This window comes from Oncorhynchus mykiss, chromosome 19 (genome assembly GCF_013265735.2).
Source record: "Oncorhynchus mykiss isolate Arlee chromosome 19, USDA_OmykA_1.1, whole genome shotgun sequence".
NCBI classification, from domain to species: Eukaryota; Metazoa; Chordata; class Actinopteri; order Salmoniformes; family Salmonidae; genus Oncorhynchus; species Oncorhynchus mykiss.
This window is the reverse complement of record NC_048583.1, coordinates 1,865,770-1,929,720: the sequence shown is the minus strand read 5'-3', so window position 1 is coordinate 1,929,720 and position 63,951 is coordinate 1,865,770. Positions and strand designations below refer to the sequence as shown.

At 46.2% G+C, this 63,951-nt stretch overlaps 1 protein-coding gene and 2 long non-coding RNA genes across 4 annotated transcripts; 2 read left to right on the top strand and 1 right to left on the bottom strand.

The window, feature by feature from the left end:
- The first annotated feature begins 3,394 nt into the window (after positions 1-3,394).
- LOC110513305 (high affinity choline transporter 1) lies at positions 3,395-43,400 on the top strand. 2 transcript variants are annotated; one of them, XM_036953907.1, is made up of 11 exons: positions 13,443-14,402; positions 15,901-16,174; positions 16,272-16,507; positions 18,614-18,727; positions 24,886-25,041; positions 27,793-27,941; positions 31,385-31,528; positions 39,252-39,405; positions 39,777-39,994; positions 42,126-42,296; positions 42,636-43,400. In XM_036953907.1, exons 3-11 carry the CDS (start codon positions 16,321-16,323, stop codon positions 43,017-43,019), a joined length of 1,677 nt encoding a protein of 558 aa, XP_036809802.1. In that variant the 5' UTR covers positions 13,443-14,402; positions 15,901-16,174; positions 16,272-16,320; the 3' UTR covers positions 43,020-43,400. The 2 variants fall into 2 exon arrangements, with proteins under 2 accessions (XP_036809803.1, XP_036809802.1); XM_036953908.1 differs by lacking the exons at positions 13,443-14,402; positions 15,901-16,174 and adding an exon at positions 3,395-3,748.
- Positions 43,401-53,404: 10,004 nt separating this feature from the next.
- Positions 53,405-54,089, bottom strand: LOC110497256. Its single transcript, XR_005037617.1, has 3 exons — positions 54,024-54,089; positions 53,753-53,866; positions 53,405-53,563 (listed from the first exon to the last, which is right to left on the bottom strand). It is a non-coding gene; the product is annotated as an uncharacterized LOC110497256 (long non-coding RNA).
- Positions 54,090-57,217: 3,128 nt separating this feature from the next.
- On the top strand, positions 57,218-57,870 carry LOC110497257. The gene is made up of 3 exons (XR_005037618.1): positions 57,218-57,251; positions 57,409-57,522; positions 57,712-57,870. It is a non-coding gene; the product is annotated as an uncharacterized LOC110497257 (long non-coding RNA).
- Positions 57,871-63,951: the final 6,081 nt, after the last annotated feature.

Here is a 63,951-nt window from a genome sequence, read left to right as displayed (position 1 = left end):
TGAGAGAGGGGTGGAGGGAGGGAGGAGCAGTGAGAGAAGGGTGGAGGGAGGGAGGAGCAGTGAGAGAGGGAGGGAGGAGCAGTGTGAGAGGGAGGGAGGGAGGAGCAGTGAGAGAGGGAGGGAAGAGCAGTGTGAGAGGGAGGGAGGGAGGAGCAGTGAGAGAGGGAGGGAGGAGCAGTGTGAGAGGGAGGGAGGGAGGGAGGAGCAGTGAGAGAGGGAGGGAGGGAGGGAGGAGCAGTGAGAGAGGGAGGGAGGGAGGGAGCAGCAGTGAGAGAGGGAGGGAGGGAGGGAGGGAGCAGCAGTGAGAGAGCTGGCAGCCATTGATGTCAGGTACACGCTGGAATATTTTCCCAAGGTGGTGAAAGAGGAGTGTCATAGCAACACCCAGGAGGAGAGAGAGACGGGGGCTGTCAGAACGAGAGAGCAGACAAGGACACAAACTCCTACCTGGAGGTGACAGCATTCACTCCCCAATATGCCCCAGTAGGCACAACTAAGACAACATAACCAACAAAAATGGGTCACAACTCCTGGAGCTCTGTAGCACACTGTGTCAGTACACAGTCAATGGTAGGCTTCAAAGGGACTCTAATGGTAGGCTTCAAGGGGATTGTAATGGTAGGCTTCAAGGGGATTGTAATGGTAGGCTTCAAGGGGACTCTAATGGTAGGCTTCATGCGGACTCTAATGGTAGGCTTCAAGGGGACTCTAATGGTAGGCTTCAAGGGGATTGTAATGGTAGGCTTCAAGGGGACTCTAATAGTAGGCTTCAAGGGGATTGTGATGGTAGGCTTCAAGGGGACTCTAATAGTAGGCTTCAAGGGGATTGTAATGGTAGGCTTCAAGGGGACTCTAATTATTTATTATTTATTTACCCGTTATTACTAATGGTAGGCTACAATTGGACTCTCATGGTAGGCTTCAATTGGACTCTAATGGTAGGCTTCAAGGGGACTCTAATGGTAGGCTTCAAGGTGACTCTAATGGTAGGCATCTAGGGGACTCTAATGGCAGGCTTCAAGAACACTCAAATGGTAGGCTTCAAGGGGACTCTAATGGCAGGCTTCAAGGGGAATTTAATGGCAGGCTTCAAGGGGACTCTAATGGCAGGCTTCAAGGGGACTCTAATGGCAGGCTTCAAGGGGACTCTAATGGTAGGCTTCAAGGGGACTCTAATGGTAGGCTTCAAGGCGACTCTAATGGTAGGCTGCAAGGGGACTCTAGTGTAGGCTGCAAGGGGACTCTAATGGTAGGCTGCAAGGGGACTCTAATGGTAGGCTGCAAGGGGACTCTAATGGTAGGCTGCAAGGGGACTCTAATGGCAGGCTTCAAGGGGAATCTAATGGCAGGCTTCAAGGGGACTCTAATGGCAGGCTTCAAGGGGACTCTAATGGCAGGCTTCAAGGGGACTCTAATGGCAGGCTTCAAGGGGACTCTAATGGTAGGCTTCAAGGGGACTCTAATGGTAGGCTTCAAGGGGACTCTAATGGTAGGCTTCAAGGGGACTCTAATGGTAGGCTGCAAGGGGACTCTAATCTTAGGCTGCAAGAGGACTCTAATGGTAGGCTTCAAGGGTAATCTAATGGTAGGCTTCAAGGGGACTCTAATGGTAGGCTTCAAGGGGACTCTAATGGTAGGCTTCAAGGGGACTCTAATGGTAGGCTTCAAGGGGACTCTAATGGTAGGCTTCAAGGGGACTCTAATGGTAGGCTGCAAGGGGACTCTAATCTTAGGCTGCAAGAGGACTCTAATGGTAGGCTTCAAGGGTAATCTAATGGTAGGCTTCAAGGGGACTCTAATGGTAGGCTTCAAGGGGACTCTAATGGTAGGCTGCAAGGGGACTCTAATGGCAGGCTTCAAGGGGAATCTAATGGCAGGCTTCAAGGGGACTCTAATGGCAGGCTTCAAGGGGACTCTAATGGCAGGCTTCAAGGGGACTCTAATGGCAGGCTTCAAGGGGACTCTAATGGTAGGCTTCAAGGGGACTCTAATGGTAGGCTTCAAGGGGACTCTAATGGTAGGCTTCAAGGGGACTCTAATGGTAGGCTGCAAGGGGACTCTAATCTTAGGCTGCAAGAGGACTCTAATGGTAGGCTTCAAGGGTAATCTAATGGTAGGCTTCAAGGGGACTCTAATGGTAGGCTTCAAGGGGACTCTAATGGTAGGCTTCAAGGGGACTCTAATGGTAGGCTTCAAGGGGACTCTAATGGTAGGCTTCAAGGGGACTCTAATGGTAGGCTGCAAGGGGACTCTAATCTTAGGCTGCAAGAGGACTCTAATGGTAGGCTTCAAGGGTAATCTAATGGTAGGCTTCAAGGGGACTCTAATGGTACTGCACCTATAGCTTTTTTTAACCTTTATTTAACTACAGTAGTACTGTATATTACTTTATCGCTGACCTCAACCCAGAGTCTCTCAGAGCGCTCACAGTCAACCCACTGACCTCAACCCAGAGTCTCTCAGAGCGTTCACAGTCAGCCCACTGACCTCAACCCAGAGTCTCTCAGAGCGCTCACAGTCAGCCCACTGACCTCAACCCAGAGTCTCTCAGAGCGTTCACAGTCAGCCCACTGACCTCAACCCAGAGTCTCTCAGAGCGTTCACAGTCAGCCCACTGACCTCAACCCAGAGTCTCTCAGAGCGTTCACAGTCAGCCCACTGACCTCAACCCAGAGTCTCTCAGAGCGTTCACAGTCAACTCACTACCACTGCTATTAGATCACAGCAAAATCACAGTCTACCTGAACAGAGCAATACTCAACCATGAGGCAACAAAGCCCAACATACTGTACGCTCCTTTGAAATGCTATAGATGGAAGGAAAGTAGTATAGCAACCTACCAGACAACAATTAGACAACAACAAATGTAATACCGTTTAGACAACTTCCTGGAGAAAACGTTTCACTGAGATAGCGAAGGAGTAAACCTGCCAGTAGAAAGCCTACAGTATATTTGACCTTTCAACTTCCCTATCAAATCTAAACATGTCCAGCAGACATCAGAAACCAGCTCACTGTAATTTAATGATCGATAGAATCTAACCACTTGTGGGAAAATTGTAAAACACTAAACAAACAACAACACGAAGAGTTATGAGAGAGAGAGAGAGAGAGAAAGACAGAGAGTATAATGTTTACTGTTTTTATTGTTTATTATCTACTTCACTTGCTTTGAAAATGTAAACATATGTTTCCCATGCCAATTAAAGCCCCTTGAATTGAGAGAGAGAGAACAACAAAAAATGTCCAGCAGTCTAATTTAACAACATGTGGGGTTTTATGTGACAATTTGGGAGCATGGTAATATATTCCACTGGGTCGTCATTGACCGAGTACCAATCAGAGCGGTTGCTGGCAGCTTCCTGCACTTTGAGACTTATGACACTCCCCCTCCACCTCCCCTGGAGTTTATAACGGCAGGAGGGAGAACCCAATCATTCTAGAGTGTTCTTTCCTGCCTCACAGCTCCAGACCCCCTCCTCACTTTAACACCTAGACAGACCTACTACACCTGTTGCTGTTCTGTTCTTCTCTTCCTCTGTGACAGAGGTCTGTCTGTCACCACTCTGTTGGTCTTTAAATCCTCCTTCATCCGTCCATTTGTCTATCCATCCGTCCATCCAGAAAGAGAGAGAGAGTGACTTGGAGAGACTCCCCATGTTTATGTGAATACCCTGAACAGACTGAACTGACAGACAGACTGACAGACCTGCAACACTATTTGGGACGTTATCTGTTATTCATTTAGGTACGTATGCGTTTATGGTATTTATTAGACTTCCCCCTAGACGCTGCTACTGTAGACTACCGTGTGTTTTATCTTACTGCTGAAAGGTCAACGTGGTTCATCTGACTGACAGTAAGATGCTGTACGGACAGAGAAACGTGTGAGTGTTTGTGTTGTATGTTTGTGTGTTTTCTGAGGTTGTGTAGGTTGATGTCATTTGCGTCGTCACAGATGTGTGTGGGTAGTGTGTGTGTGTGTGTGTGTGTGGGTGTGTAATCTACCTGTGTGCTTGTGATGACATTTGCGTTGTTAAAAAGGTGCATTGAGTTCAAGTGTGTGTATGTAAGTGTGTGTGTGTGTGTGTGTGTGTGTGTGTGTGTGTGTGTGTACTCCTTCCATGTGTTGATAGAGCTGCATGTCTTGGCAGTAGGTCTCCAGGGGTTATGTAACAGTGAATACATACCTCCCCAGAATAGCTTAAAGAGAATTGCATGCCTCGGTTTACCCAGCACAACCCAATTTAAACCCACGGGTGCCAATCACAACTGAACTAGGTCAACTTGGTTCGTAACACTTGTATGTAAATGCTGGGGAAATAACTGTACTTTTTCATCGACATAAAAGTCAAAGACGACAGTATCTTATTTTGAGTCTCTCTCTCTCTCTCTCTCTCTCTCTCTCTCTCTCTCTCTCTCTCTCTCTCTCTCTCTCTCTCTCTCTCTCTCTCTCTCTCTCTCTCTCTCTCTCTCTCTCTCTCAAAGGGAATAGACACTCAACACAAGGGAAATAAACAAGAGAAACTTTAGTAAACACTGATAAATGTTGTTATATTATGTCTTCGTTGTAACAATGTGAAGATAAATAAACAGATCAATATAGTTTGTATTCACAATGTTGTTTGTGCTCCTCTGGTTGCCCTTTTCTCAAAGCAATGGGCCACACATCTTCCTAGTGTGACTACACACTGTGGCGTTTTACCCAACAGATATGGATTTGTTGTCCTTAGGCCATTTTGCCACAACTTTGGAAGTATACTTGGGGTCATTGTCCATTTGGAAGACCCATTTGCGACCAAGCTTTAACTTCCTGACTGATGTCTTGAGATGTTGCTTCAATATATTCACATAATTTTCCTTCCTTTTGTGAAGTGCACCAGTCCCTCCTGCAGCAAAGCACCCCCACAACATGATGCTGCCTCACCCGTGCTTCACGGTTGGGATGGTGTTCTTCTGCTTGCAAGCCTCTCCCTTTTTCTTCCAAACATAACGATGGTCATTGTGGCCAAACAGTTCTATTTTTGTTTCATCAGACCAGAGGACATTTCTCCAAAAAGTACGATCTTTGTCCCCATCTGCAGTTGCAAACCGTAGTCTGGCTTTTTTATGGCGGTTTTGGAGCAGTGGCTTCTTTCTTGCTGAGCGGCCATTCAGGTTATGTTGATATAGGACTCGTTTTACTGTGGATATAGATACTTTTGTACCTGTTTCCTCCAGCATCTTCACAGGGTCATTTGCTGTTGTTCTGGGACTGATTTGCACTTTTCGCACCAAAGTACATTCCTCTCTAGGAGACAGAACGTGCCTCCTTCCTGAGCGGTATGACGGCTATATGGTCCAATGGTGTTTATACTTGCGTACTATTGTTTGTACAGATGAACGTGGTACCTTCAGGTGTTTGGAAATTTCTCCCAAGGATGAACCAGACTTGTGGAGGTCCACATTATTTTTCTGAGGTCTTGGCTGATTTCTTTAGATTTTCCCATGATGTCAAGCAAAGAGGCACAGAGTTTGAAGGTAGATCTTGAAATACATCCACAGGTACACCTGGTATACCTCCAACTGACTCAAATTATGTCAATTAGGACAGACAGTAGGGTGAAGGACAGACAGTAAGGTGTAGGACAGACAGTGTGGTATAGGACAGACAGTATGGTGTAGGACAGACAGTATGGTATAGGACTGACAGTATGGTGTAGGACAGACAGTATGGTGTAGGACAGACAGTATGGTATAGGACAGACAGTATGGTGTAGGACAGACAGTATGGTGTAGGACAGACAGTATGGTGTAGGACAGACAGTATGGTGTAGGACAGACAGTATGGTGTAGGACAGACAGTATGGTGTAGGACAGACAGTATGATGTAGGACAGACAGTATGGTGTAGGACAGACAGTATGATGTAGGACAGACAGTATGATGTAGGACAGACAGTATGGTGTAGGACAGACAGTATGATGTAGGACAGACAGTATGATGTAGGACAGACAGTATGGTGTAGGACAGACAGTATGGTGTAGGACAGACAGTATGATGTAGGACAGACAGTATGGTGTAGGACAGACAGTATGGTGTAGGACAGACAGTATGGTGTAGGACAGACAGTATGGTGTAGGACAGACAGTATGGTGTAGGACAGACAGTATGATGTCGGACAGACAGTATGGTGTAGGACAGACAGTATGGTGTAGGACAGACAGTATGATGTAGGACAGACAGTATGATGTAGGACAGACAGTATGGTGTAGGACAGACAGTATGGTGTAGGACAGACAGTATGGTGTAGGACAGACAGTATGGTGTAGGACAGACAGTATGGTGTAGGACAGACCTGAAACGTGATATCTTAGACTCAAGTCTTCACATGATTGTGTTGTATAACGGTGGCCCTCGCATACACACACTAACACACACACACACACACACAAACACTAACCCGCATACACACACTAATCCACACACACACACACAAACACTAACCCACACACTAACCCACATACACACACTAACCCGCATACACACACTAACCCGCATACACACACTACCACACACACACACACACACACACACACACACAGACACACACACACAGAGTCGGGGAGAACGTTGGAAAACTACTGAGAGACATTCCTGGAGAGTGAGAGGAGACGTGTTGGTATGGCTGTTCAACCAGACTAATTATACCCTGTGACAACACAGACAGAATCATGTTTAAATGCATCACAGAAGTCGACCAATCACACCGTCTATGTAGATAGTTTATCTGAACCTGGTGTAAACTTAGACGAACAAAATAAAGGAAAGAATATTTTAAAACATATGTTAAGAAATAAAGATATGGAGGATTGGAAATGATCCAGACAATAACATTAATTGAAGCCACAATCTATTTGTCCTATTAAAGTTGATCCACCCGCCCCCCCGCACCCCCCGACTTATATACTGAGTTGACAGTATTAAAGTTGATCCACCCCCCCCCCCCCCCCCCTAACTTATATACTGGGTTGTCAGTATTAAAGTTGATCCACCCCCCCCTCCCCCCTAACTTATATACTGAGTTGACAAAGCATTATGAACACCCTTGACATTTTATTTAACCTTCATTTATCTAGGAAGGTCAGTTAAGGACAAATTCTTATTTACAATGACGGCCTACCCCAGCCTAACCCTACCCCAGCCTATCCCTACCCCAGCCTATCCCTACCCCAGCCTAACCCTACCCCAGCCTATCCCTACCCCAGCCTATCCCTACTCCAGCCTATCCCTACCCCAGCCTAACCCTACCCCAGACTATCCCTACCCCAGCCTATCCCTACCCCAGCCTATCCCTACCCCAGCCTATCCCTACCCCAGCCTAACCCTACCCCAGCCTAGCCCTACCCCGGCCTATCCCTACCCCAGCCTATCCCTACCCCAGCCTAGCCCTACCCCGGCCTATCCCTACCCCAGCCTATCCCTACCCCAGCCTATCCCTACCCCAGCCTATCCCTACCCCAGCCTATCCCTACCCCAGCCTAACCCTACCCCAGCCTATCCCTACCCCAGCCTAACCCTACCCCAGCCTAACCCTTCCCAAGCCAAACCCTACCCCAGACAAAACCTACCCCAGCCAAACCCTACCCCAGCCTAACCCTACCCCAGCCTAACCCTTCCCAAGCCAAACCCTACCCCAGACAAAACCTACCCCAGCCAAACCCTACCCCAGCCTATCCCTACCCCAGCCTAACCCTTCCCAAGCCAAACCCTACCCCAGACAAACCCTACCCCAGCCAAACCCTACCCCAGCCTATCCCTACCCCAGCCTAACCCTTCCCAAGCCAAACCCTACCCCAGACAAACCCTACCCCAGACAAAACCTACCCCAGCCAAACCCTACCCCAGCCTAACCCTACCCCAGCCTAACCCTATCCCAGCCCCAGGAGTGGTGTGTGTAGTGATAGAGGTATCGAGGTATACTATGTGTGTGTGTGTGTTTGTGTGTGTGTGTGTGATGTGTGTAGACCTAAGTGATGTGTCTCGACCTAAGTGATGTGTGTCGACCTAAGTGATGTGTCTCGACCTAAGTGCTAGTCAAGGAAGTGGTTTGTTAGCAGAGCCAGAGTTGGCTTATACCTGTCTTGACGAGAGAGGGCAGGTAAAGGGTCGGAGACAGAGAGTAGAGTTCAAGGGTAGAGGTCAGAGGTCGAAGACGCCTGTCTCTACTAGAACCAGGTGAGACAGTGTCGGCTACATGTATCGGCAAGCCACCGTTCTAACCATTAATAAACCAAGAGAAACCCCTCCCTTTTTTTGACAGAGGGTGACACTGGTTTTTGGAGGTAGGAGGTACCATAGCAGATTCCTGGAGTGGAGCCTTGCCCTCCATACCTGGTCGCTAGAACACAGTGAGAGCTGGGAAATCTGCTCCCCTTCCGGACCCTCTAGACATGTCTACTGAATCAGCACTACATTCAGAGAGGAGGAAAGAAAGAAAGGAGACACAGACACAGACACAGACAGAGACAGAGACAGAGACAGAGACAGAGACAGAGACAGAGACAGAGACAGAGACAGAGACAGAGACAGAGACAGAGACAGAGACACAGACACAGACACAGACACAGACACAGACACAGACACAGACACAGACACAGACAGACAGACAGACAGACAGACAGACAGACAGACAGACAGACAGACAGACAGACAGACAGACAGACAGACAGACAGACAGACAGACAGACAGACAGACAGACAGACAGACAGACAGACAGACAGACAGACAGAGAGAGAGAGAGAGACACTTGTGAAAGACCGAGGGAGGAGGAGAGGAACTGGCCAACCCTTAGAGCCTGGTTCCTCTCCAGGTTTCTTCTGTGGTTCTGCATTGCATGCTGTTTGGGGTTGTAGGCTGGGTTTCTGTACAGCACCAAGTGAGATCTGCTGATGTGAAAATGGCTTCATGAATACATTGTATTGAATTTGATTGGCTGCAGTTGTGGTCCAGCCGTATAATACTGGGATTGTAGTTCTCTTCTCTACCACTCCTTCTACCCACCGACAGAACGTCTCCTCACATATCCCTCTAGTGTGAAGACAGACAGAAACATAATCCATACATTCAGATCGACACTGGTAGTAAATATGACAGATCTGAACAGGAGTCCTGGGATTGATAATTACTTAGTCGTCTTCCCTTTAAGATAAATCTCCCTCCCTTTCCTTCCCTTCCTCCCTCCCTCCATCTCCCTTCCCTCCTCCCTCCCTTCCCTACTCCCTCCCTTCCCTCCTCCCACCCTCACTTCCCTCCTCCCTCCCTCCCTCATCTCCCCTACAGCCTCAGTCTCACCCCCCTCATCTCCCCTACAGCCCCAGTCTCACCCCCCTCATCTCCCCTACAGCCCCAGTCTCACCCCCCCCATCTCCCCTACAGCCCCAGTCTCACCCCCCCCCATCTCCCCTACAGCCCCAGTCTCCCCCCCCCATCTCCCCTACAGCACCAGTCTCACCCCCGCATCTCCCCTACAGCACCAGTCTCACCCCCCCCCCCCATCTCCCCTACAGCCCCAGTCTCACCCGCCCCCCCATCTCCCCTACAGCACCAGTCTCACCCCCCCATCTCCCCTACAGCACCAGTCTCACCCCTGCCCCCCCCCCCTCATCTCCCCTACAGCCCCAGTCCTACCCCCCTCACCTTTTGCAGCACAAAACACCACTCTATAAAGACTATCTTGCCAGTTGCCTTCATGGCGTTAGCTACTCTTAATACTGTAACTACGTTAGAAAGATTGCTTTTATGTAGTATCGGATACATTTGTAAAAAAACACCTTTTGTTCATTAGAAACTGCTATATTGCTGCTTCAGCAGCACCATAACCTTTGATTACATCTCTAACAGTCCACATCGCATGAACACGACGCATAACTGCCTCAGTGCTAGCTCTGGTCCCATTGTGTGATGACAACGAGGAACGCACGTTAACGCCCTGGACCAGAGCTAGCAGGACATAACCTACATCAGGACATAACCTACATCAGGACATAACCTACATCAGGACATAACCTACATCAGGACTTAACCTACATCAGGACATAACCTACATCAGGACTTAACCTACATCAGGACTTAACCTACATCAGGACTTAACCTACATCAGGACATAACCTACATCAGGACATAACCTACATCAGGACATAACCTACATCAGGACATAACCTACATCAGGACATAACCTACATCAGGACTTAACCTACATCAGGACATAACCTACATCAGGACATAACCTACATCAGGACATAACCTACATCAGGACTTAACCTACATCAGGACTTAACCTACATCAGGACATAACCTACATCAGGACATAACCTACATCAGGACTTAACCTACATCAGGACTTAACCTACATCAGGACATAACCTACATCAGGACATAACCTACATCAGGACTTAACCTACATCAGGACTTAACCTACATCAGGACTTAACCTACATCAGGACTTAACCTACATCAGGACATAACCTACATCAGGACATAACCTACATCAGGACATAACCTACATCAGGACTTAACCTACATCAGGACTTAACCTACATCAGGACATAACCTACATCAGGACTTAACCTACATCAGGACATAACCTACATCAGGACATAACCTACATCAGGACTTTACCTACATCAGGACATAACCTACATCAGGACTTAACCTACATCAGGACATAACCTACATCAGGACATAACCTACATCAGGACTTAACCTACATCAGGACTTAATCTACATCAGGACTTAACCTACATCAGGACATAACCTACATCAGGACATAACCTACATCAGGACTTAACCTACATCAGGACATAACCTACATCAGGACTTAACCTACAGCAGGACATAACCTACATCAGGACTTAACCTACATCAGGACATAACCTGCATCAGGACTTAACCTACATCAGGACTTAACCTACATCAGGACTTAACCTACATCAGGACATAACCTGCATCAGGACTTAACCTACATCAGGACATAACCTACATCAGGACTTAACCTACATCAGGACTTAACCTACATCAGGACATAACCTACATCAGGACTTAACCTACATCAGGACATAACCTGCATCAGGACTTAACCTACATCAGGACTTAACCTACATCAGGACATAACCTACATCAGGACTTAACCTATATTAGGACTTAACCTACATCAGGACTTAACCTACATCAGGACTTAACCTACATCAGGACATAACCTACATCAGGACATAACCTACATCAGGACTTAACCTACATCAGGACATAACCTACATCAGGACATAACCTATATTAGGACTTAACCTACATCAGGACATAACCTATATTAGGACTTAACCTACATCAGGACATAACCTACATCAGGACATAACCTACATCAGGACTTAACCTACATCAGGACATAACCTATATTAGGACTTAACCTACATCAGGACATAACCTATATTAGGACTTAACCTACATCAGGACATAACCTATATCAGGGTTCTTCAATAGTGGGCTGCAGGCCAGATTCATCCCACGGGTGATTTTATTTCGCACTCCAAGTTTTTGTTTTTTGTTTTTTTGTTGTTGCACATAAACAACGGTAAAATCTTCTCCATTGTCCCTCAACCAGGCTGAATGTCACTGGGGAGCACTGACCTACACAGCCAATGCAACTTCTCCATTGTCCCTCAACCAGGCTGAATGTCACTGGGGAGCACTGACCTACACAGCCAATGTAACTTCTCCATTGTCCCTGAACCAGGCTGTCATGTCACTGGGGAGCACTGACCTACACAGCCAATGTAACTTCTCCATTGTCCCTGAACCAGGCTGAATGTCATTGGGGAGCACTGACCTACACAGCCAATGTAACTTCTCCATTGTCCCTCAACCAGGCTGAATGTCATTGGGGAGCACTGACCTACACAGCCAATGTAACTTCTCCATTGTCCCTGAACCAGGCTGTCATGTCACTGGGGAGCACTGACCTACACAGCCAATGCAACTTCTCCATTGTCCCTCAACCAGGCTGAATGTCACTGGGGAGCACTGACCTACACAGCCAATGTAACTTCTCCATTGTCCCTGAACCAGGCTGTCATGTCACTGGGGAGCACTGACCTACACAGCCAATGTAACTTCTCCATTGTCCCTCAACCAGGCTGAATGTCATGTCACTGGGGAGCACTGACCTACACAGCCAATGCAACTTCTCTATTGTCCCTGAACCAGGTTGTCATGTCATTGACAAGCCATACCAGTAGTAACAATAGTAGACGATGGTAATGTTATCTCAACGTTTAGCCAAAGAAGTGGCTAAGCTAGATTTAACTGAGCAAAACCGTTTCAACCTGTCTAATGTAAGAGTTGTGACTGAGTTCATTCTCACCTGGGCAGCGTCGTACCCATAGGTTTCTATGGTGGGAGCAAGAGCACAGTGAAAACCCACCCACCCTGTTGTGACTACTGTAGAGACTATTGCAAAACAGTGTTTTTAACCAGATATTTAGTGAGAAATTAAGATATTTCGATATAAAATGCCTTTTTCTTACCGTTTTTAAAATGTTGTTGGATGAGGGTGGTCGTCCTCCTCCGTTCCACAGTCCGCCCTTCCTGTTCTTTAACCAATGCATCTCTTCTCTTGGACGGCCACCATACATTCCTATCTATACATACAGTAGACTACATGTCTACTCTCACCTGACCAAAGATGGGGTAGGTTCCTCTCCTCCTTCCCTTCCACAACACGTATAGACCTCTACGCACCTGACAATACACCTCTATGTACACACAGTCTCCATAGACCTCTATACACCTATAAAATATATATATATATATATAATATATAAGCCTATATATAAACTGTATACACACAGTCTCTATAGACCTCTATAAACCTCTATGTATAAACACACAGTCTCTATAGACCTCTTATACACCTCTATGTATACACACAGTCTCCATAGACCTCTATAAACCTATAAAAAATATACATATATATAATATATAAACATATATATAAACTGTATACACACAGTCTCTACCTCTACACACCTGACACTACAGCTCTATGTATACACACAGTCTCTATATACCTCTATACACCTTTATGTATACACACAGTCTCTATAGACCTCTATACACCTCTATGTATATCTATGTATACACACAGCCTCTATGTACCTCTATACACCTGACACTACACCTCTATGTATACACACAGTCTCTATAGACCTCTATACACCTCTATGTATACACACAGTCTCTATAGACCTCTATACACCTCTATGTATACACACAGTCTCTATAGACCTCTATACACCTCTATGTATACACACAGTCTCTATAGACCTCTATACACCTCTATGTATACACACAGTCTCTATAGACCTCTATACACCTCTATGTATACACACAGTCTCTATAGACCTCTATACACCTCTATGTATACACACAGTCTCTAAGGACCTCTATACACCTCTATGTATACACACAGTCTCTATAGACCTCTATACACCTCTATGTATACACTCTGTCTCTATAGACCTATATACACCTATATGTATACACACAGTCTCTAAGGACCTCTATACACCTCTATGTATACACACAGTCTCTATAGACCTCTATACACCTCTATTTATACACACAGTCTCTATAGACCTCTATAAACCTATAAAATATATATATATATACATATAATATATAAACATATATATAAACTGTATACACACAGTCTCTACCTCTACACACCTGACACTACAGCTCTATGTATACACACAGTCTCTATATACCTCTATACACCTTTATGTATACACACAGTCTCTATATACCTCTATATACCTCTATGTATACAGACAGTCTCTATAGACCTCTATACACCTCTATGTATACACACAGTCTCTATAGACCTCTATATACCTCTATGTATAAACACACAGTCTCTATATACCTCTATACACCTTTATGTATACACACAGTCTCTATAGACCTCTATACACCTCTATGTATACAGACAGTCTCTATAGACCTCTATACACCTCTATGTATACACACAGTCTCTACCTCTACACACCTTTATGTATACACACAGTGCACACTGTCCTTCCCTTCGTCTCTCGTAGACAACACCAATACCAGTCTAACACTGACAGTCTTCTAGACACACCAATACACGTCTACCTGAACACCACAACAGGCCTCTATATACACCAATACACTTCTACCTACCGCCAGTTAAATCCTCCATGATCAACCACTCACCAGAAAACACTATGTACATGGCAACAAGTCTTTGCTCACCTCCCGAGGTTTCGGTCCGTAAAACCTTGGGGGCCTCGTTCCCTGAAGAAGAGGGGGCCGGCGGACATTTTGTCAACGATGCTCAGCGCTGCCGGGTGAGACCCCGCCCATCTCTCCCCCACTCCCTCGTTCACGCCCCCCTCCCCCCACTCCTTCCTACACGCCCCCCACACTCCCTCCTTCACGCCCCCACCCCCCCACTCCCTCCTTCACGCCCTCCACTCCCTCCTACACCCCCCCCACTCCCTCCTTCACCCCCCCCACTCCATCCTTCACCCCCCCCACTCCCTCCTTCACCCCCCCACTCCCTCCTTCACCCCCCCGCCCACTCCCTCCTTCACCCCCCCCACTCCATCCTTCACCCCCCCACTCCATCCTTCACCCCCCCCACTCCCTCCTTCACCCCCCCACTCCCTCCTTCACCCCCCCACTCCATCCTTCACCCCCCCCACTCCCTCCTTCACCCCCCCACTCCCTCCTTCACCCCCCCCCACTCCATCCTTCACCCCCCCACTCCATCCTTCACCCCCCCCACTCCATCCTTCACCCCCCCCCACTCCATCCTACACCCCCCCCTACACGCCCTCCACTCCCTCCTTCACCCCCCCCCCTCCATGACCAGTCAGCGCCTGACTTCAGAGTAAATAGCTTTTTTATTTGTGTTCTTCCTACATCCTTTCTTTCTTTCTCTCCACTTCCTCTCCTCCTTGTCCCTGTATCAGCTGATCATGGACTGGCTTCCTGTCGTTGAGTTCCTTGTTTATTTATTAGTTGTTTGTTTATTGTAATTGAGCTTGACAGGATGCACGTGGTGAATGTTCCTCAGCGATCAACTATGTTGTCATGTGGTTCTGTTAAGATGTCAGTTCTATTTGTGCAACTCCCCCCTCTGCTTACCCTCCCTCAGCCCCATCCCAACACCCCCCTCTGTTACCCTCCCTCAGCCCCATCCCAACACCCCCCTCTCCACTCCCTCAGCCCCATCCCAACACCCCCCTCTGCCTAACCTCCCTCAGCCCCATCCCAACACCTCCCTCAGCCCCATCCCAACACCCCCCTCTGCCTACCCTCCCTCAGCCCCATCCCAACACCTCCCTCAGCCCCATCCCAACACCCCCCTCTGCCTACCCTCCCTCAGCCCCATCCCAACACCGCCCTCTGTTACCCTCCCTCAGCCCCATCCCAACACCCCCCTCTACCCTCTCTCAGCCCCATCCCAACACCTCCCTCAGCCCCATCCCAACACCCCCCTCTACCCTCCCTCAGCCCCATCCCAACACCCCCCTCTACCCTCCCTCAGCCCCATCCCAACACCTCCCTCAACCCCATCCCAACACCTCCCTCAGCCCCATCCCAACACCTCCCTCAGCCCCATCCCAACACCTCCCTCAACCCCATCCCAACACCTCCCTCAGCCCTCCCTCAGCCCCATCCCAACACCCCCCTCTGTTACCCTCCCTCAGCCCCACCCCCCTGTTGTACAGTTATGAGATTATTGGAAGTGTTCCTATGGTATATCTATGTATCTATATGTATATTCTGAACTTTCCCTTCCTTTCTTTGATCCTGTCTTCTCTGCTGTTTGCATGGTAGTGTACAGCAGGAATGGTCAACTCAGTGTTGGGCTCCATTCCATTTCAACTACAGTCCATTCAGGAAGTACCCTGAAATTCCAATTCCAATTATCTTCAATGCTTTTCAACTCTGAATATTTGGAATTGGAATGGACTTTACTTTTGGAATTGACTGTAATTGTAATGGAATTGAGCCCTAACCCTGTCCAGGCCAACCGTCCTCCTGGAGAGCTAGGGATCCTGCAGAGGCTGCAGTAGAGAGGAGGGATGGGCAAGCATGATGTACATTCACTGTATGTACATCTCCCCCAATGCCTGAAACCTTCGTCTTTCTTTGTCCTTTTTCCTTTGTTTACAGATCTCTCTCTCTCTCTCTCTCTCTCTCTCTAGTTGAACAATAATTTGCTTCGGTGAGAAGAGGAAGGAGAACAAGGTTAAAATGTCTCTGAACGTTCCGGGCCTGATCGTCATGGCGATCTTCTACTTGCTGATCCTAGGCACGGGGATCTGGGCCTCGATGCGCTCCAAGAAGGTGGAGAGGAAGTGTACCGGGTCGGACGGGATGGAGATCACGCTGCTCGCCGGACGCAACATCAACCTGTTGGTGGGGATCTTCACTCTGACTGGTAAGCAGCCAATCAGATTGGGGCTTGTAGAGACCATGCCCAATATACTGGTCGGAATCATCACACTGATTGGTGGGATGGAGGGAAAGAGGAAGGGAAAGAGGGAAAGAGGGAGGGAGGGAAGGAGGGAAGGAGACAGGGAGGGAAAGAGGAAGGGAAAGAGGGAGGGAGGGAAGGATGGAGGGAAAGAGGAAGGGAAAGAGGGAAAGAGGGGGGGAGGGAAGGAGGGAAGGAGAGAGGGAGGGAGGGAAAGAGGGGGGGAGGGAAGGATGGAGGGAAAGAGGAAGGGAGGGAGGGAAAGAGGGGCGGAGGGAAGGAGAGAGGGAGGGAAAGAGGGAGGGGGAAAGAGGGAGGGAGGGAAGGAGGGAAGGAGAGAGGGAGCGAAAGAGGGAGGGAGGGAGGGAAAGAGGGAGGGAAGAAAGGAGGGGAGAGGGAGGGAAAGAGGAAGGGAAAGAGGAAGGGAGGGAAGGAGAGAAGGAGACAGGGAGGGAAAGAGGAAGGGAAAGAGGAAGGGAAAGAGGGAGGGAGGGAAGGATGGAGGGAAAGAGGAAGGGAAAGAGGGAAAGAGGGGGGGAGGGAAGGAGAGAGGGAGGGAGGGAAAGAGGGGGGGAGGGAAGGATGGAGGGAAAGAGGAAGGGAAAGAGGAAGGGAACGAGGGAGGGAGGGAAGGATGGAGGGAAAGAGGAAGGGAAAGAGGGAAAGAGGGGGGGAGGGAAGGAGAGAGGGAGGGAGGGAAAGAGGGGGGGAGGGAAGGATGGAGGGAAAGAGGAAGGGAAAGAGGAAAAGAGGGGGGGAGGGAAGGAGGGAAGGAGAGAGGGAGGGGAAGAGGGAGGGGGGAAAGAGGGATGGAGGGAAGGAGGGAAGGAGAGAGGGAGCGAAAGAGGGAGGGAGGGAGGGAAAGAGGGAAAGAGGGAGGGAAGAAAGGAGGGGAGAGGGAGGGAAAGAGGGAGGGAAAGAGGAAGGGAAAGAGGAAGGGAGGGAAGGAGAGAAGGAGACAGGGAGGGAAAGAGGAAGGGAAAGAGGAAGGGAAAGAGGGAGGGAGGGAAGGATGGAGGGAAAGAGGAAGGGAAAGAGGGAAAGAGGGGGGGAGGGAAGGAGAGAGGGAGGGAGGGAAAGAGGGGGGGGAGGGAAAGAGGAAGGGAAAGAGGAAGGGAAAGAGGAAGGGAAAGAGGGAGGGAGGGAAGGATGGAGGGAAAGAGGAAGGGAAAGAGGGGGGGAAGGAGGGAAGGAGAGAGGGAGGGAGGGAGGGAAAGAGGGAGGGAGGGAAGGATGGAGGGAAAGAGGAAGGGAAAGAGGGAAAGAGGGGGGAGGGAAGGAGGGAAGGAGAGAGGGAGGGAAAGAGGGAGGGGGGAAAGAGGGAGGGAGGGAAGGAGGGAAGGAGAGAGGGAGGGAAAGAGGGAGGGAGGGAGGGAAAGAGGGAAAGAGGGAGGGAAGGAGAGAGGGAGGGAAGGAAGGAGGGAAGGAGAGAGGGAGGGAGGGAGGGAAAGAAGGAAAGAGGGAGGGAAGGAGAGAGGGAGGGAAGGAAGGAGGGAAGGAGAGAGGGAGGGAGGGAGGGAAAGAAGGAAAGAGGGAGGGAAGGAGAGAGGGAGGGAAGGAGGGAAGGAGAGAGGGAGGGAGATTGCAGCATAGAAATAGAAACGACATGAAGGATCAGTTTATTCTGAGAGCTTTTACACAAATAAACAACAACCAATGGGTCAACTGCATATCTGTTTACGAGCCCTGGGGGAAGTGTTGAATATCAGATGTCTTTAGACTGCATGGCTACTGGACGCCACTAAACATCTGTTGACTTGTCACTGACAGCTTGTTGATAGTTAGTTGAGTGTCTACAGTGGGACTCTCAGAAGTAGGTGTTACTGCATTGGTATGTATTGGCCCATGTTTATGTGTGTTTTTCTCTCTCTCTCTCTCTCTCTCTCTCTCTCTCTCTCTCTCTCTCTCTCTCTCTCTCTCTCTCTCTCTCTCTCTCTTTCCCTCTCTCTCTCTCTCTCCCTCCCTCCCTCCCTCTCCCCCCTCCCTCCCTCCCTCCCTCCCTCCCTCCCTCCCTCCCTCCCTCCCTCCCTCTCTTTCCCTCCCTCCCTCCTCCCCCTCTCCTCCCTACAGCTACGTGGGTTGGAGGAGGGTTTATCCTGGGTATAGCGGAGGCTGTCTACAACCCTACCCTGGGTCTGGTCTGGGCTCTGATGCCAGTCCCCTACGTACTCACCTTCTTCCTGGGTGAGTCATATGACCTCTAACCTCTAACCCCACGGTCTGATCCTGGTACTAATAGCTGATATGAGCTGTATATACGGAAGAGGGGCCCAATTTTAGACGTACCTTCACCTGATCCACTCTAGCACTAACCCTTCTGTTACCCAGTAACACAGTTATAAACACACCTGTGTGCTATGAGGTCATCTGGAAAGGTGCTCAGCAGGCCGAAACAGGATATGTGTTATGAAACAGTAGAGTGAGGTACTAAAGCTAAGATATGTTCTCTGCCCTTATCGACTGCGGCACTCTGGTCTAAAGTAGTGCACTATATAGGGAATAGGGCTCTGGTCTAAAGTAGTGCACTATATAGGGAATAGGGCTCTGGTCTAAAGTAGTGCACTATATAGGGAATAGGGCCCTGGTCTAAAGTAGTACACTATATAGGGAATAGGGCCCTGGTCAACAGTAGTGCACTATATAGGGAATAGGGCTCTGGTCTAAAGTAGTGCACTATATAGGGAATAGGGCTCTGGTCAACAGTAGTATACTATATAGGGAATAGGGCCCTGGTCTAAAGTAGTGCACTATATAGGGAATAGGGCTCTGGTCTAAAGTAGTTCACTATATAGGGAATAGGGCTCTGGTCTAAAGTAGTGTACTATATAGGGAATAGGGCTCTGGTCTAAAGTAGTCCACTATATAGGGAATAGGGCTTTGGTCTAAAGTAGTGTACTATATAGGGAATAGGGCTCTGGTCAACAGTAGTACACTATATATTAGTGCACTATATGTGTGTATCAAGAATGGTCCACCACCTAAAGGACATCCACCCCTATGGGACCTGGTCAAACTACACCCTACTCCCCTCTGGGCCCTGGTCAAACTACACCCTACTCCCCTCTGGGCCCTGGTCAAACTACACCCTACTCCCCTATGGGCCCTGGTCAAACTACACCCTACTCCCCTATGGGCCCTGGTCAAACTACACCCTACTCCCCTATGGGCCCTGGTCAAACTACACCCTACTCCCCTATGGGCCCTGGTCAAACTACACCCTACTCCCCTATGGGCCCTGGTCAAACTACACCCTATTCCCCGATGGGCCCTGGTCAAACTTCACCCTACTCCCCTATGGGCCCTGGTCAAACTACACCCTACTCCCCTATGGGCCCTGGTCAAACTACACCCTGCTTCCCTCTGGGCCCTGGTCAAACTACACCCTATTCCCCGATGGGCCCTGGTCAAACTTCACCCTACTCCCCTATGGGCCCTGGTCAAACTACACCCTGCTTCCCTCTTGGCCCTGGTCAAACTACACCCTACTCCCCTATGGGCCCTGGTCAAACTACACCCTGCTTCCCTATTGGCCCTGGTCAAACTACACCCTACTCCCCTATGGGCCCTGGTCAAACTACACCCTACTCCCCTATGGGCCCTGGTCAAACTACACCCTACTCCCCTATGGGCCCTGGTCAGGGAATAGGGTGCCATTTGGAACGTGACCTTTGTGTAACTGGATCGCTGGAGCAGAATGCTCCCAACTGGGCCGTGAGTGTCCTACACACACACACACACGCACGCACGCACACACACACACACGCGCGCGCACGCACACGCACGCACGCACACACACGCACACACACACGCGAATGAAACAGCTGTCCTTGCACGTAACCAACAAAAGAACACAGTCGTAAAGTGAGAGGGAAATGATTTGTCATAGTTATGGGCTATGGGGTGAGTGGTGGGGGGCAAGGGTTTATGTGTGTGTGTGTGTGTGTGTGTTTTTTTTAATTTTTTTATTTTTTTAAATCAAATCAAATTTTATTTGTCACATACACATGGTTAGCAGATGTTAATGCGAGTGTAGCGAAATGCTTGTGCTTCTAGTTCCGACAATGCAGTAATAACCAACAAGTAATCTAACTAACAATTCCAAAACTACTGTCTTATACACAGTGTAAGGGGATAAAGAATATGTACATAAAGATAAATGAATGAGTGATGGTACAGAGCAGCATAGGCAATATACAGTAGATGGTATCGAGTACAGTATGTACATATGAGATGAGTATGTAAACAAAGTGGCATAGTTAAAGTGGCTGGTGATACATGTATTACATTAGGATGCAGTAGATGATATAGAGTACAGTATATACGTATACATATGAGATGAATAATGTAGGGTATGTAAACATTATATTAGGTAGCATTGTTTAAAGTGGCTAGTGATATATTTTACATAATTTCCCATTAATTCCCATTATTAAAGTGGCTGGAGTTGAGTCAGTGTGTTGGCAGCAGCCACTCAATGTTAGTGATGGCTGTTTAACAGTCTGATGGCCTTGAGATAGAAACTGTTTTTCAGTCTTTCGGTCCCTGCTTTGATGCACCTGTACTGACCTCGCCTTCTGGAGGATAGCGGGGTGAACAGGCAGTGGCTCGGGTGGTTGTTGTCCTTGATGATCTTTATGGCCTTCCTGTAACATCGGGTGGTGTAGGTGTCCTGGAGGGCAGGTAGTTTGCCCCCGGTGATGCGTTGTGCAGACCTCACTACCCTCTGGAGAGCCTTACGGTTGTGGGCGGAGCAGTTGCCGTACCAGGCGGTGATACAGCCCGCCAGGATGCTCTCGATTGTGCATCTGTAGAAGTTTGTGAGTGCTTATGGTGACAAGCCGAATTTCTTCAGCCTCCTGAGGTTGAAGAGGCGCTGCTGCGCCTTCTTCACAATGCTGTCTGTGTGAGTGGACCAATTCAGTTTGTCTGTGATGTGTATGCCGAGGAACTTAAAACTTACTACCCACTCCACTACTGTTCCATCGATGTGGATAGGTAGGTGTTCCCTATGCTGTTTCCTGAAGTCCACAATCATCTCCTTAGTTTTGTTGACGTTGAGTGTGAGGTTTTTTCCTGACACCACACTCCGAGGGCCCTCACCTCCTCCCTGTAGGCCGTCTCGTCGTTGTTGGTAATCAAGCCTACCACTGTTGTGTCGTCCGCAAACTTGATGATTGAGTTGGAGGCGTGCATGGCCACGCAGTCGTGGGTGAAAAGGGAGTACAGCAGAGGGCTCAGAACGCACCCTTGTGGGGCCCCAGTGTTGAGGATCAGCGGGGTGGAGATGTTGTTGCCTACCCTCACCACCTGGGGGCGGCCCGTCAGGAAGTCCAGTACCCAGTTGCACAGGGCGGGGTCGAGACCCAGGGTCTCGAGCTTGATGACGAGCTTGGAGGGTACTATGGTGTTGAATGCCGAGCTGTAGTCGATGAACAGCATTCTCACATAGGTATTCCTCTTGTCCAGATGGGTTAGGGCAGTGTGCAGTGTGGTTGAGATTGCATCGTCTGTGGACCTATTTGGGCGGTAAGCAAATTGGAGTGGGTCTAGGGTGTCAGGTAGGGTGGAGGTGATATGGTCCTTGACTAGTCTCTCAAAGCACTTCATGATGACGGAAGTGAGTGCTACGGGGCGGTAGTCGTTTAGCTCAGTTACCTTAGCTTTCTTGGGAACAGGAACAATGGTGGCCCTCTTGAAGCATGTGGGAACAGCAGACTGGTATAGGGATTGATTGAATATGTCCGTAAACACACCGGCCAGCTGGTCTGCGCATGCTCTGAGGGTGCGGCTGGGGATGCCGTCTGGGCCTGCAGCCTTGCGAGGGTTGACACGTTTAAATGTTTTACTCACCTCGGCTGCAGTGAAGGAGAGTCTGCATGTTTTCTTTGCAGGCCGTGTCAGTGGCACTGTATTGTCCTCAAAGCGGGCAAAAAAGTTATTTAGTCTGCCTGGGAGCAAGACATCCTGGTCCGTGACTGGGCTGGTTTTCTTCTTGTAGTCCGTGATTGACTGTAGACCCTGCCACATACCTCTTGTGTCTGAGCCGTTGAATTGAGATTCTACTTTGTCTCTATACTGACGCTTAGCTTGTTTGATAGCCTTGCGGAGGGAATAGCTGCACTGTTTGTATTCGGTCATGTTACCAGTCACCTTGCCCTGATTAAAAGCAGTGGTTCGCGCTTTCAGTTTCACGCGAATGCTGCCATCAATCCACGGTTTCTGGTTAGGGAATGTTTTAATCTTTGCTATGGGTACGACATCTTCAACGCACATTCTAATGAACTCGCACACCGAATCAGCGTATTCGTCAATGTTGTTATCTGACGCAATACGAAACATATCCCAGTCCACGTGATGGAAGCAGTCTTGGAGTGTGGAATCAGCTTGGTCGGACCAGCGTTGGACAGACCTCAGCGTGGGAGCTTCTTGTTTTAGTTTCTGTCTGTAGGCAGGGATCAGCAAAATGGAGTCATGGTCAGCTTTTCCGAAAGGAGGGCGGGGCAGGGCCTTATATGCGTCGCGGAAGTTAGAATAACAATGATCCAAGGTTCTTCCAGCCCTGGTTGCGCAATCGATATGCTGATACAATTTAGGGAGTCTTGTTTTCAGACTAGCCTTGTTAAAATCCCCAGCTATAATGAATGCAGCCTCAGGATGTATGGATTCCAGTTTGCAAAGAGTCAAATAAAGTTCGTTCAGAGCCATCGATGTGTCTGCTTGGGGGGGAATATATACGTCTGTGATTATAATCGAAGGGAATTCTCTTGGTAGATAATGCGGTCGACATTTGATTGTGAGGAATTCTAAATCAGGTGAACAGAAGGACTTGAGTTCCTGTATGTTGTTGTGACCACACCACGTCTCGTTAGCCATAAGGCATACGCCTCCGCCCCTCTTCTTACCAGAAAGATGTTTGTTTCTGTCGGCGCGATGCGTGGAGAAACCCGCTGGCTGCACCGCCTCCGATAGCGTCTCTCCAGTGAGCCATGTTTCCGTGAAGCAAAGAACGTTACAGTCTCTGATGTCCCTCTGGAATGCTACCCTTGCTTGGATTTCATCAACCTTGTTGTCAAGAGACTGGACATTGGCGAGAAGAATGCTAGGGAGTGGTGCACGATGTGCCCGTCTCCGGAGTCTGACCAGAAGACCGCCTCGTTTCCCTCTTTTACGGAGTCGTTTTTTTGGGTCGCCGGCTGGGATCCATTCCGTTGTCCTGGTTGAAAGGCAGAACACAGAATCCGCTTCGCGAAAATCATATTCTTGGTTGTACTGATGGTGAGTTGACGCTGATCTTATATTCAGTAGTTCTTCTCGACTGTATGTAATGAAACCTAAGATTACCTGGGGTACTAATGTAAGAAATAACACGTAAAAAAACAAAAAACTGCATAGTTTCCTAGGAACACGAAGCGAGGCGGCCATCTCTGTCGGCGCCATGGCAACCACCAAGTGTGTGTGTGTGTGTGTGTGTGTGTGTGTGTGTGTGTTTAGCGTTTTGTCAAGCGTAGCTTTGATTGGAAATCAGGAAACGTAACATGATCCCCTTGGTGTTGTTTGGATCTATTGTTTATCCGCTCGGCTGGCAATAACAGAAACAGGTGTTGTGTTATCAGAGGTCAACACCTGTTTGTTTTCAGTTTCCTATGTTTTATTATCCCTCCTCTCTCTCCCCCCTCCATCCCCCTCTTCCTCTCTCTCCCCCCTCCATCCCTCGCTTCCTCTCTCTCCCCCTCCATCCCCCTCTTCCTCTCTCTCCGCCTCTTCCTCTCTCTCCTCTCTCTCTCTTCCCCATCCATCCCCCTCCTCTCTCCCCATCCTCTCTCCCCCCTCCATCCCCCTCCTCCTCTCTCTCACCCTCTATTCCCCTCCTCCTCTCTCTCCCCCCCTCTATCCCCCTCCTCCTCTGTCTCCCCCCCTCCATCTCCATACTCCTCTCTCTCCCCCCCTCTATCCCCCTCCTCCTCTCTCTCCCCCTCTATCCCCCTCCTCCTCTCTCTCCCCCTCTATCCCCCTCCTCTCTCTCCCCCCTCCATCCCCCCCTCCTCCTCTCCCCCCCTCTATCCCCCTCCTCCTCTCTCTCACCCTCTATCCCCCTCCTCCTCTCTCTCACCCTCTATCCCCCTCCTCCTCTCTCTCACCCTCTATTCCCCTCCTCCTCTCTCTCCCCCTCAATCTCCATATTCCTCTCTCTCCCCCTCTATCCCCCTCCTCCTCTCTCTCCCCCTCTATCCCCCTCTCTCTCTCCCCCCCTCTATCCCCCTCCTCCTCTCTCTCCCCCCTCCATACTCCTCTCTCTCCCCACTCCATACTCCTCTCTCTCTTTTCTCTCTTTTCTGACGCAGGTGGTTTTTTCTTTGCCAAGCCAATGAGGGAAAACAAGTACGTGACAATGATGGATCCGTTCCAGATAAAGTATGGCAACGTCCTGAGCAGCCTGCTCATCTTCCCAGCGCTCATTGCAGACGTCCTGTGGGTCGCTAGGACGCTGGTCAGCCTAGGTAACCAACTGTTTCAATGTTTTACTGTGGACCAAGAATGACCAACTGATACAACGTTTGAATGTTGCCTAGGTAACCAACTGGTCCTGCAGTACAGTATGTTCTCCAACCCTCGACACACACACACACGCACACACACACACACACACAACTACACACAACTACACACAGACACAGACACGCACGCACACACGCACGCACGCACACACACACACACACACATACATACACACACACACACACACACACACACACACACACACACACACAATCTCTGAAGGGGCTAAAGAAAATATAAAAAAGAGATACTCCTCGACATCAGAGGTCAAACATTTAAATAGATGGGGTGAAGTTCAAGTCAAAGGTCAAGAGCAGAGGTCAAAAGGTCACAGGCAGGCTGAAAAACCTAGTAGTCAGCGATGTGGCGATCTGACACTTTTCTGTTTAAGGACGTAGGTGCGTCTTGGCCAGGAGGGCAGGGCCGTGCTGGGGGCGGGGCCGAGCTGGGCGGGGCCGAGCTGGGTGGGGCCGTGCTGGGGGCGGGGCCGAGCTGGGCGGGGCCGAGCTGGGTAGGGCGGGGCCGAGCTGGGTGGGGCCGTGCTGGGGGCGGGGCCGAGCTGGGTGGGGCCGTGCTGGGGGCGGGGCCGAGCTGGGCGGGCCGAGCTGGGTAGGGCGGGGCCGAGCTGGGTAGGGTGGGGCCGAGCTGGGTGGGGCCGTGCTGGGTAGGGCGGGGCCTAGCTGGGTAGGGCGGGGCCGTGCTGGGTAGGGCGGGGCCGAGCTGGGTAGGGCGGGGCCGAGCTGGGTGGGGCCGTGCTGGGGGCGGGGCCGAGCTGACCCTGGCCCTGATTGGAGGGAGGTAGACCTGGATTTACTCATGTTTATCTACTTATTGATTCATTATTTTCTCTATTTATTTATTTTTTTTAAACATTTATTTGTGCATTATTATTATTGAATATTATTTAGTTCCTTAGTTCTTAATAGTTATGATGTCACCTGATGATGGTGATTTATGATGAATCTTCGAGTGAGAGAAGCAACTCAGAGACTCAGTAGGCTTCTTCCGATATGAGCAGTTTTGCTTTCTTCGGTTTTAAAAAATATACATTTTGGCCTGTTGCTTGACCATTGCTCTTCGGTTGCATCAATGGACAGACAGTATGTATGTGGACAGGCGCGTTCTGTCTCCTAGAGATGAATGTACTTTGGTGCGAAAAGTGCAAATCAATCCCAGAGCAACAGCAAAGGACCTTGTGAAGATGCTGGAGGAAACAGGTACAAAAGTATCTATATCCACAGTAAAAGGAGTCCTATATCGACAAAACCTGAAAGGCCACTCAGCAAGGAAGAAGCCACTGCTCCAAAACCGCAATAAAAAGCCAGACTACGGTTTGCAACTACATGATGGGATGGGGACAAAGATCGGACTTTTAGAGAAATGTCCTCTGCTATGATGAAACTGTTTGGCCATAATGACCATCGATATGTTTGGAGGAAAAAGGGGGAGGCTTGCAAGCCGAAGAACACCATCCCAACCGTGAAGCACGGGGGTGGCAGAAATCATGTTGTGGGGGTGCTTTGCTGCAGGAGATGGTATCATGAGGCAGGAAAATGATAAATATTGAAGCAACATCTCAAGACATCAGTCCAGAATTTAAAGCTTGGTCGCAAATGGGTCTTCCAAATGGACAATGACCCCAAGCATACTTCCAAAGTTGTGGCAAAATGGCTTAAGGACATTAAAGTCAAGGTATTGGAGTGGCCATCACAAAGCCCTGAGCAAGGAGGCCTTCAAACCTGACTCAGTTACACCAGCTCTGTCAGGAGGAATGGGCCAAAATTCACCCAACTTACCGTGGGAAGCTTGTGGAAGGCTACCCAAAACGTTTGACCCAAGTTGAACAATTTAAACGCAATGCTACCAAATACTAATTGAGTGTATGTAAACGTCTGACCCACTGGGAATGTGATGAAAGAAATAAAAGCTGAAATAAATAATTTTCTCTACTATTATTCTGACATTTCACATTCTTAATTAAAATAAAGTGGTGATCCTAATTGACCTAAGACAGGGAGTTTTTACAAGGATTAAATGTCCGGAATTATGACAAACTGAGTTTAAATGTATTTGGCTAAGGTGTATGTAAACTTCCGACTTCAACTGTATGTATATAAAAAAGTTACATTTAGAATATGTACTGTTAATAGTATATAGCAATAGAAAAGTATTATAGTGTACTTGACCAGGCTCACCACTGTTTCTATGATATTACTTTAGTATTTGCAGTACATTTATGCAGTATTAGAACCAGCATTTAGTCTCCAGAAGGAGAAGCAGAGTGGTTCATCTATACAGCAGTAGGTTATCAGCTAATCACTGATAACGGTCTGTGAACATTCTATTGCTGATGATGCGTGTTCTGAGTGCTCCGTAGCTCAGTGTTCTGAGTGTTCTGTAGCTCAGTGTTCTGAGTGTTCTGTAGCTCAGTGTTCTGAGTGTTCCGTAGCTCAGTGTTCCGTAGCTCAGTGTTCTGAGTGTTCCGTAGCTCAGTGTTCTGAGTGTTCCGTAGCTCAGTGTTCCGTAGCTCAGTGTTCTGAGTGTTCCGTAGCTCAGTGTTCCATAGCTCAGTGTTCTGAGTGTTCCGTAGCTCAGTGTTCCGTAGCTCAGTGTTCCGTAGCTCAGTGTTCTGAGTGTTCCGTAGCTCAGTGTTCCGTAGCTCAGTGTTCCGTTGCCCTCCCTGTGTGCTGCAGGTGGCACTATGAGTGTGATTCTGGACCTGCCCTATGTCTACTCCATCTGTATCAGCTCTGTGGTGGCCATCATCTACACTCTACTGGGAGGACTCTACTCTGTAGCCTACACCGATGTCATCCAGCTCATCCTCATCTTCCTCAGTCTGGTGAGTGACAGGTGGCCATTTTGAATCCAATCCAACTTTATTTGAAGAATATTTCAGCCTGATGATCAGTCATAGCCATTCAAATCGAATCCAACTTTATTTGAAAGGAAATGCCAATACAGTGCCTTGCGAAAGTATTCGGCCCCCTTGAACTTTGCGACCTTTTGCCACATTTCAGGCTTCAAACATGAAGATATAAAACTGTATTTTTTTGTGAAGAATCAACAACAAGTGGGACACAATCATGAAGTGGAACGACATTTATTGGATATTTCAAACTTTTTTAACAAATCAAAAACTGAAAAATTGGGTGTGCAAAATTATTCAGCCCCTTTACTTTCAGTGCAGCAAACTCTCTCCAGAAGTTCAGTGAGGATCTCTGAATGATCCAATGTTGACCTAAATGACTAATGATGATAAATACAATCCACCTGTGTGTAATCACGTCTCCGTATAAATGCACCTGCACTGTGATAGTCTCAGAGGTCCGTTAAAAGCGCAGAGAGCATCATGAAGAACAAGGAACACACCAGGCAGGTCCGAGATACTGTTGTGAAGAAGTTTAAAGCCGGATTTGGATACAAAAAGATTTCCCAAGCTTTAAACATCCCAAGGAGCACTGTGCAAGCGATAATATTGAAATGGAAGGAGTATCAGACCACTGCAAATCTACCAAGACCTGGCCGTCCCTCTAAACTTTCAGCTCATACAAGGAGAAGACTGATCAGAGATGCAGCCAAGAGGCCCATGATCACTCTGGATGAACTGCAGAGATCTACAGCTGAGGTGGGAGACTCTGTCCATAGGACAACAATCAGTCGTATATTGCACAAATCTGGCCTTTATGGAAGAGTGGCAAGAAGAAAGCCATTTCTTAAAGATATCCATAAAAAGTGTCGTTTAAAGTTTGCCACAAGCCACCTGGGAGACACACCAAACATGTGGAAGAAGGTGCTCTGGTCAGATGAAACCAAAATTGAACTTTTTGGCAACAATACAACACGTTATGTTTGGCGTAAAAGCAACACAGCTGAACACACCATCCCCACTGTCAAACATGGTGGTGGCAGCATCATGGTTTGGGCCTGCTTTTCTTCAGCAGGGACAGGGAAGATGGTTAAAATTGATGGGAAGATGGATGGAGCCAAATACAGGACCATTCTGGAAGAAAACCTGATGGAGTCTGCAAAAGACCTGAGAATGGGATGGAGATTTGTCTTCCAACAAGACAATGATCCAAAACATAAAGCAAAATCTACAATGGAATGGTTCAAAAATAAACATATCCAGGTGTTAGAATGGCCAAGTCACAGTCCAGACCTGAATCCAATCGAGAATCTGTGGAAAGAACTGAAAACTGCTGTTCACAAATGCTCTCCATCCAACCTCACTGAGCTCGAGCTGTTTTGCAAGGAGGAATGGGAAAACATTTCAGTCTCTCGATGTGCAAAACTGATAGAGACATACCCCAAGCGACTTACAGCTGTAATCGCAGCAAAAGGTGGCGCTACAAAGTATTAACTTAAGGGGGCTGAATAATTTTGCACGCCCAGTTTTTCAGTTTTTGATTTGTTAAAAAAGTTTGAAATATAAATGTCGTTCCACTTCATGATTGTGTCCCACTTGTTGTTGATTCTAAACCAAAAAAGTTTTATATCTTTATGTTTGAAGCCTGAAATGTGGCAAAAGGTCGCAAAGTTCAAGGGGGCCGAATACTTTCGCAAGGCACTGTATACTTAAAGGCCCAGTGCATTCAAATCGAGATTTTCTTGTGTTTTATATATATTTCCACACTAGGCTGGAATAATACTGTGAAATTGTGAAAATTATGATAATGCCATTTTAGTGTAAGAGCCGACTGAAGTTTCTGCTAGTTGTTCTAGGATGGAGTTTTGGCCTGCCTGGTGACATCACCAAGCGGGAAATGAGTTAATAGACCAATAAGAAAGAGTTCCAAACCTCTCGGACAATAACAGACCACTCCCAGACAGTCCCAGATAAATTATTGGTTAAGTGATTTTTGTTTCCTTTTTTACCATTTTAATTGAAAACAATTCCAGGACTTAATTATTCGATATTGAGATTTTAAAAAAGAAACAGCCTCATTGGACCTTTAACAATGTGTATGTGTCAGCTTTCTACCGTAGGTTTGAGGACATGTATGTCAGCTTTCTACCGTAGGTTGGAGGACATGTATGTCAGCTTTCTACCGTAGGTTTGAGGACATGTATGTCAGCTTTCTACCGTAGGTTGGAGGACATGTATGTGTCAGCTTTCTACCGTAGGTTGGAGGACATGTGTCAGCTTTCTACCGTAGGTTGGAGGACATGTATGTCAGCTTTCTACCGTAGGTTGGAGGACATGTATGTGTCAGCTTTCTACCGTAGGTTTGAGGACATGTATGTCAGCTTTCTACCGTAGGTTGGAGGACATGTATGTGTCAGCTTTCTACCGTAGGTTGGAGGACATGTATGTCAGCTTTCTAACGTAGGTTGGAGGACATGTGTCAGCTTTCTACCATAGGTTGGAGGACATGTGTCAGCTTTCTACCGTAGGTTGGAGGACATGTGTCAGCTTTCTACCGTAGGTTGGAGGACATGTATGTCAGCTTTCTACCGTAGGTTGGAGGACATGTATGTGTTAGCTTTCTACCGTAGGTTGGAGGACATGTATGTCAGCTTTCTACCGTAGGTTGGAGGACATGTATGTCAGCTTTCTACCGTAGGTTGGAGGACATGTATGTCAGCTTTCTACCGTAGGTTGGAGGACATGTATGTGTCAGCTTTCTAACGTAGGTTGGAGGACATGTATGTCAGCTTTCTAACGTAGGTTGGAGGACATGTATGTCAGCTTTCTACCGTAGGTTGGAGGACATGTATGTCAGCTTTCTACCGTAGGTTGGAGGACATGTGTCAGCTTTCTACCGTAGGTTGGAGGACATGTATGTGTCAGCTTTCTACCGTAGGTTGGAGGACATGTATGTGTTAGCTTTCTACCGTAGGTTGGAGGACATGTATGTCAGCTTTCTACCGTAGGTTGGAGGACATGTATGTCAGCTTTCTACCGTAGGTTGGAGGACATGTATGTCAGCTTTCTACCGTAGGTTGGAGGACATGTGTCAGCTTTCTACCGTAGGTTGGAGGACACGTGTCAGCTTTCTACCGTAGGTTGGAGGACATGTGTCAGCTTTCTACTGTAGGTTGGAGGACATGTGTCAGCTTTCTACCGTAGGTTGGAGGACATGTATTTTAGGGAGTGCAGTGAAAACAATTTGAGCTACTTAACTTGAAATGTTCTGGAAGTAGAATACTCACTGATCCTCATGTTGTTGTCACAGTGGATCTGTTGTGATGACCAACCCTAACTCCTCCCCCTCTCCTCCCTTCCCGTCCCCTTTTATCACCTCCCCCCCCCCTCCCCTCACCTCTACTCTCCTCTCACAGTGGATCTGTGTGCCATTTATGATGACCAACCCAAACTCCATGGACATCACTCTGACCGCATTCAACGAGACGTTCCAGGCCCCCTGGGTCGGCAAGCTGGAGCTTAGAGACGCGGGGAAGTGGATTGACGACTTCATGGTCTTGGTGAGTGACCGAAAACACACAGACGCACGCACAGACGTAGGTACACACACTAACTTGCAGCTGCCGTCGATGTTGATGATGACACTGCTACCAATTGTGGTTGTTGATGAGGTTGCGTTTGTGCCGTTGCATGTGGCTGTGCAGGCCCATGCGAGAACCACATGGTTTGCCACATGAGGGGCAGGTGAATTCTCCACTAGAGAGCCCCTGCTGCACCATGGTATAGCCGTGCCATTCCATTCTCCTCTAGAGAGTCCCTGCTGCACCATGGTATAGCTGTGCCATTCCATTCTCCTCTCTGGGAGCCCCTGCTCCACCATGGTATAGCCGTGCCATTCCATTCTCCTCTCTGGGAGCCCCTGCTCCACCATGGTACAGCCGTGCCATTCCATTCTCCTCTCTGGGAGCCCCTGCTCCACCATGGTATAGCCGTGCCATTCCATTCTCCTCTCTGGGAGCCCCTGCTCCACCATGGTATAGCCGTGCCATTCCATTCTCCTCTCTGGGATCCTCTGGCTCCGTCTTTGGGCCTTTTCACTGCTGCACTGTGTTGTCTTTGACTTGACCTCTATCTACCTCTTCTCCCTCTCAGAAAAAAACCCACAAAACTAATTTGACCTTTCCCTTCTTCCTTTCTTTTAGCATTTCTTTCCCTTTGTTTTCAGATATCCTCTATATCGCACAGGGTCTGTTTTTATCCACTCTGTTCTCAGAGAAGATCTCTGTCTATCTGCTGTACTTCAAATCATGTTGCCACCTTACAGATGTCCCCAACTGTCCTTAATAACTCTACAAATAATCATGTTGCCTCCTTACGGATGTCCCGACTGTCCTTAATAAATAATCATGTTGCCACCTTACGGATGTCCCCAACTGTCCTTAATAACTCTACAAATAATCATGTTGCCACCTTACGGATGTCCCCGACTGTCCTTAATAAATAATCATGTTGCCACCTTACGGATGTCCCCGACTGTCCTTAATAAATAATCATGTTGCCACCTTACAGATGTCCCCAACTGTCCTTAATAACTCTACAAATAATCATGTTGCCACCTTACGGATGTCCCTGACTGTCCTTAATAAATAATCATGTTGGCACCTTACGGATGTCCCCGACTGTCCTTAATAAATAATCATGTTGCCACCTTACAGATGTCCCTGACTGTCCTTAATAAATAATAATGTTGGCACCTTACGGATGTCCCTGACTGTCCTTAATAAATAATCATGTTGCCACCTTACGGATGTCCCTGACTGTCCTTAATAAATAATAATGTTGCCACCTTACGGATGTCCCTGACTGTCCTTAATAAATAATAATGTTGCCACCTTACGGATGTCCCCGACTGTCCTTAATAAATAATAATGTTGCCACCTTACGGATGTCCCTGACTGTCCTTAATAAATAATCATGTTGCCTCCTTACGGATGTCCCTGACTGTCCTTAATAAATAATCATGTTGCCACCTTACGGATGTCCCTGACTGTCCTTAATAAATAATCATGTTGCCTCCTTACGGATGTCCCTGACTGTCCTTAATAAATAATAATGTTGCCAACTTACGGATGTCCCCGACTGTCCTTAATAAATAATAATGTTGCCACCTTATGGATGTCCCTGACTGTCCTTAATAAATAATCATGTTGCCTCCTTACGGATGTCCCTGACTGTCCTTAATAAATAATAATGTTGCCACCTTATGGATGTCCCCGACTGTCCTTAATAAATAATCATGTTGCCACCTTACGGATGTCCCCGACTGTCCTTAATAAATAATCATGTTGGCACCTTACGGATGTCCCTGACTGTCCTTAATAAATAATCATGTTGCCACCTTACGGATGTCCCTGACTGTCCTTAATAAATAATCATGTTGCCTCCTTACGGATGTCCCTGACTGTCCTTAATAAATAATAATGTTGCCACCTTACGGATGTCCCTGACTGTCCTTAATAAATAGTCATGTTGGCACCTTACGGATGTCCCTGACTGTCCTTAATAAATAATCATGTTGGCACCTTACGGATGTCCCTGACTGTCCTTAATAAATAGTCATGTTGGCACCTTACGGATGTCCCTGACTGTCCTTAATAAATAATCATGTTGGCACCTTACGGATGTCCCTGACTGTCCTTAATAAATAGTCATGTTGGCACCTTACGGATGTCCCTGACTGTCCTTAATAAATAATCATGTTGCCTCCTTACGGATGTCCCTGACTGTCCTTAATATATAATCATGTTGCCACCTTACGGATGTCCCTGACTGTCCTTAATAAATAATCATGTTGGCACCTTACGGATGTCCCTGACTGTCCTTAATAAATAGTCATGTTGGCACCTTACGGATGTCCCTGACTGTCCTTAATAAATAATCATGTTGGCACCTTACGGATGTCCCTGACTATCCTTAATAAATAATCATGTTGCCACCTTACGGATGTCCCTGACTGTCCTTAATAAATAATCATGTTGGCACCTTACGGATGTCCCCGACTGTCCTTAATAAATAATCATGTTGCCACCTTACAGATGTCCCTGACTGTCCTTAATAAATAATAATGTTGGCACCTTACGGATGTCCCTGACTGTCCTTAATAAATAATCATGTTGCCACCTTACGGATGTCCCTGACTGTCCTTAATAAATAATAATGTTGCCACCTTACGGATGTCCCCGACTGTCCTTAATAAATAATAATGTTGCCACCTTACGGATGTCCCTGACTGTCCTTAATAAATAATCATGTTGCCTCCTTACGGATGTCCCCGACTGTCCTTAATAAATAATCATGTTGCCACCTTACGGATGTCCCTGACTGTCCTTAATAAATAATCATGTTGCCTCCTTACGGATGTCCCTGACTGTCCTTAATAAATAATAATGTTGCCAACTTACGGATGTCCCCGACTGTCCTTAATAAATAATAATGTTGCCACCTTACGGATGTCCCTGACTGTCCTTAATAAATAATCATGTTGCCTCCTTACGGATGTCCCTGACTGTCCTTAATAAATAGTCATGTTGGCACCTTACGGATGTCCCTGACTGTCCTTAATAAATAATCATGTTGCCTCCTTACGGATGTCCCTGACTGTCCTTAATATATAATCATGTTGCCACCTTACGGATGTCCCTGACTGTCCTTAATAAATAATCATGTTGGCACCTTACGGATGTCCCTGACTGTCCTTAATAAATAGTCATGTTGGCACCTTACGGATGTCCCTGACTGTCCTTAATAAATAATCATGTTGGGACCTTACGGATGTCCCTGACTATCCTTAATAAATAATCATGTTGCCACCTTACGGATGTCCCTGACTGTCCTTAATAAATAATCATGTTGGCACCTTACGGATGTCCCCGACTGTCCTTAATAAATAATAATGTTGCCACCTTACAGATGTCCCTGACTGTCCTTAATAAATAATAATGTTGGCACCTTACGGATGTCCCCGACTGTCCTTAATAAATAATCATGTTGCCACCTTACGGATGTCCCTGACTGTCCTTAATAAATAATAATGTTGCCACCTTACGGATGTCCCCGACTGTCCTTAATAAATAATAATGTTGCCACCTTACGGATGTCCCTGACTGTCCTTAATAAATAATCATGTTGCCTCCTTACGGATGTCCCTGACTGTCCTTAATAAATAATCATGTTGCCACCTTACAGATGTCCCTGACTGTCCTTAATAAATAATCATGTTGCCTCCTTACGGATGTCCCTGACTGTCCTTAATAAATAATCATGTTGCCACCTTACAGATGTCCCTGACTGTCCTTAATAAATAATCATGTTGCCTCCTTACGGATGTCCCTGACTGTCCTTAATAAATAATAATGTTGCCAACTTACGGATGTCCCCGACTGTCCTTAATAAATAATAATGTTGCCACCTTATGGATGTCCCTGACTGTCCTTAATAAATAATCATGTTGCCTCCTTACGGATGTCCCTGACTGTCCTTAATAAATAATAATGTTGCCACCTTATGGATGTCCCCGACTGTCCTTAATAAATAATCATGTTGCCACCTTACGGATGTCCCCGACTGTCCTTAATAAATAATCATGTTGGCACCTTACGGATGTCCCTGACTGTCCTTAATAAATAATCATGTTGCCACCTTACGGATGTCCCTGACTGTCCTTAATAAATAATCATGTTGCCTCCTTACGGATGTCCCTGACTGTCCTTAATAAATAATAATGTTGCCACCTTACGGATGTCCCTGACTGTCCTTAATAAATAATCATGTTGGCACCTTACGGATGTCCCTGACTGTCCTTAATAAATAGTCATGTTGGCACCTTACGGATGTCCCTGACTGTCCTTAATAAATAATCATGTTGGCACCTTACGGATGTCCCTGACTGTCCTTAATAAATAGTCATGTTGGCACCTTACGGATGTCCCTGACTGTCCTTAATAAATAATCATGTTGCCTCCTTACGGATGTCCCTGACTGTCCTTAATATATAATCATGTTGCCACCTTACGGATGTCCCTGACTGTCCTTAATAAATAATCATGTTGGCACCTTACGGATGTCCCTGACTGTCCTTAATAAATAGTCATGTTGGCACCTTACGGATGTCCCTGACTGTCCTTAATAAATAGTCATGTTGGCACCTTACGGATGTCCCTGACTGTCCTTAATAAATAGTCATGTTGCCACCTTACGGATGTCCCTGACTGTCCTTAATAAATAATCATGTTGGCACCTTACGGATGTCCCTGACTGTCCTTAATAAATAATAATGTTGGCACCTTACGGATGTCCCTGACTGTCCTTAATAAATAATAATGTTGCCACCTTACGGATGTCCCTGACTGTCCTTAATAAATAATCATGTTGGCACCTTACAGATGTCCCTGACTGTCCTTAATAAATAATAATGTTGCCACCTTACGGATGTCCCTGACTGTCCTTAATAAATAATAATGTTGCCACCTTACGGATGTCCCTGACTGTCCTTAATAAATAATCATGTTGCCACCTTACGGATGTCCCTGACTGTCCTTAATAAATAATAATGTTGCCACCTTACGGATGTCCCTGACTGTCCTTAATAAATAATAATGTTGCCACCTTACGGATGTCCCTGACTGTCCTTAATAAATAATCATGTTGCCACCTTACGGATGTCCCTGACTGTCCTTAATAAATAATAATGTTGCCACCTTACGGATGTCCCTGACTGTCCTTAATAAATAATAATGTTGCCACCTTACGGATGTCCCTGACTGTCCTTAATAAATAATCATGTTGCCACCTTACGGATGTCCCCGACTGTCCTTAATAAATAATCATGTTGCCACCTTACGGATGTCCCCGACTGTCCTTAATAAATAATCATGTTGCCACCTTACGGATGTCCCTGACAGTCCTTAATAAATTATCATGTTGGCACCTTACGGATGTCCCTGACTGTCCTTAATAAATAATCATGTTGCCACCTTACGGATGTCCCCGACTGTCCTTAATAAATAATCATGTTGGCACCTTACGGATGTCCCTGACTGTCCTTAATAAATAATCATGTTGCCACCTTACGGATGTCCCCGACTGTCCTTAATAAATAATCATGTTGCCACCTTACGGATGTCCCCGACTGTCCTTAATAAATAATCATGTTGCCACCTTACGGATGTCCCTGACAGTCCTTAATAAATAATCATGTTGGCACCTTACGGATGTCCCTGACTGTCCTTAATAAATAATCATGTTGCCACCTTACGGATGTCCCCGACTGTCCTTAATAAATAATCATGTTGGCACCTTACGGATGTCCCCGACTGTCCTTAATAAATAATAATGTACGTGTTTAATGTAGATTATCACAGCAGATGTTTTTCAAACCGATGTAAAGAAATACCATTGGAGTAACAATCAAGTGTCATAATCAAAACCAATCACATTGTTTAGATTGTGACCATTTTAGTTTTGATAATTTAAACTTATTTTGGACTTTAAATTATTCCCCATAGCTAAGATATGACGAGCAGCTATATTTTGGACTGATATACATCCCCCCAAAAACACATTTTTAGTCCCAAAACCACTAGAAATATATATTTTCAGTATTGATACTTCTTAAAAAATACGGAAGATTTATTAACTTGTTCACAAATGTTCTTTGAAATGTTGGCAGACTCACCATGTGGCCGCGATGCAGAGGAATGCAATCCCACTTCCTGATTACAATTGTAGGGGTGTGGCTAATGGGTGTGGCTAATGGGTGTGGCTAATGGGTGTGGCTAATGGGTGTGGCTAATGGGTGTGGCTAATTATGGCACATTCATTCTACAGTCTTTTAATGTGTATGTGTCATCAAAACCGGGAACCACATTCAGATCAGCATGTTTCCATTTAATAACAGAACAACTCAAGATGTTATATTGAAGTCCTAGTGTTGAAGAATTACAAAAGTCATTATGAGGCAGGGTAGCCTAGTGGTTAGAGTGTAGAGGCGGCAGGGTAGCCTAGTGGTTAGAGTGTAGAGGCGGCAGGGTAGCTTAGTGGTTAGAGTGTAGAGGCGGCAGGGTAGCCTAGTGGTTAGAGTGTAGAGGCGGCAGGGTAGCCTAGTGGTTAGAGTGTAGAGGCGGCAGGGTAGCCTAGTGGTTAGAGTGTAGAGGCGGCAGGGTAGCCTAGTGGTTAGAGTGTAGAGGCGGCAGGGTAGCCTAGTGGTTAGAGTGTAGAGGCGGCAGGGTAGCCTAGTGGTTAGAGTGTAGAGGCGGCAGGGTAGCCTAGTGGTTAGAGTGTAGAGGCGGCAGGGTAGCCTAGTGGTTAGAGTGTAGAGGCGGCAGGGTAGCCTAGTGGTTAGAGTGTAGAGGCGGCAGGGTAGCCTAGTGGTTAGAGTGTAGAGGCGGCAGGGTAGCCTAGTGGTTAGAGTGTAGAGGCGGCAGGGTAGCCTAGTGGTTAGAGTGTAGAGGCGGCAGGGTAGCCTAGTGGTTAGAGTGTAGAGGCGGCAGGGTAGCCTAGTGGTTAGAGTGTAGAGGCGGCAGGGTAGCCTAGTGGTTAGAGTGTAGAGGCGGCAGGGTAGCCTAGTGGTTAGAGTGTAGAGGCGGCAGGGTAGCCTAGTGGTTAGAGTGTAGAGGCGGCAGGGTAGCCTAGTGGTTAGAGTGTAGAGGCGGCAGGGTAGCCTAGTGGTTAGAGTGTAGAGGCGGCAGGGTAGCCTAGTGGTTAGAGTGTAGAGGTGGCAGGGTAGCCTAGTGGTTAGAGTGTAGAGGCGGCAGGGTAGCCTAGTGGTTAGAGTGTAGAGGCGGCAGGGTAGCCTAGTGGTTAGAGTGTAGAGGCGGCAGGGTAGCCTAGTGGTTAGAGTGTTGGACTAATAACCAGAAGGTTGCAAATTCAAACCCCAGAGCTGACAAAATAAAACATCTGTTGTTCTGCCCCTGAACAGGCAGTTAACCCACTGTTCCTAGACCAGTTAACCCACTGTTCCTAGACCAGTTAACCCACTGTTCCTAGACCAGTTAACCCACTGTTCCTAGGCTGTCATTGAAAATAAGGATTTGTTCTTAACTGACTTGCCTAGTTAAATAAAGGTTAAAAAAATCACTATATTCTCTAAATGACAAAACAGAGACCTTGATGAAGGTGTAGGACAATACACATTGGTGTAATTTAATAATGGCCTCAAACCCACACAGATGAATTTGTTTATGCCACTTAGCACTTGTTAGTGATGAGATGTTGTGTTCTCAGGCTCTGGGAGGCCTGGCCTATCAGGCCTTCTACCAGAGGATCCTATCAGCGTCGTCCTACACCCAGGCTCAGGTCACCTGCTTCGCCTCCTCAGCTTTCTGCCTGGTGCTGGGCATCCCGTCTGTCTTGGTGGGGGCTGTCGCTGCATCCACAGGTAACACACGCACCACACACCACACGCCGCACACACGCACACGCGCCACACACCACACACACACACACGCCACACACACACCACACACACACACCACACACACACACAGCACACACACCACACACACACACACACACACACCGTAGTGAGGGTATGTGACCGAACAGTACAACTCCACAGGAAGTGTCTGTTTTTATGCAACAAGCACAACATTGCCACACAGCAGCCAGTTGTTGCACTAGAAAAGGGTCCGTGAGGGTTTGTGAACCTAAAATAAAAAGATTATTTCACAAACTGGACCAATGACTAAGGTTAATTTATGTGTTGTTCAGACTGGACCAATGACTAATGTTAATTTATGTGTTGTTCAGACTGGAACCTGACTAGCTACGGTTCTCCGACCCCATACGAGCGTGGCCAGGCCGGGTCCATCCTCCCCATCGCCCTGCAGTACCTCACCCCCTCCTACGTGTCCGTCATCGGCATCGGGGCCGTCGCTGCCGCCGTGATGTCATCCATGGACTCCGCCCTCCTCAGCTCCGCCTCCATGTTCTCCTCCAACATCTACAAGAACATCATCAGGAATCAGGTCGGAGAACATTACAAAACGTCACTTCATTGTTGTTTCAACGTTACTTCAACGTCACAAAACCCATCAGTGGATTTTTTTAAATTTTTATGACGTTATTGTGACGTTAGAAAGTCATCCTAAAAGGGCTCTTAAAATGTCACAAACACCAATAAGTCGTCATAAAACGTCACAGAACCACCGAAACTCAGACAGACATCAAAAACACTAGCATACATTGAGACAGAAAACAGACTGTTGGCAAAACAACCACAGAATAGAAGCAAGCACTTCTATTTTGACACACTCACTTGTATGAAAACACGCACACGCACACGCACGCACACACACACACACACACACACACACACACACACACACACACACACACACACACACACACACACACGTCTCCATTTGGCCCTCCTGCTGTTCTAGGAGACAGAGGATTTAATATTTTTTGGAGGGTTTTGAATTCAAATGTATCTTGGGAAATATGTTTTTCGTTCCTGTTTTTCTCTGTTGGGGGTCTGAAAATGAGGGCTTTTGATTGGTTAAGAGCATTATGTATAGACAACCTTGTGTTGTGTGGGCAGATGCATGATATTTACAGCCAATCACTATATTACATATTATACACACACATACCTACTGCCAGATTATCTAACCACTATATTACACACACATGCCTACTGCCGGCTTCGAGAAGTAATGGGGCCTATTGACTGACAGACAGACAGACAGACAGACAGACAGACAGACAGACAGACAGACAGACAGACAGACAGACAGACAGACAGACACGCTAGGAGCAGTGAGTTGAATCCTAAGGACAACATGTTGACCAGACAGCATCATCATCTTTCTGACCAGACAACATCGTCCTCTTTCTGACCAGACAGCATCATCCTCTTTCTGACCAGACAGCATCGTCCTCTTTCTGACCAGACAGCATCATCCTCTTTCTGACCAGACAGCATCGTCCTCTTTCTGACCAGACAGCATCGTCCTCTTTCTGACCAGACAGCATCGTACTCTTTCTGACCAGACAGCATCATCATCTTTCTGACCAGACAGCATCGTCCTCTTTCTGACCAGACAGCATCGTCCTCTTTCTGACCAGACAGCATCGTCCTCTTTCTGACCAGACAGCATCGTCCTCTTTCTGACCAGACAGCATCATCATCTTTCTGACCAGACAACATCGTCCTCTTTCTGACCAGACAGCATCATCCTCTTTCTGACCAGACAGCATCGTCCTCTTTCTGACCAGACAGCATCATCCTCTTTCTGACCAGACAGCATCGTCCTCTTTCTGACCAGACAGCATCGTCCTCTTTCTGACCAGACAGCATCGTCCTCTTTCTGACCAGACAGCATCATCCTCTTTCTGACCAGACAGCGTCATCCTCTTTCTGACCAGACAGCGTCATCCTCTTTCTGACCAGACAGCGTCATCCTCTTTCTGACCAGACAGCGTCATCCTCTTTCTGACCAGACAGCATCATCCTCTTTCTGACCAGACAGCATCATCCTCTTTCTGACCAGACAGCATCATCCTCTTTCTGACCAGACAGCATCATCCTCTTTCTGACCAGACAGCATCATCCTCTTTCTGACCAGACAGCATCATCCTCTTTCTGACCAGACAGCATCATCCTCTTTCTGACCAGACAGCATCATCCTCTTTCTGACCAGACAGCATCATCCTCTTTCTGACTAGACAGCATCATCCTCTTTCTGACCAGACAGCGTCATCCTCTTTCTGACCAGACAGCGTCACTCTCTTTCTGACCAGACAGCATCATCCTCTTTCTGACCAGACAGCATCATCCTCTTTCTGACCAGACAGCATCATCCTCTTTCTGACCAGACAGCATCATCCTCTTTCTGACCAGACAGCGTCATCCTCTTTCTGACCAGACAGCATCATCCTCTTTCTGACCAGACAGCATCATCCTCTTTCTGACCAGACAGCATCATCCTCTTTCTGACCAGGCAGCATCATCCGCTTCCTGAATTCATGTATTGTGTTTCTCCTAACCACTGTGCCTCCATCTTGGATCTGTCCTGACCACTGTGGCTCCATCTTGGATCTGTCTTGATCTGTGCTGACCACTGTGCCTCCATCTTGTGTCTATCTCTCCTCCAGGCCTCAGACAGGGAGATGCAGTGGGTGATCCGTACCTCGGTGGTGGTGTGTGGCCTGGCGGGGACGGCCCTGACCTTCCTGGATAACAGTGTCCTGGTTTTCTGGCTGGTGGGCGTCGACATGTCATACACAATCATGTTCCCACAGCTTGTCTGTGTCCTCTTCTTCAAGGTAGGGGTGGATGAGTGGGTGAGCATCACAGGAGGCTGCTGAGGGGCCATGGGTGGATGAGTGGGTGAGCATCACAGGAGGCTGCTGAGGGGAGAACGGCTCATAATAATGGCCCAATCGGAGCAAATGGACTTGCATCAAACACCTGTAAACCGTGTGTTTGATACCATTCCACCTATTCCGCTCCAGCCATTACCACCAGCACGTCCTCCCCAATGATAGTGCCACCAGCCTCCTGGGGTGGATGTATGTAGAGATTATTTGTGAATTCTCCATGTCGTGATATCCATCTACAGTATCTATTCATCTATCTAGTGATTGGTTCATTCATTCCGCTAGGTGTCCAACGGCTACGGTGCCAGTGTGGGGTATCTCCTAGCGTTGGTCCTCCGTATCCTGAGTGGGGAACCCCTCATCAACCTTCCCCCTGTCATCCACTTCCCTGGGTTCAGGAAGGACGCGGAGGGCGTGATGACCCAGTTCTTCCCGTTCCGTACCACCATCATGCTGACGTCTCTCTGCTCCATCCTCGTCGCCTCCGGCGTCACCTCCGTCATCTTCAACAAGGGCCTGCTGTCGGAGAGGTGGGACGTGTTTCAGATCAAGAGGTCGCAGGCCAAAGTGACAGCGCTGACCAGGCTTAAGAAAGAAGAGAGTAAAAAGGACTGCATGGAGGCCAAGGAGGCGGTGGTGAACAAGCAGCTTCTGGACACCAGCTGTTGAACAGAGGGGGGCGATGGAAACTGAGGACAGCCATGGGTGGATGAGTGGGTGAGCATCGCAGGAGGCTGCTGAGGGGCCATGGGTGGATGAGTGGGTGAGCATCGCAGAAGGCTGCTGAGGACGGCCATGGGTGGATGAGTGGGTGAGCATCACAGGAGGCTGCTGAGGACGGCCATGGGTGGATGAGTGGGTGAGCATCACAGGAGGCTGCTGAGGACAGCCATGGGTGGATGAGTGGGTGAGCATCACAGGAGGCTGCTGAGGGGCCATGTTGAGGCAAAGGGTTTTGTTTGGTCGGGCGGACATTTTGTGTTTCTGCTGAGGACTCGAAGGATTTTGGAGACGGGAGGATGGTCGAAAAACATGCAACAACAACAACAACAACAACAGAAAGAACACCCATTATGACATCATAAAGCATTGTGTTGCTGGTAAAAAAAATGGCCAGACACTCGGCAGTTTCCAGTGACCCGGGCTAGTTACACAAAAGCAATGTGGCGAAGACCAACGGCAGCTCTGGGAGAGACGTTCCAATGAACGACTTTTCATTTTCCACAAGGGGTGGAGTTTTATTTTGTCTGACTTTCTTCATTGCGACAAATGATCGAAACTGTGTTTTTTTTTTTTCAAATCAACGATGATTGCCGAATAACTTATAAAAGGTACACACGGGGCACGTGATGTCATCACACAACTATAAAGCAGTTCATACCCTACGGTTCATTCTAAATGCCTACTGCTTGCTAAATCTATTTTTTAAAACGACAACGTTTTTTAAGTTCATTTGCAGGGAAAGGGATTGTCTTGACTTTCAAGAATGCCTGAATTGCCCTCGCTTTGCTTTTCTGATTGGCTGAATGCAAGTTTCACCATCCAATTATTACAGATCTACAGGAGTGGACGTTTCACCGTGGCAACAACTAGGCACATGAGAATGATTAAAATATGGCAACTATTAGTCCATTCTCACGCAAAATGTGTTGTTGTAGGTGTGACCTCACTACGTCCAGTTGTTATCAACACAAGACATTTGAATGGAAACACACCTTAACAGGCTGTCTTCTAGTCCAACTTTCTAAATCTCGACAAAAGTTCATGGACATTTGTATTTTTTTTTGTGTTTGTTTATGTTTTGTGGGTCAGTTTTGACACTGTGATTTGGGGGGTGAAGGGTAGAGACTGTGAAACAACTATCCGATTGATCCTCTCTGAATATAACTTTTATACTGTAACTCTGGCTCCCTAGTGGCTGTATCACATCCGGCCGTGATTGGACGGCACACAGTTGTCCCAGCGTCGTCCGGGTTTGGCCGGGGTAGGCCGTCATTGTAAATAAGAATTTGTTCTTAACTGACTTGCCTAGATATATAAAGGTAAAAAATAAAATCTGGGGTGACCAGAAGCCCCAGTCTTAAAAGCAGCCATTTTGTTTGTTTGTTTGTGTGTGTTGTGTGATAAATCTGGCAATTTAGTACAACTGCACACAACAACGAAAACTCATGAATGCTATATACTCCTCTCCACCCCCCCCCCCTCCTCTTTCTCCTTCACCTCATCCCCTCTACTCCCCCTTTTCTCCTTCCACTCTCTCCCCCTCTCTGGCCAGATTCAGCAACGCAAAACAAAACCGTTCTCTGTTTTCTAAGAGGTTTTTGTACAGTATAGTTGTGTTCTATGGTTCTATATGCAGAGCTGTGTGTTCTATGGTTCTATATGCAGAGCTGTGTGTTCTATGGTTCTATATGCAGAGCTGTGGTTTACATGGAGGTGTGTTCTATGGTTCTATATGCAGAGCTGTGGTTTACATGGAGGTGTGTTCTATGGTTCTATATGCAGAGCTGTGGTTTACATGGAGGTGTGTTCTATGGTTCTATATGCAGAGCTGTGGTTTACATGGAGGTGTGTTCTATGGTTCTATATGCAGAGCTGTGGTTTACATGGAGGTGTGTTCTATGGTTCTATATGCAGAGCTGTGGTTTACATGGAGGTGTGTTCTATGGTTCTATATGCAGAGCTGTGGTTTACATGGAGGTGTGTTCTATGGTTCTATATGCAGAGCTGTGGTTTACATGGAGGTGTGTTCTATGGTTCTATATGCAGAGCTGTGGTTTACATGGAGGTGTGTTCTATGGTTCTATATGCAGAGCTGTGGTTTACATGGAGGTGTGTTCTATGGTTCTATATGCAGAGCTGTGGTTTACATGGAGGTGTGTTCTATGGTTCTATATGCAGAGCTGTGGTTTACATGGAGGTGTGTTCTATGGTTCTATATGCAGAGCTGTGGTTTACATGGAGGTGTGTTCTATGGTTCTATATGCAGAGCTGTGGTTTACATGGAGGTGTGTTCTATGGTTCTATATGCAGAGCTGTGGTTTACATGGAGGTGTGTTCTATGGTTCTATATGCAGAGCTGTGGTTTACATGGAGGTGTGTTCTATGGTTCTATATGCAGAGCTGTGGTTTACATGGAGGTGTGTTCTATGGTTCTATATGCAGAGCTGTGGTTTACATGGAGGTGTGTTCTATGGTTCTATATGCAGAGCTGTGGTTTACATGGAGGTGTGTTCTATGGTTCTATATGCAGAGCTGTGGTTTACATGGAGGTGTGTTCTATGGTTCTATATGCAGAGCTGTGGTTTACATGGAGGTGTGTTCTATGGTTCTATATGCAGAGCTGTGGTTTACATGGAGGTGTGTTCTATGGTTCTATATGCAGAGCTGTGGTTTACATGGAGGTGTGTTCTATGGTTCTATATGCAGAGCTGTGGTTTACATGGAGGTGTGTTCTATGGTTCTATATGCAGAGCTGTGGTTTACATGGAGGTGTGTTCTATGGTTCTATATGCAGAGCTGTGGTTTACATGGAGGTGTGTTCTATGGTTCTATATGCAGAGCTGTGGTTTACATGGAGGTGTGTTCTATGGTTCTATATGCAGAGCTGTGGTTTACATGGAGGTGTGTTCTATGGTTCTATATGCAGAGCTGTGGTTTACATGGAGGTGTGTTCTATGGTTCTATATGCAGAGCTGTGGTTTACATGGAGGTGTGTTCTATGGTTCTATATGCAGAGCTGTGGTTTACATGGAGGTGTGTTCTATGGTTCTATATGCAGAGCTGTGGTTTACATGGAGGTGTGTTCTATGGTTCTATATGCAGAGCTGTGGTTTACATGGAGGTGTGTTCTATGGTTCTATATGCAGAGCTGTGGTTTACATGGAGGTGTGTTCTATGGTTCTATATGCAGAGCTGTGGTTTACATGGAGGTGTGTTCTATGGTTCTATATGCAGAGCTGTGGTTTACATGGAGGTGTGTTCTATGGTTCTATATGCAGAGCTGTGGTTTACATGGAGGTGTGTTCTATGGTTCTATATGCAGAGCTGTGGTTTACATGGAGGTGTGTTCTATGGTTCTATATGCAGAGCTGTGGTTTACATGGAGGTGTGTTCTATGGTTCTATATGCAGAGCTGTGGTTTACATGGAGGTGTGTTCTATGGTTCTATATGCAGAGCTGTGGTTTACATGGAGGTGTGTTCTATGGTTCTATAAGCAGAGCTGTGGTTTACATGGAGGTCCAACCTCTTTTTATTTGTGTGTTTTGTATTTACATTTTCATACCAAACAAAGTGTTGTACAGAGAGAAACTCTCTGTTTCTGAACTCCACATTTACAAGCCCCTAATTCCTAGGGCCCTACACCCTAGCCCCTTTAAACTAGGGCCCTACACCCTAGCCCCTTTAAACTAGACACCTACACCCTAGCTCCTTTAAACTAGGGCCCTACACCCTAGCCCCTTTAAACTAGACACCTACACCCTAGCTCCTTTAAACTAGGGCCCTACACCCTAGCTCCTTTAAACTAGGGCCCTACACCCTAGCCCCTTTAAACTAGGGCCCTACACCCTAGCCCCTTTAAACTAGGGCCCTACACCCTAGCCCCTTTAAACTAGACACCTACACCCTAGCCCCTTTAAACTAGGGCCCTACACCCTAGCCCCTTTAAACTAGGGCCCTACACCCTAGCCCCTTTAAACTAGGGCCCTACTCCCTAGCCCCTTTAAACTAGACACCTACACCCTAGCCCCTTTAAACTAGGGCCCTACACCCTAGCCCCTTTAAACTAGACACCTACACCCTAGCCCCTTTAAACTAGGGCCCTACACCCTAGCTCCTTTAAACTAGGGCCCTACACCCTAGCTCCTTTAAACTAGGGCCCTACACCCTAGCTCCTTTAAACTAGACACCTACACCCTAGCCCCTTTAAACTAGGGCCCTACACCCTAGCCCCTTTAAACTTGGGCCCTACACCCTAGCCCCTTTAAACTAGACACCTACACCCTAGCTCCTTTAAACTAGGGCCCTACACCCTAGCCCCTTTAAACTAGGGCCCTACACCCTAGCCCCTTTAAACTAGGGCCCTACACCCTAGCTCCTTTAAACTAGGGCCCTACAACCTAGCCCCTTTAAACTAGGGCCCTACACCCTAGCCCCTTTAAACTAGGGCCCTACACCCTAGCTCCTTTAAACTAGACACCTACACCCTAGCCCCTTTAAACTAGGGCCCTACACCCTAGCCCCTTTAAACTAGGGCCCTACACCCTAGCCCCTTTAAACTAGACACCTACACCCTAGCTCCTTTAAACTAGGGCCCTACACCCTAGCCCCTTTAAACTAGACACCTACACCCTAGCTCCTTTAAACTAGGGCCCTACACCCTAGCTCCTTTAAACTAGGGCCCTACACCCTAGCCCCTTTAAACTAGGGCCCTACACCCTAGCCCCTTTAAACTAGGGCCCTACACCCTAGCCCCTTTAAACTAGACACCTACACCCTAGCCCCTTTAAACTAGGGCCCTACACCCTAGCCCCTTTAAACTAGGGCCCTACACCCTAGCCCCTTTAAACTAGGGCCCTACACCCTAGCCCCTTTAAACTAGACACCTACACCCTAGCCCCTTTAAACTAGGGCCCTACACCCTAGCCCCTTTAAACTAGACACCTACACCCTAGCCCCTTTAAACTAGGGCCCTACACCCTAGCTCCTTTAAACTAGGGCCCTACACCCTAGCTCCTTTAAACTAGGGCCCTACACCCTAGCTCCTTTAAACTAGACACCTACACCCTAGCCCCTTTAAACTAGGGCCCTACACCCTAGCCCCTTTAAACTTGGGCCCTACACCCTAGCCCCTTTAAACTAGACACCTACACCCTAGCTCCTTTAAACTAGGGCCCTACACCCTAGCCCCTTTAAACTAGGGCCCTACACCCTAGCTCCTTTAAACTAGGGCCCTACACCCTAGCCCCTTTAAACTAGGGCCCTACACCCTAGCCCCTTTAAACTAGGGCCCTACACCCTAGCTCCTTTAAACTAGACACCTACACCCTAGCCCCTTTAAACTAGGGCCCTACACCCTAGCCCCTTTAAACTAGGGCCCTACACCCTAGCCCCTTTAAACTAGGCCCCTACACCCTAGCCCCTTTAAACTAGACACCTACACCCTAGCTCCTTTAAACTAGGGCCCTACACCCTAGCCCCTTTAAACTAAACACCTACACCCTAGCTCCTTTAAACTAGGGCCCTACACCCTAGCTCCTTTAAACTAGACACCTACACCCTAGCCCCTTTAAACTAGGCCCCTACACCCTAGCTCCTTTAAACTAGGCCCCTACACCCTAGCCCCTTTAAACTAGGCACCTACACCCTAGCCCCTTTAAACTAGGCACCTACACCCTAGCCCTTTTAAACTAGGGCCCTACACCCTAGCCCCTTTAAACTAGGGCCCTACACCCTAGCCCCTTTAAATTAGGGCCCTACACCCTAGCCCCTTTAAATTAGGGCCCTACACCCTATCCCCTTTAAATTAGGGCCCTACACCCTAGCCCCTTTAAACTAGGCCCCCACAGTCTAGGCCCTTTAAACTAGGCCCCTACAGTCTAGCCCTTTTAAACTAGGGCCCTACACCCTAGCCCCTTTAAACTAGGGCCTGACACCCTAGCCCCTATAAACTAGGGCCCTACACCCTAGCCCCTTTAAACTAGGGCCCTACACCCTAGCCCCTTTAAATTAGGGCCCTACACCCTAGCCCCTTTAAATTAGGGCCCTACACCCTAGCCCCTTTAAACTAGGCCCCCACAGTCTAGGCCCTTTAAACTAGGGCCCTACACCCTAGCCCCTTTAAACTAGGGCCTGACACCCTAGCCCCTATAAACTAGGGCCCTACACCCTAGTCCCTATGCCTTAGCTTCTACTACTTAGCCCCTACATCTTAGCCCCTACACGTCAAACTCATTCCACGGAGGGCAGAGTGTCTGCAGGTTTTCGCTCCTGCCTTGTACTTGACTGATGAATTAAGGTCACTAATTAGTAAGGAACTCCCCTCACCTGGTTTCCGAGGGCTTAATTGAAAGGAAAAACCTAAAACCAGCAGACAACGAGGCCCTCCAGAGAATGAGTTTGACACCCCTGTCCTAGACACTCCTATGGATCTCATATAAGCATCACGGTGACGCTTTCATCTGGCCTTTTTATGATTGGCTGGGTGGAACTGTTACCCTAATGCTTCCACCAATGAGATCCTCTCAGATCTACAGTAGTGGCCAGGAGGGAGGGGCTACAGTGCCTGATTTGGAATTCAGAATGTTTGAGTGACAGTTGTAGAAGGGGTCTATTATATAGTTTCCTTGATTTCATTGGAAATACATTTTTCACTTTACCTGACGTTGACTGTATCGCAAAGTGACACTATATATATATATATATATTGGACACACCTACTCATTCAAGAGTGTTTTCTTTATTTGTACTATTTTCGTCATTGTAGAATAATAGTGAAGACGTCAAAACTATGGAATAACACATATGGGATCATGTACATTCTTCAAAGTAGCCACCCCTTGCCTTGATGACAGCTTTGCACACTCTAGGCATTCTCTCAACCAGCTTCATGAGGAAGTCACCTGGAATGCATTTCAATTAACAGGTGTGCCTTGAGGCAGTCTATACTATACTATTAACCAGGATCCAGTTTCCGATTAACTTAGCCTTAAGATGTTTTTTTGGGGACATCGGCTCCTGGACCCAAAGGGCTCTGGTCTAAAGTAGTACACTACATAGTGAATAGGGTACCTTTTGGGACTCAACCAGTAAGAACAGACATGCTTCAGCTAGTTATTGAATGATGTGTTTCGTTTCCCTGCGACATGAACAGAACTGATGCAGCACTGAGGACCCTGCGGACGGACGACCAGGCCTCTTTTTATACCTGAACAGAACTGATGCAGCACTGAGGACCCTGCGGACGGACGACCAGGCCTCTTTTTATACCTGAACAGAACTGATGCAGCACTGAGGACCCTGCGGACGGACGACCAGGCCTCTTTTTATACCTGAACAGAACTGATGCAGCACTGAGGACCCTGCGGACGGACGACCAGGCCTCTTTTTATACGTGTGAATTGTGATTTGTAATATACTCTTGTACTGTACAGTCTTCGCTTTAGATATTATGACGTATATATGATATACTGCTTTATCAAAGAGCAACATGTAGCCAAAGAGTTGGAAAGAACAGTTCTGTTGCAAAAGGCTTCTTAAAATGGAAGCAAATGAAAAGGGGAGGGACTTAACGGAATTTGTCCAATAGAAACTATTTTTGGTTGCAACACATTCGGTTTGCAACAGAATAAAAACACCTCAGATTTTGAACTAGAATGTGTGAAAGGTGTTTATGTTGTACCTCCAGGGGTCGTGTTCATTAGGCACCAAACGGACTGAAACAGGGAAGGACTACCTGGACTAGTTTTCATTGTGTGTTGCAAAACCCTATCCCATTTCGTGTCCTAATGAACACAACCCAGTTATGTTATGTACTTAGTTACCAAATGTAGTTGAATTCAAAAGCAGCGGTAGTATTCTGTGCAGCAGTATGGAGGCTTTCATCAGTGGGGGAAGACTGGAGAGCTGTAGATAGAAATGTAACTTGAGATGTGATTGAGAATCATCCCCATTTCCAGCTTGAGCTACTCCAAACCAGAAGTTGCCTCACGGGAACATACAATGAACAAAAATATAAACACATGTAAAGTGTTGGTTCCGTGTTTCATGAAAATAAAATAAAAATCACAGAAATGTTCCGTACAAAAAGCTTAACTTAAATTGTGCACAAATTTAAAATCCCCGTTAGTGAGCATTTTGCCTTGGCTAAAATAATCCAGCCACCTGACCGGTGTGGCATATCAAGAATCTGGTTAAACAGAATACTCATTACACAGGTGCACCTTGTTCTGGGGACAATAAAAGGCCACTTTAAAATGTACAGTTCTGTCACAACACATGCCACAGATGTCTCAAGTTGAGGGAGCTGCATGCTGACTGCAGGGAAGCCCACCAGCTCTGTTGTAATGAGTATTCTGTCAGGTGGCTGCATGCTGACTGCAGGGAAGCCCACCAGCGCTGTTGTAATGAGTATTCTGTCAGGTGGCTGCATGCTGACTGCAGGGAAGCCCACCAGCTCTGTTGTAATGAGTATTCTGTCAGGTGGCTGCATGCTGACTGCAGGGAAGCCCACCAGCGCTGTTGTAATGAGTATTCTGTCAGGTGGCTGCATGCTGACTGCAGGGAAGCCCACCAGCTCTGTTGTAATGAGTATTCTGTCAGGTGGCTGCATGCTGACTGCAGGGAAGCCCACCAGCGCTGTTGTAATGAGTATTCTGTCAGGTGGCTGCTAGCTGACTGCAGGGAAGCCCACCAGCTCTGTTGTAATGAGTATTCTGTCAGGTGGCTGCATGCTGACTGCAGGGAAGCCCACCAGCTCTGTTGTAATGAGTATTCTGTCAGGTGGCTGCATGCTGACTGCAGGGAAGCCCACCAGCGCTGTTGTAATGAGTATTCTGTCAGGTGGCTGCATGCTGACTGCAGGGAAGCCCACCAGCTCTGTTGTAATGAGTATTCTGTCAGGTGGCTGCATGCTGACTGCAGGGAAGCCCACCAGCTCTGTTGTAATGAGTATTCTGTCAGGTGGCTGCATGCTGACTGCAGGGAAGCCCACCAGCTCTGTTGTAATGAGTATTCTGTCAGGTGGCTGCATGCTGACTGCAGGGAAGCCCACCAGCGCTGTTGTAATGAGTATTCTGTCAGGTGACTGCATGCTGACTGCAGGGAAGCCCACCAGCGCTGTTGTAATGAGTATTCTGTCAGGTGGCTGCATGCTGACTGCAGGGAAGCCCACCAGCGCTGTTGTAATGAGTATTCTGTCAGGTGGCTGCATGCTGACTGCAGGGAAGCCCACCAGCTCTGTTGTAATGAGTATTCTGTCAGGTGGCTGCATGCTGACTGCAGGGAAGCCCACCAGCTCTGTTGTAATGAGTATTCTGTCAGGTGGCTGCATGCTGACTGCAGGGAAGCCCACCAGCGCTGTTGTAATGAGTAACTTAATTTCTCCATAAACTGCCGCCATCATAGAGAATTTGGAAGTGCGTTCAACCGGCCACAACCACAGAACAGATGTAACCATGCCAACCCAGGACCGCCACACTCAGCTTCTTCACCTGTGGAATCAGAGGGGTGGGGGCGGGGGGGGGGGGGTAAAAACTAATTGATTGGCTGCCCTCCCAGGCCCACCTATTACTGCAGCCCTGCCGTTGAGTGAAATCCATAGATTAGGGCCTAAAGAATTTCCATTGGCTGATTTCCAAATATGAACTGTAACAATTTTTGCATTTCTATTTTTCGTTCAGTATAAAGTGATATCCTAGAACGCTTACAGCTTTTAGATTTCCTTGGTTCTAATGTAGCGGCAAAGTTTTGGCAACGTCACATTTTGGAAACATGATTTCAATAATGCAAGCTTTTTCCTTAGGGACCTTGCTAATGATAACCCAATATTAACTACATCCATTTCTCCCTCTCACACCGTGCATGTGGTCTAAGACAGACGTCATGCAAGGCTGGCCATCCTATTGCAAGGTTATATTGTAAATCCCCAAGGGGGGGGGGGGGTTGTTCAGTACAGTGAATAAAAGGTTGAATTAAAACAACGTCATTCTTAACTGGATCCGTGTTCCCTTGTCAGGGAGGGACTGTAACCTGAGAAACAAAGCCTGTCTCTTAGTTACAGTGTATATCGTAATGTCACTTAGACAGCAATTATATAAGGGTCAAATGGAACACTACACTAATCCATGGAGGGAAATAGACAAATCAGATGAATACCGCAGTCACACAGGCTGGCTAAATAAATATTGTAAGAACAATTATTAGCAAGAGACCTGATTAGTAAATAGACCAATTGGTTTACACAGACTGCTTGTGTAAACAGCCTAGTAGACATGCCTTAATATGAACACAAGGTCAGTCAAGATCAATTGAACAAATGCCAGCAACACATTGATTAGTCTACGTGGCTTTTATTGAGTCAGTGACTTAGGCAGCCATGAGGATCCATTCCAGAATGGAGAGTTCAGGTTTGAGAAACAGTCCCTCTGGGATGTAGCTTGTGAGTAATGACAGCAGCCATTTTAGGATTCCACCTGCTTCTCCTGGTCAATGACTGTAGGTGAGAAGAACAGCTTAAAACGGAGAGCAATAGAGAATTGTGACATCGATGCTAACGTGACAAAGTTAACCACCGAAATTCAAGTTGGCGTACCCATCAGAGTGCCTTAATTCAAGGTCTAGTAGTTCTAGTTGCCAACAGGTTTCATAGTAAAACCAGTGGCTACTAAGGCATTGTATTTACCCTCTTTGGTAGGTAGAGTGTTCTTCTCCTCAGTCTCAGTCTTCTTCAGTTTAGTCATGTCAAACTGAGCGATCTCACTCACATCTGGTTTGTCTGCCATTGTTGATTTGGGTTCTAATGAAACAGATCGGTGTTACATAAACAGCCAATGACATGCCAGTATGATAAAGTTCCCAGACTTGATGTGGAGTAATACTATTAGGCAAACATTTGACTGAAGTTATTCACCTGCTGACCGTCTAAAACATAAGCTATTGAAGCACAGGCCTACCTTAAACCTCCACAGGTACTGCACCACACAAAATGGTTTGTAAATAAGGAAGGAATGACCACCTTCATTTCCGGAATCTATTTATGAGAATGGAAAGGAACACTGATTACTAACAGGAGGGGCCTTCTAATTTTCTAAGTGGTGGCACCTGTTCATTCACCTGTTTAACATCCAATTAGCATAATTACGTAATACTGCGTAACACCGAATGAAGTGAGCACCCAACTGTAGGATTTTGAATTAACAGAACAAACTGTTCTGTCACCTGTAATTTATTGTAAAAACCATGGCACATTTTTCTCAAGCTCATTTGATCGACGATTCGGTTTTGTTTACATCCAAATTGACAAGATAGATAAAATAAAAACTTCACGTGTCTTTAAAAATGACCAGAGCCAATCAGAAGGCAGGTCTGGGAGTTGGCTCGGATTCATAACGCGGCTGAATACGGAAAGAACCGAACTGGAGACTCCGTGTGAGAGCAGAACGTCAAGACGTAAAGGTGACCAAAAGTGTCCCATGTTAAGTGTTTGATTTAGCGATTTAGTAACGGTTTGATTTAGAGACTGTTGGGTTTAAAACCGCGGCGTGAAACATTCATTCAGTCAGAGCACCCTGTGTTGTTGTGTGTTGTTTGTCATTGTAAATATAATATCAACACGACTGTATTTACAACAATCTGTATACAGTCATAACATCATCATGCCCAGTCGTCATTCTCGAGCTGGTATTGACATGACTTCTATGTCACTGGCTTCAATGTAGAATATTTGGCTACATGTCATGTTGGAATAGCCAACAATAAGAGTAGCAAACAAAAGCTAGCTGACCAAAGATGGTATATAGCTACTGTATCAGTATTATCCAGCTAGCTGACCAGAGATGGTATATAGCTACTGTATCAGTATTATCCAGCTAGCTGACCAGAGATGGTATATAGCTACTGTATCAGTATTATCCAGCTAGCTGACCAGAGATGGTATATAGCTACTGTATCAGTATTATCCAGCTAGCTGACCAAAGATGGTATATAGCTACTGTATCAGTATTATCCAGCTAGCTGATCAAAGATGGTATACTGTATCAGTATTATCCAGCTAGCTGACCAGAGATGGTATATAGCTACTGTATCAGTATTATCCAGCTAGCTGATCAAAGATGGTATATAGCTACTGTATCAGTATTGTCCAGCTAGCTGATCAAAGATGGTATATAGCTACTGTATCAGTATTATCCAGCTAGCTGACCAAAGATGGTATATAGCTACTGTATCAGTATTATCCAGCTAGCTGATCAAAGATGGTATACTGTATCAGTATTGTCCAGCTAGCTGATCAAAGATGGTATATAGCTACTGTATCAGTATTATCCAGCTAGCTGATCAAAGATGGTATACTGTATCAGTATTATCCAGCTAGCTGACCAAAGATGGTATACTGTATCAGTATTATCCAGCTAGCTGATCAAAGATGGTATACTGTATCAGTATTATCCAGCTAGCTGACCAAAGATGGTATACTGTCTCAGTATTATCCAGCTAGCTGATCAAAGATGGTATGTGTGTGTATATATATATATATATATATATATATATATATATATATATATATATATATATATATATATATATATATATATATATATAACGAATTGGTAAACAACCCAAAGAAAAAAGCAGGGAGACACCCCCACCTACCCAGCCCTTCTTCCTCTCAATGATGCCCTGACCTGCATTTCTTCCACAGGAGGCTGCAGAGGGGAGGACGGCTCATAATAATGGATGGAACAGAGCAGATGGAACGGCATCCAACACATTGGAACCATGTTTTATGTATTTGATCCCATTCCACTGATTCCGTTCCAGTCATTACAACGAGCCCCTCCTCTCCAATTACGGTTCCACCAACCTCCTGTGATTTGTAGTCTCACACACTGTCACACATACATATGCAAGTGTACAATATGCACTTAACACACACGTGTCAGAACAACACTGATACAGTAGCTATATACCATCTTTGATCAGCTAGCTGGATAATACTGATACAGTAGCTATATACCATCTCTGGTCAGCTAGCTGGACAATACTGATACAGTAGCTATATACCATCTCTGGTCAGCTAGCTGGACAATACTGATACAGTAGCTATATACCATCTCTGGTCAGCTAGCTGGACAATACTGATACAGTAGCTATATACCATCTCTGGTCAGCTAGCTGGACAATACTGATACAGTAGCTATATACCATCTTTGGTCAGCTAGCTGGATAATACTGATACAGTAGCTATATACCATCTTTGGTCAGCTAGCTGGACAATACTGATACAGTAGCTATATACCATCTCTGGTCAGCTAGCTGGATAATACTGATACAGTAGCTATATACCATCTCTGGTCAGCTAGCTGTTGTTTGCTACTCTTGTTGTTGGCTATTCCAACATGACATGTAGCCAAATATTCTACATTGAAGCCAGTGACATAGAAGTCATGTCAATACCAGCTCGAGAATGACGACTGGGCATGATGATGTTATGACTGTATACAGATTGTTGTAAATACAGTCGTGTTGATATTATATTTACAGTGACAACAAACACACAACAACACAGGGTGCTCTGACTGAATGAATGTTTCCCGCCGCGGTTTTAAACCCAACAGTCTCTAAATCAAACCGTTACTAAATCGTTAAATCAAACACTTAACAGGGGACACTTTTGGTCACCTTTACGTCTTGACGTTCTGCTCTCACACGGAGTCTCCAGTTCGGTTCTTTCCGTATTCAGCCGCGTAATGAATCCGAGCCAACTCCCAGACCTGCCTTCTGATTGGCTCTGGTCATTTTTAAAGACACGTGAAGTTTTTATTTTATCTATCTTTTCAATTTTGATGTTAAAAAACCCGAATCGTCGATCAAATGAGCTTGAGAAAAATTGCCATGGTTTTTACAATAAATTACAGGTGACAGAACAGTTTTTTTTCTGTTAATTCAAAATCCTACAGTTGGGTGCTCACTTCATTCGGTGTTACGCAGTATTACGTAATTATGCTAATTGGATGTTAAACAGGTGAATGAACAGGTGCCACCACTTAGAAAATTAGAAGGCCCCTCCTGCTAGTAATCAGTGTTCCTTGCCATTCTCATAAATAGATTCCGGAAATGAAAGTGTTCATTCCTTCCTTATTTACAAACCATTTTGTGTGGTGCAGTACCTGTGGAGGTTTAAGGTAGGCCTGTGCTTCAATAGCTTATGTTTTAGACTGTCAGCAGGTGAATAACTTCAGTAAAATGTTTGCTTAGTAGTATTACTCCACATCAAGTCTGGGAACTTGATCATACTGGCATGTCATTGTCTGTTTATGTAACACCGATCTGTTTCATTAGAACCCAAATCAACAATGGCAGACAAACCAGACGTGAGTGAGATCGCTCAGTTTGACATGACTAAACTGAAGAAGACTGAGACTGAGGAGAAGAACACTCTACCTACCAAAGAGGGTAAATACAATGCCTTAGTAGCCACTGGTTTTATTATGAAACCTGATGGCAACTAGAACTACTAGACCTTGAATTAAGGCACTCTGATGGGTACGCCAACTTGAATTTCGGTGGTTAACTTTGTCACGTTAGCATCGACGTCACAATTCTCTATTGCTCTCCGTTTAAAGCTGTTCTTCTCACCTACAGTCATTGACCAGGAGAAGCAGGTGGAATCCTAAAATGGCTGCTGTCATTACTCACAAGCTACATCCCAGAGGGACTGTTTCTCAAACCTGAACTCTCCATTCTGGACTGGATCCTCATGGCTGCCTAAGTCACTGACTCAATAAAAGCCATGAAGACTAATCAATGTGTTGCTGGCATTTGTTCAATTGATCTTGACTGACCTTGTTTTCATATTAAGGGATTTCTACTAGGCTGTTTACACAGGCAGTCTGTTTTGGACCCCCCCCCCCCCCCCCCTCATGCAAATTAATGACTTAAATCATACAACGTGATTTTCTGGATGTCTCTCACAGTTGATGTGTACCTATGATAAAACTGACAGACCTCTACATTCTTTGTAAGTAGGAAAATCGTCAGAGTGTTATACTTGTTCTCCCCACAGTTTCAGGCTTTAATTCTGAAAAATGAGCTAGAAGGATCACATGGTGTCAGTGGATAGCCAGATGTCCTTAGATTTGTTCATGCGTGCACCTCTGCAGCGTGACACTTTCTCTCTCCTATTGAAAAGGCTACTGTCTGGTTGAAATATTAACCATTATTTATTGTAAAGACAACCTGAGGATTGATTATAAACACTTGACATGTTTCTACGAACTTTCCGGATACTAATTGGAATTTGTCTGCCCGTCGTAACCACACGAGCCTGTGGATTACTAAACAAAACGTGCCAACCAAATTGAGTTTTTTTTTTAATACAATCTTTATCAAACATGTAAAAGAGTCTGAGTACAAAAATCAAAGGTAAGCGAGTCATTTTATTGCTTTTCTGGCTTTCGTGATCAATCTACTTTACTGCAAGCTGTTTGTAATGTTTTGTCAGAGCGGTCCTCACAATCACAATGTTTGCTTTCACTGTAAAGCTTTTTTGAAATCTGACATGCCAGGTGGCTGAACAACAAGCTACGCTGTGTTTTGGTATATTGCACTTGTGATTTCATGTAATATTTTTAGTCATTTGAATTTGGCGCAATGCAATTCACCGGCTGACAAATGATCCCGTTGAGGGAATGGGTGCGCCAAGAATTAAAGACAACTTGATTTGGAGAGACAATCAAAAGTTGTTTTTGTGTTATTGCTGATGTTCCAATGATTAACGGAAAATCCAAAGACAGAAATAGTGAACATTCAATTACCAAAAAGCTTTACGGTGAAAGCAAACCATGTGATTCAGCCCTCTGCTGTACTGCTGTGTGCAGGCGATAAAGTGTTGTCAGCCAGCAGGCGTGCGGGTGTTTTTATGACATTCAGCCCTAATCTATTGTGTTCCTATGACTCAACTAGCACCAGTTGACCGCCTTCATCTCCTCTGTCACCATATCAGCTTACACACACACAAGGTTTGCCAAGTGTCACAATGGCTTCATACCTTATTCCAATATAAGGTGTGGTGGTATGTTATAAAAACCAGGATATAAATTATATAAAATTGACAATACTTTTTTGCCCCACTGTATATATCCATATTTCCTTAATCCTTTGAGGTAAATTTGTCTATTTACAATGGCTGACTTCAAAAGCACTAGATGTAGCCTAGCTTGTTGGCCTACACCCAATCTCCTATATTTCCTCAAAGGTTTTGGCAATTAATAAACCCTTTTCCTACTATACCCAGAGTCAGATTAACATGAATAAACCCTTTCCCTACTATACCCAGAGTCAGGTCAACATTAATAAACCCTTTTCCTACTATACCCAGAGTCAGGTCAACATTAATAAACCCTTTTCCTACTATACCCAGAGTCAGGTCAACATTAATAAACCCTTTTCCTACTATACCCAGAGTAAGGTCAACATTAATAAACCCTTTTCCTACTATACCCAGAGTCAGGTCAACTCATGGATAATATTTGTAAGCTTTCAGTTTTGAAGAAAGTTAATAAAGTTTGTTTGTGGATCCATTTGTAATGACTGGAAGTCTATAGGACACGTCTCTCCAACCCTGTTCCCGGAGAGCTAAAATCCTGCAGGTTTTCACTCCAACCCTAATCTAACACACCTGATTCTAAGAATTAGCTGGTTGATAAGATCAACCAGGTTAGTTACAACTGGGGTTGGATTGAAAACCTACAGGACTATACGCGCTCCAGGAACGGGTTTGGAGAGCCCTGCTGTCATCAAATCCAACTGTATTAGTCACATGCACCAAATACAACCTCACAGTGAAATGCTGAATGTAACAGGTGTAGTAGACCTCACAGTGAAATGCTGAATACAACAGGTGTAGTAGACCTCACAGTGAAATGCTGAATACAACAGGTGTAGTAGACCTCACAGTGAAATGCTGAATGCAACAGGTGTAGTAGACCTCACAGTGAAATGCTGAATACAACAGGTGTAGTAGACCTCGCAGTGAAATGCTGAATACAACAGGTGTAGTAGACCTCGCAGTGAAATGCTGACTACAACAGGTGTAGTAGACCTCGCAGTGAAATGCTGAATACAACAGGTGTAGTAGACCTTACAGTGAAATGCTGAATACAACAGGTGTAGTAGACCTCACAGTGAAATGCTGAATACAACAGGTGTAGTAGACCTTACAGTGAAATGCTGAATACAACAGGTGTAGTAGACCTCACAGTGAAATGCTGAATACAACAGGTGTAGTAGACCTCACAGTGAAATGCTGAATACAACAGGTGTAGTAGACCTTACAGTGAAATGCTGAATACAACAGGTGTAGTAGACCTTACAGTGAAATGCTGAATACAACAGGTGTAGTAGACCTTACAGTGAAATGCTGAATACAACAGGTGTAGTAGACCTTACAGTGAAATGCTGAATACAACAGGTGTAGTAGACCTTACAGTGAAATGCTGACTTACAACAGGTGTAGTAGACCTTACAGTGAAATTCTGATTTACAACAGGTGTAGTAGACCTTACAGTGAAATGCTGAATACAACAGGTGTAGTAGACCTTACAGTGAAATGCTGAATACAACAGGTGTAGTAGACCTTACAGTGAAATTCTGATTTACAACAGGTGTAGTAGACCTTACAGTGAAATGCTGAATACAACAGGTGTAGTAGACCTTACAGTGAAATGCTGAATACAACAGGTGTAGTAGACCTTACAGTGAAATGCTGAATACAACAGGTGTAGTAGACCTTACAGTGAAATGCTGAATACAACAGGTGTAGTAGACCTCACAGTGAAATGCTGAATACAAAAGGTGTAGTAGACCTCACAGTGAAATGCTGACTACAACAGGTGTGGTAGACCTCACAGTGAAATGCTGATTACAACAGGTGTAGTAGACCTCACAGTGAAATGCTGAATACCACAGGTGTAGTAGACCTTACAGTGAAATGCTGAATACAACAGGTGTAGTAGACCTTACAGTGAAATGCTGAATACAACAGGTGTAGTAGACCTTACAGTGAAATGCTGAATACAACAGGTGTAGTAGACCTTACAGTGAAATGCTGACTTACAACAGGTGTAGTAGACCTTACAGTGAAATGCTGACTTACAACAGGTGTAGTAGACCTTACAGTGAAATGCTGACTTACAACAGGTGTAGTAGACCTCACAGTGAAATGCTGAATACAACAGGTGTAGTAGACCTTACAGTGAAATGCTGAATACAACAGGTGTAGTAGACCTTACAGTGTAATGCTGACATACAACAGGTGTAGTAGACCTCACAGTGAAATGCTGAATACAACAGGTGTAGTAGACCTCACAGTGAAATGCTGACTACAACAGGTGTGGTAGACCTCACAGTGAAATGCTGATTACAACAGGTGTAGTAGACCTCACAGTGAAATGCTGAATACAACAGGTGTAGTAGACCTTACAGTGAAATGCTGAATACAACAGGTGTAGTAGACCTTACAGTGAAATACTGAATACAACAGGTGTGGTAGACCTCACAGTGAAATGCTGAATACACACAGGTGTAGTAGACATCACAGTGAAATGCTGACTTACAACAGGTGTAGTAGACCTTACAGTGAAATGCTGAATACAACAGGTGTAGTAGACCTTACAGTGTAATGCTGACATACAACAGGTGTAGTAGACCTTACAGTGAAATGCTGATTTACAACAGGTGTAGTAGACCTTACAGTGAAATGCTGATTACAACAGGTGTAGTAGACCTCACAGTGAAATGCTGAATACAACAGGTGTAGTAGACCTTACAGTGAAATGCTGAATACAACAGGTGTAGTAGACCTTACAGTGAAATGCTGAATACAACAGGTGTAGTAGACCTTACAGTGAAATGCTGAATACAACAGGTGTAGTAGACCTTACAGTGAAATGCTGACTTACAACAGGTGTAGTAGACCTTACAGTGAAATGCTGAATACAACAGGTGTAGTAGACCTTACAGTGAAATGCTGACTTACAACAGGTGTAGTAGACCTTACAGTGAAATTCTGATTTACAACAGGTGTAGACCTCACAGTGAAATGCTGAATACAACAGGTGTAGTAGACCTCACAGTGAAATGCTGATTACAACAGGTGTAGTAGACCTCACAGTGAAATGCTGAATACAACAGGTGTAGTAGACCTTACAGTGAAATGCTGAATACAACAGGTGTAGTAGACCTTACAGTGAAATGCTGAATACAACAGGTGTAGTAGACCTTACAGTGAAATGCTGAATACAACAGGTGTAGTAGACCTCACAGTGAAATGCTGAATACAACAGGTGTAGTAGACCTCACAGTGAAATGCTGAGTACAACAGGTGTAGTAGACCTCACAGTGAAATGCTGAATACAACAGGTGTAGTAGACCTTACAGTGTAATGCTGACATACAACAGGTGTAGTAGACCTTACAGTGAAATGCTGATTTACAACAGGTGTAGTAGACCTTACAGTGAAATGCTGAATACAACAGGTGTAGTAGACCTTACAGTGAAATGCTGAATACAACAGGTGTAGTAGACCTTACAGTGAAATGCTGAATACAACAGGTGTAGTAGACCTTACAGTGAAATGCTGATTACAACAGGTGTAGTAGACCTCACAGTGAAATGCTGAATACAACAGGTGTAGTAGACCTTACAGTGTAATGCTGACATACAACAGGTGTAGTAGACCTTACAGTAAAATGCTGAATACAACAGGTGTAGTAGACCTTACAGTGAAATGCTGATTACAACAGGTGTAGTAGACCTCACAGTGAAATGCTGAATACAACAGGTGTAGTAGACCTTACAGTGTAATGCTGACATACAACAGGTGTAGTAGACCTTACAGTAAAATGCTGAATACAACAGGTGTAGTAGACCTTACAGTGAAATGCTGATTACAACAGGTGTAGTAGACCTCACAGTGTAATGCTGACTTACAACAGGTGTAGTAGACCTTACAGTGAAATGCTGAATACAACAGGTGTAGTAGACCTTACAGTAAAATGCTGAATACAACAGGTGTAGTAGACCTTACAGTGAAATGCTGATTACAACAGGTGTAGTAGACCTCACAGTGAAATGCTGATTACAACAGGTGTAGTAGACCTTACAGTGAAATGCTGATTACAACAGGTGTAGTAGACCTCACAGTGAAACGCTGAATACAACAGGTGTAGTAGACCTTACAGTGAAATGCTGACTTACAACAGGTGTAGTAGACCTTACAGTGAAATGCTGAATACAACAGGTGTAGTAGACCTTACAGTGAAATGCTGACTTACAACAGGTGTAGTAGACCTCACAGTGAAATGCTGATTACAACAGGTGTAGTAGACCTTACAGTGAAATGCTGATTACAACAGGTGTGGTAGACCTCACAGTGAAATGCTGAATACAACAGGTGTAGTAGACCTTACAGTGAAATGCTGAATACAACAGGTGTAGTAGACCTCACAGTGAAATGCTGAATACAACAGGTGTAGTAGACCTCACAGTGAAATGCTGAATACAACAGGTGTAGTAGACCTTACAGTGAAATGCTGACTTACAACAGTTGTAGTAGACCTTACAGTGAAATGCTGACTTACAACAGTTGTAGTAGACCTTACAGTGAAATGCTGAATACAACAGGTGTAGTAGACCTTACAGTGAAATGCTGACTTACAACAGGTGTAGTAGACCTTACAGTGAAATGCTGAATACAACAGGTGTAGTAGACCTTACAGTGAAATGCTGAATACAACAGGTGTAGTAGACCTCACAGTGAAATGCTGATTACAACAGGTGTAGTAGACCTTACAGTGAAATGCTGAATACAACAGGTGTAGTAGA

Excerpts from the sequence above, each read along its gene's own strand:
- LOC110513305 (XM_036953908.1), top strand. The coding sequence starts at position 16,321 with ATGTCTCTGAACGTTCCGGGCCTGATCGTCATGGCGATCTTCTACTTG. Across the intron at positions 16,508-18,613 it reads GGGGATCTTCACTCTGACTG|CTACGTGGGTTGGAGGAGGG; the intron begins GTAAGCAGCCAA and ends TCCTCCCTACAG. Across the intron at positions 27,942-31,384 it reads TCCTCATCTTCCTCAGTCTG|TGGATCTGTGTGCCATTTAT; the intron begins GTGAGTGACAGG and ends CTCCTCTCACAG.